General features: G+C 31.2%; 3 protein-coding genes and 1 long non-coding RNA gene across 4 annotated transcripts; 1 reads left to right on the top strand and 3 right to left on the bottom strand.

Annotated features, from left to right (window-relative positions):
- Window positions 1-18363: 18363 nt before the first annotated feature.
- On the bottom strand, window positions 18364-23214 carry LOC133821862 (2-oxoglutarate and iron-dependent oxygenase domain-containing protein CP2-like). Its single transcript, XM_062254024.1, has 9 exons — window positions 22868-23214; window positions 22554-22601; window positions 22094-22270; window positions 21854-22004; window positions 21691-21777; window positions 21006-21130; window positions 19702-19820; window positions 18800-18914; window positions 18364-18721 (listed from the first exon to the last, which is right to left on the bottom strand). The coding sequence occupies exons 1-9, from the start codon at window positions 23159-23161 to the stop codon at window positions 18686-18688; spliced, it is 1152 nt and encodes a 383-aa protein (XP_062110008.1). The 5' UTR covers window positions 23162-23214; the 3' UTR covers window positions 18364-18685.
- A 2119-nt stretch (window positions 23215-25333) lies between these two features.
- Window positions 25334-34526, bottom strand: LOC133821861 (protein PHYTOCHROME-DEPENDENT LATE-FLOWERING-like). Its single transcript, XM_062254023.1, has 12 exons — window positions 34125-34526; window positions 31088-31175; window positions 30948-31012; window positions 30773-30835; window positions 30609-30689; window positions 30047-30202; window positions 29808-29906; window positions 28373-29559; window positions 28064-28290; window positions 27817-27971; window positions 27143-27181; window positions 25334-27064 (listed from the first exon to the last, which is right to left on the bottom strand). The coding sequence occupies exons 1-12, from the start codon at window positions 34239-34241 to the stop codon at window positions 25766-25768; spliced, it is 3576 nt and encodes a 1191-aa protein (XP_062110007.1). The 5' UTR covers window positions 34242-34526; the 3' UTR covers window positions 25334-25765.
- Window positions 34527-36325: 1799 nt separating this feature from the next.
- Window positions 36326-49506, bottom strand: LOC133821860 (uncharacterized). Its single transcript, XR_009887770.1, has 3 exons — window positions 48282-49506; window positions 42469-43560; window positions 36326-37745 (listed from the first exon to the last, which is right to left on the bottom strand). It is a non-coding gene; the product is annotated as an uncharacterized LOC133821860 (long non-coding RNA).
- A 7397-nt stretch (window positions 49507-56903) lies between these two features.
- On the top strand, window positions 56904-59045 carry LOC133821735 (uncharacterized). Its single transcript, XM_062253882.1, has one exon. It carries the CDS (start codon window positions 56904-56906, stop codon window positions 59043-59045), a length of 2142 nt encoding a protein of 713 aa, XP_062109866.1.
- Window positions 59046-60104: the final 1059 nt, after the last annotated feature.

The raw sequence follows: 60104 nt of genomic DNA, 5'->3' as shown, positions 1-60104 counted from the left end.
GCAGGATGTTCTAAATAGCTACAATATACACGGTCATAAAAAAAAATCGTGTCGAAAACTATTCACAGGTCGAGGAACACTGAGAGTCCTACCAGTAGGGCTTAAAGTGAAGTCCCTACAAAAGAATTGTCCTATTATTATTATTTTCTTTTTGTGTATGCATGAAATTCTCATAATAATAATAAACAATAGAATAATGATCTGTACATCCAAAATATACACTCAAACATTACACACAATGATGTAGCAGTTTAGCCTACCCAATTACATTTATTAAAATTGGTCCTACTATTTTAAAAATTAGTGACATGTCACTGTATATAATATTTAAATGAATATTTTAGATACACACATTATTACTCATAATAATAATAATAATAATAATAATAATTTGGTTTTATGGTAGGAAAATTGGTAAATACTAGGGAGTGTTTAGGGTGAGAGGAGGGGGGTCCAATACAGTGGGAGGGATGAGGAATGAACAAACCCATGTGTTGTGGGTCCCAATATAAATTGTTGTTTTTTTAATACTCTCTTTCACCAAATGAGGATTTGGGGCTTGGAATCTTGTATAGTATACTATGCAATTTTTATTTTTCTTTCTCACTTTTGAATTTTTGCTCAAATTTTAAACATAAAAATTTAGATTACCCATTCTCACAATTTAGTTGCACTTAGATGTCTCTAATTCATGTTTAGAAAATATTATGATCAATTGATTGAGTCAATGTTTGGAAAGGATTATATGGTCGGATTGCATTAGATAGATTTTATCTCCTATTTATTAATAATTATAATAATAAAAGAATATAAAAATTGAATTTTGAGTGAAACATAAAGAAATTACTTAGGATCAGATTGGTTCGGCATCGGAAAACTGTATTTTTAAAATATGCGTTTCTAAAATGAAAATCTAGCTTTATAGTCTTGAGATATGTGTTTTGAAAATGTGATTGGTTCGGAATCTGTAAACTGTTTTTCAATTTTAAAAAAATTAATATGTGATTAGTAGAGAATCTGAAAATATAAAAAAGTGATAGATTTGTAGGATTTTAAGATATAATGATTTGGATTTGGAGAAAACGTGAAAATAGTATTTTCTATTCTGTAGCTTAAAGTTAGAATAGTATTTGAATTGAGAATTTGAAAATAAATAACCAACTAAATATTCATGTGAGTCTTACCACTTTTTAATTTTAAAAATTATAAAATTGAATTTCGATTCACTACCAATAGTCTTAAATTTGCCATTTATAATAAATATGAGAGGTAATTTTCCAAGCTCAATAGTTAAGCCCCAAATCGAGAATTTGAAAACAAATAACCAACTAAATATTCATGTGAGTCCTACTATTTTTTAATTTTAAAAATTATAAAATTAAATTTGGATTCACTACCAATCATATTCTTAAATTTATCATTTATAATAAATACGAGAGGTAGTTTTCACTAATAATAAATTATTTTTTTTGTTATTTATTTTTATCTATTTTATTTTAAAAGTAATCAAGTAGCTTTTTCACATAAAATGTTAATGATTAAGCTACAAATGTATGATTGCTTTGAAACATAAAGATTTGATATCAATTTGCAAATAAATATATATATATATATATATATTCTTCTTTCCATAATAATAATAAACTAAAAAAATACCCACTTGTCTTGTGATTATATTAACTAAATTGGCGTCTCCGTAAATAAGAAGCTATTAAAATTCACTATATATACAAGGACAAAAATTACCTTAGTTTAAAAGCAACCAAATATTAGTTCTTTAATAATTATGAAAATCCAATATAATGCTTCTTCCTAATCCGAAAAAGTCCAAATTGAGCAAACATTCAAATAAGGGAAAGAAAGAAAAAAAAAAAAAAAAGCCAATTAAGTTGCCAAGTGGATGATTTAGAAGTAAATTTTAAAAACCACCTAGTGGTGATGTACTGCTATGAATGCCTATATGATTTTTGGGAAATTTTTCTGTAGGGGCTTCACTTTAAGCCCTATCGGTAGGGCTCTCAGTGTTTTTGACCTTTGAATAGTTTTTGGCATAATTTTTTTTTTATAATCGTGTTTATTGTAGCTATTTAGAGCATCAGTGCGATTTCCAGAAAATTTGCAGGATGCTCTAAATAGTTACAATATACACGGTCATAAAAAAAAATTACACCGAAAATTGTTCACGGGTCGAGAAACACTGAAAGCCCTACCGGTAGGGCTTAAAGTAAAACTCCTATAAAGAATTGTCCTATGTTTATTTGGGGAATTCTCCTATAGGGGTCTCACTTTAAGCCCTATCGGTAGAGCTCTCAGTGTTCACAACCCGTGAACAGTTTTCGGGGCGATTTTTTTTTTTATGACCGTGTATATTGTAGCTTTTCCGAATAGTTTACAGTACCGAAAATTAGGTTCAAACATGTTGTTGCACGCGTGACTAATTTTTTTATGCGCGTGGAAAATAACATGATTGAACTTAGTTTTTGGTACTGTAAACTATTCGAAATTTCCTGAAAATTTGGAGGATGCTCTAAATAGCTACAATATACACGGTCATAAAAAAAAATCGCGCCGAAAACTGTTCACGGGTCGAGAAACACTGAGAGCCCTACCGATCTTGCTTAAGGTGAAGCCCCTATAGAATAATTATCTATGTTTATTTTACCATTACCTTGCATAATTTAAGGCTTTATATTCCTTATTTTGAGATATTGATACAATAAAACATTTATATAATAAACTAATTATATTCTAGCTGAGATGTTATAACTAAATAGAGTTATTGGTTTCAAAGAATTTCCAAGCACTGAAAAGTATTAACTTTAACAACAATAACAATAAAAATTCTTAATAATTATTACATAATTAAAAGTAATTTAAGTAATTCAAATGCAGAATAAATCTTTGATTTTCTCCTTTGAGTGCAAATAGATGACATAATATATATTTATTTGATTCTACACATAATTATTACTATATAGAGTTATATTTTGTTAATACGAGTCTTAAAAAATGTATGACTAATTATATTTTAGGGGTTAATATTCTTATTCATAACTATTACAAATTGAGACTAAATTTTTTTATAATAAAATATAGGTTATTCTCGTATAAATGTTTTACTTTATATTAAATTTTGATTGAGTGTAACTTTTTTTTAGATTGATATATGAAATTTCTGAATTGACATATGATATAAACATCTAACGATATTTCAATTACTCTAATGATACTCAAATTTGATTTTCAATTTAAGAAAGATAGAAATAAGATTAATTAGTATCACATAATTTTTATTTTATTTTTAACAAGTTTGTTTTTTACTTTATTTTTAACAAGTTGCTAATCAAAGAAGACTTCAATCATTGCTATCCAAAATTACTTCTCAATCAAAGTAGACAGGATGAGATGATTTTTTTTTTTTCAATACACTCGTTCTTACTCAAATGTAACTCTTTTTGTTACACCAATATATCACTTTCAATAATATCTAAAATTATTGTCTTTTTTGTTTTTTTTTGAAAGGGTCTAAATTTTTTGTTCAATTAAAGAAGATAGAATTGCTAACGGTACCAGTGAAACCCAACACCATAAACAGGTGTTATATCGGGTCCCACATATTTAAATTTAATAAGTATTATGATGTATCGCTAACTAATCATAGGATGCTACTTTATGTGGTGTTGGACAACTTAAAATGTTAAATAACAACAAGACGAGATAACATTGTTTTTTTTAGTGTTGTTATTTGGCACCTTAAGGTGCCCAACATCACATGAGGTGGCACTTTATTGTTGGTTAGCGAGACTTCATAATACTTATTAAATTCAAATGTGTGGGACCCAATATTGAATCGTACCAATAGCAGTATACCACATCCTTATGGTGTTCAGCATCAGTAGAGCCCTTTAACATTTCTTTTAACAAATAAATAATAAAGAAGTAATGATATGTGCACATAAACATTACACACAATGACGTGGTAGTTTAGTTTAGCCAATTAAATTTTTTAAAACTGGGACCCGCTGTTTTAAAAAGCAGTACTATTTTACTGTATGTAATATTTTTATGTGAATGTTTTGGATGCACATATCATTACTCGTAACTAGGGGTGTTCGTGGTGCGGTTGGTGTGGTTTTTCTCTAATTTTTTGGACCACACTGCATATGCGGTTTGAAGAATTTTCCAAACCGCAACCCGCATCGCATAGACCTCAAACCACACTGCAAAAATGCGGTGTGGTGCGGTGCGGTGCGGTGCGGTTTTGGCAATTTATACCTATCACCAAATAATTTAACAATTAAATATTATAATTAAGAAAGATTCATAATAAATCTCATAACCATAAAATGTTTAACAAAATAATTAAATGTACAACAAGCTAATAAACTTTAAGCAAAACAATACAAATATAACAAACTAATAACAAATAAAAAATTTAATATAAAAGTAAATATTATTTTAATTAAGGAGGAATATATTTAGATTGAAGTAGAATATGTGTTAGCATCCTATGAAACATTATATTTCTTTCTAGATATTGTTTATATTATATTATACTATATAAATATTTATACATTAACTTTAAATGTAGTAAAATTGAAAAAATATATATATATAAAAATTTAATATATAATGATGCGGTGCGGGGTGGTTTGATCCGCATTTATAAAATTTAAAACCGCAAACTGTACCGCACCGCACGGTTTGGCAAAAATACAAACCACAACCGTACCACGAAGGATTCTAAACCGCAAATTATGGTACGATGGGTGGTTTTATGAACACCCCTACTCGTAACGAAGTAGACAAAATGTAGGGTAGTGTAGTGAATGAAGGGGCACAAATGGGTGAGATAAGCTATGGACACCCAAACCTTAACTCACCAACACCTACATTTTACAACAATGAAGTGTCCAAACAGAACACTGACACGTGGCACCTTGAACAAAAATGTGTACATACACACACGTGATTAGGACTGATAATATTCCAAATCTTTTTATTTTTTTTGGTTTAACAACCCAACTTGGTTTTATTATAAAGAATACGATAATGTTTTTCTTGTGATCCAAACTGCTCTAAAGCTATTAAGCTGCGTGGATCGTTTTGGACCTCTTTCTTCTCCCCATGCATGACGCAATTCCCCCAATTTCGCAAACTTAATTGTGTCAAGCAAAATCACTTTAAAAAAATAAAGGGAATTTACTTGTTTGGTAACTTATGTTTTTGCAAAGTATTATTTTGATATTCTCTATTTTCAATAATGCTCATATGTTACTCTGTATTTTAAAATTATACATATTTGATACTCTAGACTCAGATTTGATAGATAAAATTTTGTCAATATGATCAAACTGTCATCAGTTATATGTAATTAAGTAATTAAATTTAAATTTTGAACTTACATAATTGACAGTACCAAATATATACGATTTTAAAATACAGGGTACCATATGAGCATTATTGAAAACAGAGGGTACCAAAATGATACTTTGCAAAAACACAAGGTACCAAATGGTTACCTACCCAAAATAAAATTGAGAAATTTGCGGCAATAATATCTATGTGGTTAGATTTGATGCATTTAAATGTTTATGTAAAAAATTTAGCAGTAATAATACTTACCGGCTACCATTATTCATTTAGTGGAATCGTTGGTTCTTGAGCCGTTAAGTATAATCAGGGCTCTACGTGACTATACCTGATTGGTCTAATTTTATTTAGATGTTAACAAATTATTTAAAATTAAAAATCCAAAAATATTTAAAGATAAATTTAAACTAACTTAATTTTTTTAATGACATAAACTTAATTAAAAAAATATCAAAAGTTCAATTACTCATGAACAAAAACAATTACGCCGACTCTTTCATGCTAAACCAATCCCTCCAAGAATGAAATTTTCTTTTTATCTTTTTCACCCTGTCTAATATAAATCAATCCCCAAATACGCAAAAGGTTACAATTGATTAAAAATATCTAAGTCCCTCGTCAAATCAAACAAAGCTATATTAATTTGTTCAAATTGTCCAAATCACACGGTCAATAACATATAAAAATCTAGTGTATTCTTTCTTTGTCAAATCCAAAAATTAGAAAGAAAAATCAATCAATTTCTTTTGTCGGTGGGCTGGGAACAAATCAGAGTCTGTGGGTTGAGATCGAAGTCGTCATTGAGGACGGAGTCAAACGCAACTAAGAAGATGAAGAAGATCGGGACCGCCTGGATAAGAGAGCAATGGACATCCGACATTGAGACCACCTCGAGACGAGACTAGGTGCTCCGTCCATGGCGTCGATTGGATCTGGGTTTTGAGAATATCAGTGAAATGTGAGGTTTGGGTCTGGGCTGAATAGCAAAGAAGAAGAGGAATATGATGATGATGATGATGATGATGATGATGGTCTAGTATTTGAGATTAGGGGAAGAAGATGAACGAATGGAGAGACAAAGAAGAAAATATTTTTTTTTTTTAATGTCTAAATGCGTTTATTTTAATATTTAGTTTTATGTTTAATTTCATATGAGTTTTTAAATTGATTTTTAATTAAGTTTTATGATAAAAAATAATTAAAATTAGTTTAAATTTATTATTTAAATACATAAAATAAATTTTTTGTTTTATATTTTTTAGTTTTTTAATTTTTAAATTATATTTATTTATTTTTAAATGATTTTTTAATAATTAAAAAAAATTGGACCAATCAGGTATAGTCACGTAGGTCCTTGGTCACACTTAACGACCCAGGGACCAACGTCTACACCAAATGAGTAATGGTAGGCATTACTACCACTAAAATTTTTACACAGGTATTTATGTACAACAAATATAACTACATAGGTATTATTGCTGCAAATTTCTCTAAAAAATACTTTGCATTTTCACCTAATTTTAGTAATACTTTGTAAAATAGTCTCTGACACTCTAACACTTCTGTAAGAAATTCATAACAGACACTCTGATTTTTTAAACATCCGATCAAGAATTATATACCGATATCATTTTGTAAATAATTATCATAAAAAAACCAAAGTGCAAAATAGAGTAAAAAAGTTTATTTCCACAAATTACTTGTATATGAAACTTTTATTACTATTATATTTTTTAATCCTCTCTAATCAAGAAAAGATTCTTTTTAAGGAACAAAATATTTTGTTGTTACTCTTCTCTTCTTTGTTAGATTATTGACATTGTCAGTAGTATAAAACAATTAAAAAAATTATAATTTTTAAAATATGGTTTTGTGCAATAATTTTGAAAGGTATATATATAAATATATATATATATATATATTAAATGTCATTTTGTGGGAATGTGTATTTATATGGGGTGACTTTTTCTTTTACATCACGTTTTCATAATTTTATGAGCAATTTGTTATTTAACAGTTAGAGTTGTATCTTTTACTCTAAAAAAATTAATATTTTTGTACTATCTCCCTTATTTTCTTTCCTTACAACCAAACATAGGGTTAAAGATTTCTATTAATACTTTTTGTACTTTATGAGTAAACTTTGGTATAAATAAATTAATAGAATAATAATAGTAGTATAAATCACAACAAGTGTGAATTTAAAAAAAAATGGTAAATCTAATTAATACATGCATACATGATAATTAGTTGTTTCAACATATCATGCATAAATAATATTCTAGAATGAGTGTTTATTGCTATATGATATCTTAAAGTATCCAATATCATATGGTATGATATACACGGTAACTGATATAATTTAATATCGAGTTTTACATATTCAAATTTAAAATAAAGAATATATATAAGGGGGTGTTTGGTACGATATACAATATATGTGTGATATGTTAAGATATCCAATATCATATGGTATGATATACACAGTAATTGATATAATTATTGATATAATTTAGGGATATTTGTGGCATAAGTACCCAATGTTTGGGTTTTGTACGCGGCATAGACCCAATGTTTATTTTTAGTGGCAATAGTACCCAAAGTCAGTAAAAGTGTAATTCCGTCAGCCTCCTCCGTTAGGTCTCCGTTTTGTGATGACTGGACTAACACGTGTCACTCCGTGATTGGTCCAGCTCAATAATATTTTAAAAATAATTATGATTTGGACCAATAAAAACGTGACACATGTCTGCCTAATAAGCTCATTAACAGACCTAATGGAGGAGACAGACGAAATTACACTTTTACTGACTTTGGGTACTATTGCCACTAAAAATAAATATTGAGTCTATGCCGTGTACAAAACTCAAACATTGGGTACTTACGCCGCAATTATCCCTATAATTTAATATCGAATTCTACATACTCAAATTTAAAATAAAGAATATATATATAAGGGAGTGTTTGGTATGAGGTTTAAGTTTGTGGGAGTAGAGAGTTAGATGGGTTTTAGATTAAAGGAATGTGAAACTCAAGTGTTCAAAGTAATTAAGATTACCTTCAAATCAAGCTAAAAAATTGGACCCACTTGGAAACAAACCCTCTAGTCATAAAAAATAAAAAAATAAATTTAACAAAAATGAGATAAATTTGATATTCACATTCCCACCAACCCAAACCCTCGTACCAAACACCCCCTAAAAGATTCGATATTAAATTGTACTAAAAATACAATAAGTGGGATTATGTAATGTTGGACAATATATAATGTCCCAAAACACTATTTGGAAGGAAATAGGGTGTTCATCATATTGAGTTCTCTTCCTTTTACTACTAAACAAATTCAACCACACAATATTAATATATAAATATATCTTGCACCCATCATTTGCTTAAAACCCCCTAAAAAATAAAAGTTTAATTATTTGTCCAATTTCGTAGTCCACACAAATTTATATCTATTGTTTAGTATTTTAGGGTTTCATTCAAGCCCAAGTAATAATGAAAGGACCAAAACTAAAGGCAAAGGAAAATACAAACATATATAAATATTTATATATATATATATTTATATAGATACAACAATAAAACGAAAGAACCAAATTCAAAGACTAAGTTGATCAAATAAATAAAAATTAATATTATGGGAATCGTAATCACTTGGGTAGTGATGGAAGCTTGGAAAAGCTTTTCATTGTATATAATTAATGATTATCTTATATATATAAATATAAATATATATTTTAAATAAAAAAAAAAGTAATTAAATATTTTTAATGTTTCACATCGATCGTTATCTTCGTCTTAGTCAAATTTGTCTGAAACTATTTAAAGGCTTCAACCTATAAAAACCAGTCTGTCTTAATCTGGACATTAATTAATTATGACCAATATTAAGTTTGCACTTTAAGCATAATTTCAGGTAAAAATATTGGACTTTAGAGTTACCATTATTGATTTATCGATCCACTAGATAAAGTAAATAATTAAATAAATAATGGGTTTTTTTTTCACTTTCTCTAATTAGTGGAAAATTTAATTAATATTATAATATGATTTAGAGATTAAAATATAAATATATTGTATGTGATGCTGCATTATGGGTGGTAGTGAATAAAGTATTAATTATTGATTAAACAGAGCTAAATTTTGCATTATTTTTTTTAATTATTGGTCTGTTTAAGAGCTTATTAATTAGTTATAATTTTGTTTTTATTTTCAATTAACAAAAAAACTGTTTTTTTTTTTGGAGATAATTAGAAAAGAGAAATTATGTATATAAACAAATGTACTTTTGTTTTTTTTTTTTGCTAAAAATAATTTTATATATATATAAAATATACTTTGAGTAATATACGTGTAGATTGAGGTAGCTATTATGTTTTATTTTAACAAAAGTTATTATATGTTTTCAGATAATTAGGAATTAATATATTCAATATAGATTTTCTAAAAAACAAAAAAAAAAATCATATATTGGTTGGTAATTTTTTTTTTTCAACTTTATAAGAAAAATGCTTGAACTTATCTTATCTATACCCAATCTAAGGACACGATATAATAATAATAATAGAAAAAAAAAACATAAAAAATATGCAAGAAAATGAATTTATAAATATATTTTAAATGGTTTTAACCGTTTTATTCTATGATCTTGATAAACTATTAAGTAAAAAAAAAAATATTAATCTAATAATACTCATTTCACTTTAACCTTTTTTTAGTTGAAAAAAAAAAAAGAAAATCATCTTCTTAATAAAGTACCTCAAAAATTAAGATTTGAGTCCTAATGACAAAATAAGTTATTAAAAAAAACAGAAATAGGACAATGTCACCAAGATTTCCAACCAAAAAAATATTAAAAATAAAAAATTGATGTGAGAGAAAGAGAAAGTGACATAATTAATTACACATTAATTAATTAATTAAATTAAAAACGCGTTGGGACTTGGGCGGTGGATGAGGATTAGACAATTATCAAAACAAATTTAATTTAATTAATTTATTTATTAAAATAAATAAATTAATGAAAAAGGTTGTTTTAATTTATAATTTAAGTTATTTTTAAGATAAAATAGAGAGATTTTCCGTGATCTTCGCTGCTGATCATAATTATATAAAGATTAGAGGATAAAAATATAAATATTTAAAAGATTACAAGATTAAATCTGGACCGTCCATCAAGATATGCGTATCCATTCCACCGCCCATAACAAAATAAACTTATTACAACTTGTGATTTATTAATTAAACCAATTAAATAAATTAATTAATAATTTTGGTTTTTGGGTTTGAATGTCAAATTTCCTATCATTATTATAATTATAATTATTATTATTATTATTATTATTTTAATGCCCTTTTTGGTGGGCTCCTTTATTCTTCCTACTTTTTTGCATTTGCATGTCTTTTTATTTATTTATTATTTATTTTATGTGTACCATTCTATTCTCCTAACAAAATTCATATTTATATTTATACATGAATGTTTTGTATTAAATAATTCATATTTATTTCGTTTTGGTCATCATATGTTTTTAGTATAATTTATATTTTATGCATCTATGCTATCAATTATTTGATTTTGCTTGGTTTTTTAGGGTCAATAACTAAATGTGTCTATATTTTTATTATAATTAATTTGTGATTAAATTTTTTAATATATATAAAATTTAATTGAATATGACTAAATATATTTTTTATTTCCAAATTTTCTATGTATAGTTTGAGAATGAGCACTATTCTTTTTTTAATTGGGACTAAATAAAGTTTTTTTTCATAAAAAAATATATATTTATAGGACAATTCTTCTATAGGGATTTCACTTGAAGTCCTAGTGGTAGGGCTCTCAGTGTTTTTTGACCTATGAACAGTTTTCGACGCGACTTTTTTTTATGACCGTGTATATTGTAGCTATTTAGAACATCCTGCAAATTTTTAGAAAATTTTGAATAGTTTACAGTACCGAAAAATTAGGTTCAAACATGTTATTTTCCACGCGCATAAAAAAAATCGCGCCGAAAATTATTCACAGGTTGTAAACACTGAGAACTCTACCAGTAAAGCTTAAAGTGAAACCCCTAAAGAAGAATTCCTTATATTTATATATATATATATAAAGTAAGTCATTTATTAATAATATAAATGTGTGGTGTGAGTGTGAACAAAGAACACATAATTTTTATCCATAAATATATAACTTGAAATTATGTGGTTAGGTTTGTGGGTCTTGTGTTCACATTATTGAAATAGAAACAAACAAAGCCTTCTTTATCTATTCACCTTCTATAACTTTTTTATTTAATTTTCTTAAGTAATAAAAATAAGGAGCTTACTACTTCTTCTTCTTCTATCTTCTTTTAAATAAAAAAATTTATATTCAAAATCGACGTACACGTTATGATATATATATGAAACAAAAATTGATCTTTTAATTAAAAAATATTTTTATAAAATATGTCAATTTTAAAATTTACAATATATATTATTTATATTTATCATATATAAATAAAGCAAATGATATAAAATAGCAACAGTTATTGTTAGATATTAATTGTGATTTTGTTTAAGAGAATCACACCCAACATTCAAATCACTCTTCTTCTCTCCAAATTTAGTTTATATATATTTATATTATATCTCTTATATATATATAAAAATGTATAAATAACAAAAATTATTAGTTTTAATAGTTTATTTTGTTAACTTTAATGAAATATTCTAAATATTTAACGAAATATATTTTTAAAATTAACTAAAAATATATATTTATTAATTATATTAATATAAATTCAAATATTATAAAATATTATAGAGAATGCTACGTCATGTCATAGAGGAAGAATTACCAGTCCGGGCATTCAAGAAAGAACCTCCTGGAAAATAACGGTGGTGGAGGATCCAACTCAACAACGATGGAGGAAACTCAAGTAAGTGCTATAACTTTGTTTGATAATTTTTTGTAAAATAATTTTTTAGACATTTCTCGATACTTTGTAAAAAAAAATCGATATTCTATATAGATTTCAAATAAAAGTTATTTGGCAAAAAATTATCAAAATAATATTATTTTCACCAATTATTTACAGACTCTAAAATTATCAAAATAATATTCTTTTTATAATCAATTTGCATAATAATCTAGTGTTGATAAGATTTTACAAAATGACCACCTTCCAAACACTTACACCTCTTGACACCATAACTTAAATTCTCCACTTTGTAAAAATTCCAAAAACCCTATAAAAAATTCTTGATACTCTATTTGAAAAGACCATCTTACATATAAAACTATACAATTTTCAAAATATATAAATATTTTTGCTAAGAACAAAAGAATATGTGCTATACTTGTCAAAAATAACCCTTAATTTTTTTTCAAAAAGTTTTCGATAATTATGTATGGAGAAAAAGAAAAGAATCTGCATGAACCAATAATCCATGATGAATTTGTAGTTATTAGTACCACCTTTTTTCCTCTTAAAAAAAAATAAAGTTATGTAGAGTCCCAAAATTTTACTTAGCTAGTTAGATAATAATAGTAGTAGTAGCAATATCTAGTATTAGTTTGTAGTATGTTAGATTTCGTGGATTTTGGTTCAAACCGGAACTTAGTTGAAAACTCCTAACAATAATTATGAATTTTATAAGTTTAACCTATAGTTTAAGAATATTAATTATAACATAAGGTTTTATTAATATTGCTGGTTATTAATATGCTAATTATTATAACCTAAGGTTTAGATAGAGCCAATAAGAGCATGACATTTGTCATAAGCATGGTTATTCCTATAATTTAGATAGAGCCAATAAGAATATGACACTTGTCATATGCATGATTATTAAGGAATTATTATTTTAATGATAATATAAGGGAAATATAAGACTTAGTCTTCACCAGAATCTGTTAGGAGTATGACATTGGCCACAATTTTATTTATTTGTAGATTAGGTTGTTATTTAGATAATTAAGTAGATTTTTCGTAACTTTAGGGTACTATAACTTCCGACTTATTTTTGACCCAATTATGTTATGAATTTCGAAAAATAATATTTCTAGAAAGTTATAGATAATTGAATTATCTTTCTAACGGTATAAAGATGATCTAAATCGGACTTTAAGTTGTAGAAAAAAAAAATAAAGTTAATGGTGAGAGCATCTTATAGCAAAACCCAAATGAATTGGGTTAGATGTCACTTCTGAGTAAATTATTAAAAGTTATTACTTACTGTATTTGAAAGAGAAATATATACATATTTTTTTTAAAAAAAAGTTTGATATTTATGCTAAGTTGAGAGATATTTTGTGTTTTTTTTTTGTTGGAAAGTGAGATACTTTTGTTTGAATATGTAACCATAACACATGATCTAAAAAGAATAAATATAACTAACACAAAGAAGTGCTAATACTTTAAAACACACTTACATATATTTTAATATATTATATAAAGTAATTACAATTGAATATGTAAGCAGAAAAAAAAAGTATGATTGAGTTTTGACTGATTCCAGTGTAATGTTGATGAATTTTCTTGTTTAGTGAAACTCATGAATGTTGAACTTCAGTACATATCTATATACATATATAAATTTTGTATAATTAATTGTATAATTATTGTATTAAATATATTAAATGACATTTCAATATCAATGTATATAAATTACTTAGCAAAAGCCACACATAATGCATATTTGCTTAGTTTTAAAGTTGTAAACATTTTATATAATTTTAATAAAAGTCGGTTTATTATTTTTTTTAAATATATATAATAGAATGAATTATAGTTCTATAGTATATATAAATATTTATACCAATAATCTTTACATATATAATATCTAAACACAAAGTTGATATAAATATATATTTACATGGCTACATGACATATATATATAAAATACAATAATATTTAAAAAGAAATTAATAATAGAAATATAATAAAAATAGAAAATATCATAGTGCAGAGAGTAGTATATATGCATCAACTATTTTTAATTTATAATATATCTCGCAATGTCTTTTGGTGAATTTAATGAAGAAAAAAAGTTTCAATCACTTGATAAAAAAATCTATCATACAAATTTATAAGATAAAAAAAATGGTATGTATGCCTTTATTATTTTTAAATAAATATAATTTTAATTATTTAAATTAACATAAAATATCTTTAAAATATCATATTTTAATTAATTAATTAATTAATTTTTGTTAAGTTTATGTTTGTTCTAGTTTTTTAATTTGACAGTGACAATAAAATATTATATATTATATGTTTAATATAATATTAAGTTTAAGTTTAATTAAATTTTATTTAAGTTTAAAAGTGTACGGTTTTATTATTTTTAAATAATTATCATTGTAAAATATCTCAAAAATATCATATTTTAATTTGTTTAATTATTTATTTAAGTTTAAGTTATGTTTATAATCTACTATTAAATATAAGAATATTCCGTTAATGTTAACTGAAAAAAAAAACCATTAAAATTAATAATTTCTGTTATCTTCACACTTTTTATATAGAAGAGATATTTCATATAAACATACATAATCATCTAGATTTCCTTTCCACGGTTAAGATGATTGATCATAAAAATTAACTTTGTAATTCTAAAAAAAATTAGTTTTTCAAAGTTTCTTACCTAACTTGTGATTTTTTAAAATATAAATTTGGATTTGATGATAACATTATGTAGCTCGATAAGTAATTAAATTTATTAATCAATAGATTAATAGTATAAACTCGTTGTCCTTCACCAAAAAAAAATTGTCTTTATAGTTTATTTTAAAAATGGTTTATACATTTTTGGACCATGTATTTTGACAGATTTATTTTTGTACCTTGTATTTTATAAAATGGTTCAAATAGACCCCTAAACCCAATTTTAATGAAGAAAAAATTGAATATAACAACACAGTTATTAGGCAAAATGATTTTATTTTTGTTTTAAATTGTTAATTTGGTGAATTATTTGTAATTTTAACTCAAAAAACTTTGACCAAAATCGAGTTTAGAGTTCCATTTGAACCATTTTACAAAACATAGAGTCCAGAAAGTCATTTATCAAAACACATGGTTTAAACAGATAATTGAATAAAACACAAGGTCCAAAAAAGTATAAACTCTTTTAAAAAAACACTTGGATTATCTTCTCTCTTACCAACTAATTAATAAAGAACGGAGATCTTCCAAAAGATATTTAAGCTTTCTAATTACACTAATCAAGTAATTAGGATTAGGGACAACGTTTGCCTAATTCTTAGGTACAACAACCACTCTTTAAACAAATTAACAATAATTTTTCTTCTTAGTCACTTTGAAATCTCTAGAACTTGACTAATAATATATTAAGCTTATATACATATTTAATTGATACCCCATATTATAAAATTGCTTAAATGTCCTAAAATAGTATGATGTGCCTCCTTATAGAAATATTAGAATGTCCTAGAGAAAGTATGATGTAGCAAAATGGTCCCCACTTTTTATGTATTTATTTATTTACGGTTGATTTATTATTATGATAATTATTTATTTACAGTATTGGCTGCTATGGAACCAATAATACACATTAAAAATGAGTGAAGGTTCTTAGAAGAAGGGTCCAAATTGGAATTTGATTGATATATGATAATGATAATCACATTGAAAATGACTGAATATGACTAGATATTATGATCATGGTGTGTAAGTATTATGTATCATTTTTATTGGACCAAATAAACACAGCTTATTGAATCATTGACTTTGGTAGGTTTCAATAAGAAAAAGAAAGTTTTTAGTTTCACAAAATATCCCAATGAAGTGAAAGCATGGTGAAAATTGATTAGAAATTAGGTAATAAAGAAAAACTTGAAAACATTGCATCATAACATTAATAATAAAGTTGAATCACTATATAGCTGCTTTTTCTTTCTTTTGGTGAGTAGAATTTGTGTTAGAATTCAAATCACGATTATGATTCCTAAAGCAACTTAAAAACAATGATAACTTGTTATTTTTGCGCTTGATCGATTATGGAAAAGAAAAAAAGTAGTTGACAGGTTCATGCATGCACTTTTTACCTCTCAACTTTTTAATTTTTTCTTTCTCAAAAGAAAAAATACTATTTTGGCTCCTATATTTTTCCAGAATATGCGATCGGCCCATGTCTTTTGTTAAATGACAATTCAGACTCTGTGTTTTACAAAATGGATCAAAATTATACCCTAGACCCGATTTCGGTCAAAATATTTTCAATTATAAGATCAATTATCGGGTCATTAGTGATGCGATGGTTTCAGAGAAGCAAAAAAAGTGGTCGATGAGCTGAAAATGAAATATTATATTTGAATTTTTTTTTACCAAAATTGGGTATAAGGTACTATTTTGATGAATTCTGTAAAACACAAAATCAGAATTGTCATTTAACAAAATACAAAGGCCGATTGCATATTCGAAAAAAAAAACACAAAGGCTAAACTGGGATTTTCTCTTCTCAAAATGGGGACTTCATACAACACAAGAGAGATAATAATTTTTTGCTAACTTTAGATTTAGTGGACCTACCATGCACTAATCACCCTCTCACATTGAATAAAAGGTCTTCACAAGTGTGAAAAGTGTGATACATTCCAAAGAGAAATAATCCAAATAACATCACTAGGGCATTAATTGACAACCACACGCCCATGTCTCCCTTTACTTGCATGTGAAACTTTTGCAATTTTAAGAAACATTGACTAAATAATAAGAGTTCCACCTGTGTATTCATCCCCTACTACTACTACCACCACCACCACTACTTCTTACTAATATGTTTGACTAAATTGGAAAGTTTCAACCTCCTTCTATGATTGTAGTGGTTGTTGTGCCTATTTGGAGTCCCTAAATATCCCTTTGTCTAGAATTTGAAGTCTCGTAATGATCAATCTCTAATTACAATCTTAAAACTTATTTGAACTTGGGCTCGATTGAAGCTTACCTCTATAGGTTGATGTCTATTGTGCCTCAACTACACTTGGTGGTGGTGGTGGTACGAAGGATTGCCTTAGGCCACATGATCTCCTTTTTCTTTTGCCCAAAACGAATATAACTAAAATATTTTTCCTTTTTTAAAAAAAAAAAAAAAAAACCCTATTGCACTAAAGTCTCGACTCTCCAAAGAGCTTTTAAAACTTAATACACATAAAAGTGATTTTAAAAGTTATGACAACCACACCCTAAATATTGAAACTTGTAAATTTGAATAGGATGTTATCGAGGAGTTATCTATGCAAATACAACCAGATTTTTTCTTCTTTTTTGCTAAAAGTTATGCCAACCACATCATAAGTAGAAGTGGCTCGTGTTTGGACTGCAAAGGTCATGCAAACTTGTAAATTTGAATAGGATATTATCGGATTTAACAGACTGAATTTCTTGATTAAGTTTCTCGACTTATCTATGCAATTACAACCAGATTTTTCTTTGACCACGAATTTCACTACCAAAAGTCACATTTACATTAAATCTAAGCCAACCTTCCATCAAGAGAAATAGTCACTTCTTGGGAAAAACAGTTAAATCTTGACACAAATTACTTTATCCCTAATAAGCACTTTAGTTCCTCTTAGAGTCAAACCAAAGAGATTAAAGAGTTAGTAAATGAAAGCACTTAACCTACCCAAAGAGTAAGTGGAGTAGTTGGACCCAAAAAAAGGGGGTACAATGGGCAAAGCTCCACATAAAAGCTGGTCTTCCTAGTAAAGGTGAGCATCACAGAACACAGTGGGGGACCATTGTGTTTAAGAGCCGCATTTCCGAGCCCCAAATTCACATTGGTGAACATAACAATCTATGCAATCAAACAAGATCAAATCTGTGTTGGGTTGTGTTGGGTTTCCTAATATTACAATGCAATGAATGATGCTGAATTATTTATTTAATTATTAAAGAAAGATGTTGCAGACAATGTAGAAGATCACAGATAGATTCTCACTTGGGAAAAGCTGCATATTATATAAATATATAATTATAACAAGACTAAAAAGAATCATTATAGAAATGGAATCAAATATGAAAGATGTGTTGGTATTGGTTGTAGTTGGCTGATCATAAGCAAGACAGAAATACATTTACTTGAAAATGCTTATTTTACAGGGACATGGACCGGTGGTAGAGACATACAAAACCTGCCAACCTTCATGTACACTCCATAATTGAAAATTAGACCAATGTACTTCTAAACCCCAAAGCAGCAAAAAGAAGGGATAAAAAAGTTTTGCCAGGGAAAGAGGGAGAGAGATCTAGTAAATGTACAATTTCGCAAGCAAAACTTGCATGCAGAATCGAGATCAAGCAGTCGATTTTCCACTCCTCTTTAGTATTTCCTGTAGGAAATCAGACACCAAAAAATGTATATCAAACAGTGTAATGAAAACTCTCTAATTTCTCTTTATGTGCCATACCAGTTTGGTTTCTGTGATCGTCCGACGCTGCCTTTCTTTCTTCTGACGTGAGCACTCTCCACACCAGTTAGAACAAGAATCTTTTTGGTATTTCTTCAGCTCTCTGTAGCCCGAACTATAAAAATATTGCAGACAAAAATTAGTGAAACTTAAATAGTAAAGACATATTTAGTTTTACTCACTGCACACTACTTAGTCACTTTTTGTGGTATTCGGCTATTTCATTGTAAAATTTGTTTCAGAAAGCTTTATTCTGCTGTGGACTCTTTTCTTGCGTCATCTTGATAGGGCTCGCTCATAATGCATCTATTTCTTTTAAATTTTATATTCCTATCACAGTACACCATTTCAAGGAACTTTCAGTGTTCAGAAGACCTAAACTGTAGAAAGGATATAAAAATTTACTTCTTGGGATATTTAATCTAGGTAAGAAGGTTCAGAGTAAGTTTGGGGTTTCCATGTCAGAATTCACTTCTCTGACACATAGCTAATAAGAGAGGTAGGGACAGATGAGAGGCTTCCTGATAGAACTGATATTTTAGATTCTTCCGGATCTTATTAATGACTTTTGCACCTTTATTCGAACACTCCCTGTATATCTGTAAAGATTTATTTCATTTTGTATTATGTGCAATAACTTCAGCTCATTCCTGGCGTTATGCACCTTGCACGGTTGCCAGACATGGAAATTATAACAGTACTTATGCAATAACTCCAGTCAGTCACCTCAAGCGGTAACCATTTTCAACTGATAGCCAGAGAGCACGGGTAACCAAGTAACTTGTACTGCCAGCCTTCTTGTCAAAATAGATGAAGTATAAAATGAAGCTTTAGAAGGTCAGAGATCATAGCTTATAGACTATTTTGGGGAAAGGGTTCTAAAATGGGAGAAAGAAAGGCACCTTCTACACCATAAAATCAAGTTAATCCGATTCCCTGATGTTGTTGCTCTAGCACCATGTCGATGGCGACCCCGATGAAGAACTGCACGGCCAGGAACATGAGAATAATCGAAGCTTTCCTGTAAGAGAAAGGGAAAGAAAGGAACAGTGTCATGTCAAATGAATTTTTAAGAACTAATTAATAGCAATAAGCCGAAGACAGTATTAAGACAGTGCTGGTAAGATGAAGTTCTGGGCAGCAAATTGGAAAGGAGCTGATTAACTGGTATTGATTAGGGAAGATCAAAATCACAAAAACTCAGGATACCCACTATCCAGGAATTCGAAAGCCTGGATCTCCCTCAGCTGAGGCTCTTAGTGTTACCAAAATTCATAATATCTACTCTCTCTCTCCTCTTTACACTTTTATTCAGCATCCAAAAACAACCAAGACTCTAAACAGATCCCTATTCTGCTTAGTCACCTAGACTCCTCAGCACATAACACGTATAACACTCCAGCTAGCTAACTAATTAACTCCTCACAACACAATATACCTACTACTCACCCTGCTGAAGCAAAGCAAAGCAAAGCCAGATTGCACTGCTGCTTATTAATAATTGCAATCAGCTGAAACCAATGGCAGGAGGTGTCAGGACAATGTCCCCCATAATTTTTAATCTTTAGTATTAAAAGCATAGTATAGTAAATCATAAAAGATGACATTTCACATCATGATTCATCAACATAACAGGGAAAAATATCATCTTTTAATCAATTTATTTATTGCACTTCAACAAACAAACACATTAGTAATCTTCTGCTATCATTTTACTTTCCCATAAATTGGAGTAAAATCAAGCAAATTAGTTTCTAAGATTCAACTCTAATAAAATCAAAGGCCTTAAACTGCCCGGTATCATACCCACACAGATGCACATACACAAAGGACTGATCTCAGAGATTTGGTCTCTCTGATTTACTGTGGTTACTCACATCAAAAAACCAGATGAAACAATTTTTAGAAGCATAATTATTTAAAAAAACAATAACCCATATAGTTCTTGCAACTTTTATTCAGATATCAGCCAGTGAATTATACTTTCTAAATTTAGGATTTCTTTTTCTCGCCAACCCCAAAGAAAAGTCCGCTAACTCCAAGGTACCCTCAAAAACTTACAAACCACATCCCAATAGAGTGGCATATTTACAGTAAAATGCAAAGTAATTGAAGACTATGATCATTGCATACGGTAAACTAACATGGACGTGCAGCCTTGATTTAAAATTCATAAAAAGCATATTTTTCTAAAAAATAAATTTACCTCTGGTTGGGTCTCTGAGTTGACATGTTTATCACATCGGACACCTCGAAAAAACAATTCCCCTCCAGAAAATTGCTTACCCAAACAAACATTCAAGGTAACTTCAGAATCATCTACATGGAAGCCTGCAAATGTAAAGCTGTTAGATTTTCAAAAGGGAAAAGGCCATAACCTCAAAAGATATGTGTTGAAGCACAGACAGAATAGGAAAATAAAAAACAAAAATGAAGACGATTTGGAAATGAATTCAACATTGCAATAACATACAAAATTCACTAATTAAAGAACAGAAGAAAAAATCATATATTCTTGATCATCATATGTTATTTTAAGAACATGGACCAAGAAATCAAACAAAGGTTGATTGACACACCCCTCATTGAACAAAATAATAATAATAACAGCAACAAAAATAAGTATATAAAATTCCCTTCCACTACAAACTTTCTTAAACCATCAAAGAGGACATGTAGAGTTGAACTAAAAGTACTGACTTCAAATAGTAATTTGCATGTAAGACAATACATGACCATAAACACTCCTTAGCTAAAAATAATTATCTAATTATTTCTTTCAATTTCATCGCAAAATGGTTAAGTAAAATTTGAAATCACAACTACTCAAGAGACTGTCAGAAGTTTTTTTTTTTCCTAAAGGTAGCAAGTAGTAAGGAGGAAGGACCTACCAAGCTCAACATCCCTGTCCATTCCATATTCGACAACAAAACCATGATGCGAGTCCAATGATGATCCACCAACATCAGAGAAGAAAACTACCAAAAGAAGAAATAAGAAATAAAACATCCATTAAAAAGTACTACAGCCCAGTAATCAATGAAGATATAGTACCTCTAGACATAGGTCGTATGAACTCATCCATTAGCTTATCAAGCATGGACTCCATTCCGAAGTCATCAAGGACAGCACCATATTTGTTCATTGTGTTTGGCCGCATGATTCTGAACTTAGTGTCATGAACCCATCTTTCAAAATTTTCCACCTAAGCAATTAGAACCTGATAAGAAAATATAAACTAATATATAAGGGGAAAATAAAATACAAGGAAGAAGAAATTAATAAAGATGATACCTCAGAAAACAATAGTTCACAAAAACGCGGTTGAAGCATCTCAAATATATACACTCCCTGAGACGGTTCAGTCATCATTCTTCTTAAACTCTCCTCTGTATTTTCACTAATTGCTCTAAGAAAAGAAGGTACAAAGAAGTTTTCAGCATGCATTGTATATAGCTCCCGGTGTAGAGGCTACAAAAAGAAGGAAACATTATAACGTAAGATACATATGGAAAGATAATATGGAAGCAATTAATGTTTACATGCTATGTATAAAGGAAAGGAAAGACCGAAAAATATTATCTTCCTAAAGTCTAATATAATTATCCAAAGAAAAATGGAATTCAACTTCTTCTTAGTGGTAACATGAAATTCATGAATGCAAATCATAACACTGCCAATATTCCAAGCTATAATTACGAACCCAAATCCAATTCAAGAATTCACCACAAAGTCTATAGCCATAACAACATACCTGATAATTTGATATTATCCTCTGCCTGTATTCTCTATGCCTTTGAACCTGTTAATTGAACAGAGAGTTTAATCATTCAAAAAGACTGATCCGAAAACACAATCGGTCACTCAGGAGAAAAATCTTGAACCAACAAACAAAAGCTGAGTCGAATTTCTCAAGTCCGGTCACTATTCGGCTATAAAACAATGCACATTATACATTAAACAAGATTCCACCTCATGATCATACACTCATTTCATTTTCTCAGTATCCAAACAGAAAAAAAGAAAAAAAAATACAGGAGCAGGAATGAACGAGGGAATTCTACATACACGAATACGTTCGCCCTCAGGCGAGTACCGAAGCAAGATACTCTTCATGTACTGGAGCTTGGAGTCACGGGAGGCACGGAGCATGGACTGAGGCAGATACTGCTCGAGCGAGCTGAAGAGGAAGGGGCTAAACTCCAGCTGCTGCAGGTCCTCGTAACTGTCCGGCTTGTGATCTCTGCTGGGGTTCACCCTCAGCCTGTCGGTTGTGTGGCCGGAAACGACGCCGTTCCCATTGGCGGTGAACGGAGCTTGAACGCTTTGCCTTCTCTCGCCCAGAGAACCATCTCCGGACATGGCTCTAGAATCAACCTTTTGATTTCTGTTAGAATTAGGGTTTGATTGAAGAGAGTGGTTTTGGTTTAGGTTGGGTTAGTAGTGGCAGTGGAGATGTCGAGCTGGATCTTTATTGGGGTCCAGTGCTGACGTGGAAGATTTTGATTGGTTTGAGTTCGACCCTAACCTTTCTTACGTGGCAGGTTGAGATGGTCGGTTATTCTGAACTTGAGCACTTTTAGGATATATTTTATCACTATATTTATTTATTTCTTTGTTTAAGATAGATTTGCTCCTACATTATATAAATAAATATTTACTATATTTAAATATTATTATAAATTTTGTATGAGTAAGGTCAATATTTTTTTTTACTACAAATAATGAATCTTAGTTTGAGACCATTGATATTAATTAACTAAAAAAAAAATTATCATTATTTATGAACATGTGTACTGAAAAAGGACATCAATATTTAACAAAATTAAAAAATGATTTGGTTAATTAATATTAAAAACTATTCAATAGTGTTTTTAAGTTAATTTTGCTATTTATTTCATCTTTTCAAAATAAATATTGAATTTTTCTTTTAAGTTTAAATCAATGCTAGGAAAGAACTCGTAATAGTTTTCGTACAATCTCGCTAGTTTATATATATAAAGTATTTAATAAATTTGCGACGAAATTTAGTAACTACTTTAAAAGGATGTACTTAAATCAATAAATAATTTTTTTGCGGAGAAAGTTCGCAAGTTGTCGTTTTTTTTCTTTTGCGGCAAAACTCACATTTTACGCCAATTTGTTGTAAGAAAAATCAGTAATAGGTAAATTATGACTTTTACCGCTTAAAAAACCACTTAATGATTTAAATACAACATTTCAACGTACTTGCATATTTTTATTGCCAAAAATTATACTTGGTGACTTACTCTACTAAGTAGGGTGCATTGAAGACGGATTAAGGTAACGTTTGGTTTGGTGGAATGGAATGGAATGATAATGGCAATAGGAATTTGAATAGTAATTAAAATTGATTACTATGTTTGGTTTGTTGTTTGAATGAATATTGAAATCATAATTATTTTATTTTATTTGGCGTGAAAATGGAATGAAATAAGTGATAAATTGATAAAAATATCCTCACTTCAATTATCTTATTTATATTTTTTAAAATATTCAAAATTTGAGTAATTTAGAAAGAAATTTATGATTTAAATTCAAAATAAATATTTTAGATAATTTTTTTAAAAAAATTATTACTTAATTTATAATAGACTAAAATAATAATAATAATAATACTTTTGAATATATCAACAACATGATAGTCTTAAATTAATTAAAGTGATTTTAAATAATAATAATAATATTAGTAGTAGTAGCAATAGTAATAGTAGCTTGTCTAAGAAATATCAAGTAATTTTTGTAATTTATTAATTTGAGAAGAAAAAAGAAATGGCAAAATTGTCATTACGGTAGTTATTTGTATTATTATTATTTAAAAATAAACTTCCATTTTCCATTGGTTCACCAAATATAGGTATCTCCATTCCTATGAAATTAATTTCAAAGTGTAAAAGTCCAAACCAAACATAGGAGTGACAATCCCCTATTCAATTCCAACTTCCATATTCTAAAAAGGGGAAACAAATGATGGAAATTGCTATGGATTGACAATTCCTTGGCCTACAAAAATAATCTTTCCATATATGAATATATAGATTGGTGACAAAAATTGAAAATTATTTTTCAAATGATTAAAATAACTAATAAAATTAATATTTTTATTTATTTAAAGCATTTTTAAACCCTGTGTTTTTGCTCATTACTTGTTTGGACCCTGTGTTTTGATAAATTATTTTTGGGACTCTGTATTTTCTAAAATAGTTCAAATAGACCCCTAAACCTAATTTTGATCAAAGTTTTTTGAATTAAAATCACAAATAATTCATCAAACTATCAACTCAAAACAAAATATAGTCATTCTGCCTAAGAACTGTGTTGTTATATTCAAATTTTTGTTCATCAAAATCAGGTTTAAGGATCTATTTGAACCATTTTACAAAACATAGGGTCCAAAAAATAATTTATCAAAACACAAGGTCCAAACAAGTAATGAGGCAAAACACAGGGTCTAAAAATGTATAAACCCTTATCTTAAACAATACAAATTACTACTTCTTTCTTTCCTTTTTATTATACCAAACAATCAAACAAATCTAAGGCAAGATTGAATTTATCCTCCTCCTCCATTTTTCCATTTGTCCTTGCATTGCATTAACTCAGACCTTTTTGCTCATTTGTATGAAACTCAGTAACTAAAACTATTACAAAATAGGAAATTTGAGTTTTTCATGACTACTTACATTACAATTTCTATAGTTTCATATTCCCCAACTACTGTCCTGGGTGCAGAAAACCCTTGCTTTAAAAACAGAAAAAACATTTACAGACCAAACTAGCTTTTTAAGCTACCAAGCACTGCATGTAAAACACTGCTACATGAAACAGACACAAAAACAGAGCAGCTTTTTCTTTCAAATGTGTTTACAAAATGCTATTGCTTCTAACAAAATCTAATTATTGGTTGGTATCATCACCTCTTTGTCCACCAAAAAAAGTTCTACTTTATATGTTACTTCCTCCCATAGCCCCATGCATCTTCCGACCCCTCTCCACTCTTCCACGAGGCAATTTAGTATTCTTCTTTCTCATCACTTCCGGAACTGGTTCAGGTTTCTGTTGTCGTTGTTGGGTGGTTTGTGGCGGTCGAGCGAACTGTTGTGAGTTAAGTGCACTTGAAGATGAACCTCCTTGCTGACCAAAGTTGATGGATTCTAGACTACCTTGGTTGGTTTGTAGCAATTGAGCAAACTGTTGTACTTGCTGACCAAAGTTGACAGATTCTAGACTGCGTTGGTTGGTTTGTAGAAATTGAGACAACTGTTGTGAGTTTAGTCCACTTGAATATGAACCTACTAGCTGACCAAAGTTAGTATCTGGACTAAGTTGACTCGGAGATGAACCTATTTGTTGCTGGGCCAAGCAGATTGATTCTAGATTCTCAATCAGCAATCTCCTTTCTTGTTGCTGCAGCATGGACAGTCGCTGCAACTGCTTTGCTTGCTGATGCATATGGCTTAAGATCGGTTGTGTTTCTTCAACTTTTGGACTTGGACTGCTTCTGGGCACCAAAATATCATTTCTATAGCTTGGAACTCCACCTTCCAAACCACTCCATTGACCATCCGCTGCTCTTCGATTCGAGGAAAGTGCAGAGAAATAATCCGGAGTTGAAGCGAGACGATGCTTACTGTCATTTAAACCCAACGAGCTGCTGCAAGGCAAACCACCTCCATATATCTTACTACTGGAAGCCATGGGATTTGTAACATTACCAAAGGAGCAAAAGCTAAAATTTCTATCCCTCTGGATTCCATTTGTAGGAGCTAGCTGAAGTGTACCTAAGCAACCTGCAGTCGTAGCAGGCACTCCCAACACTGCCTTCCTCTGCATAAGTAGCTCTTGATGTCTCTGTCTTTCTTGTATCTGATGTTGTAACTGGGCACGTTTGATAATCATCTCTTGTATCTGTAAAGTCATGGAAGTGAATTGTGCAGTGAACTCAAGGTCCAGTTTGGGTAATGTAATCTGTGGAGATGACCGTACATTTTTGGTGGGACGCAACTGACCCTCTGGAAAATTTTGCTTTGACAGTAATTGGCTGGAATTATGCTGTGACATGCTTGCAGTCATGGCATTGGGATTGGATTTGGGATTGGGATTGGGATTGGACTTGGGCTTGCAAGGTGGCTCGAATGTTCCAGATGGTTGTTTGACAGCACTATTGCATTGTTGTCTGCCTTCGGTCTCGGGATAATTGGGTACTACTCGGTCATAAGCAAGACTGTAACCTTCATGGGACATCTATAGAAAGATAAAAATCAGAAAATGGACCAAAACCAAAAACTATTTAACAAGAAATCCCCAGTGCAGTGGACTTACCAGACAACTGAACTGAGAAATAAAGCGCTCTGCAGAATGCTGTAAAAAATGAAAATTCTAAAATGTCAAAACCTATGCCAAATTAATTAATTGATTATACAACAGCTGTACTAAATAGAATATAGAATCAACCAGAAGAACTTGATTGCAAAAGTGCTCTACTCAAAACAAGAACAGGTAAAGTCCTGTGCAATAGGCTTCCAGTATTATAAGAAATAAAATGGACAATTTTTTTCTCTCTAATTTTCAATAATCGTTTAGGGAACAGCAACAAAAATAATATAAAGTGTAATAATTGGAAAATCATTGCCAACTATTGGATCTCTATCAATAAGCATAACGAACCTTTAACATCAAATGTAATGAACAATATCGAATAATCTTTCTTCCAAAGGATTAGAGTAATGGAAAAAGTAGCAAACTTAGACAGGCTAAGAGTAAGAGAAATATCATAGTCAAGCAACCAAACGAAAAAAAATAGGAAAGAATTGACTCTAAGATCAGTAAGGCCCATAGAGACACTATTCCCCAAAACACCAAAAAGGAAAGAAGAGCCAATATGCTAGTAAAGCAAAACTATAAATAAATTATAAAGGAATAAATTAAGTAAAATACATAAAGGGGCTGAAACATAAAGAAAAAACAAAAGCTTGTGACCACTAAGTACAACTTACAGCACTAGGAAAGGATGGTAAGGGAGACAGAACAATGGGAGCAGTCTCATATTTACTTCCATATAGAACATTTGCTTCCACTGTGATTTTGTTAAACTCCTGTGCAAGCTCTAATCTGACATGAACCTCTCCACCGTAAAAACGGATCCCATTTCCTTATGGTGCAAAGCTACAGTTAGGTAAAGAACTAAAGATGGTAGCAATCAAGGAGGCATATTAAAAAAGGAAAAGATAATTAAATCAGCACCTTGAAAGACAGCAGATTGTTCACGTACAAACATCAATATTCTAGCATAAGACACATTACTAGTACCCATGGAGAGTTGAGACAAAGAAACTTGATCCCCTCTCGTAGCTTCTGAATTTCTACTATCATCACACTTTGAGAGGTGGAAAGCAACCATTTCAGTTGCATGAAAATTTTCTTTATTTACTAGCTGTTGATCCAACTTGGGCTTCTTAATTAATTTGCACCTGCATACATTGGAAAGCCAAGTCATGTATCACGACTGGAAAGGTAACAAAATTATACCAGTGACTTGAATTGTGATAGTACCTCTGAGTCACTTCTTTAATTTTTGACAACCTCTCAAGGATAATATTATCCTCGATTTCTAAAGTATGAGATAAAGGGTTAATCCCCACTGAGATACGATTTGCATTGGCTATGTTAACATTATTTCTGTTAGCATTTGGGTCGAACAAGTTTATACTGAAGTTATTATCAGGTGTTCCTTTCCTTTTTAAAGGAGTAAATGCCTCTGTTGCCCAAGACTCAACATTTTGAGAATTTCTTGGTGTGCTTCCATCATATATCAACTGAAGGTTCTCCAATACTTTCCTTCTACTTGAATTTTTTTCTTTTTTACCATGCTTATCAATCACCTGCACAATGGGCTTCTTCAATGAATTCTCAATCCGGTAATTTTTCTTTAATGAATTCAATGATTGTTGATCTTGAAATTGGAGACCATCAGATAAGTTGACTCTCCTATCCTTCATATTCGCAAAATCTAATCTGGGAAGGCAGGTGTCCACAGGTTCTTGCTTCACAGTAGAAGTAGCTGATCCAACCTCTGGATTCAAGATGCCTCCACTACTTAAAGCCAAACAATTTTTAATTAACTGTGAGGGGCACACTTTATCTTGAAATCTCGCAGGAAGAATGTTTTCAGCATCAATTTTCTGATGCATTACAGCATTCTGCCACGGTAGCTGAGGTGTAGCACTGGTTATAATGGATTTGCCCAGAAACTGCTGGTAAGAGAAATCCACAGGCTCTTCCTTTGGTTTCTTGAGAAGAGGTTCTTGAATTGCTTGATTCTGAGATACTTCATTAACATTGAGATTCGATGAGGTCAGTTTTGTTTTATCAATAGTTCGCTTCATTGAACTTCTTTTAGACAGAGAAGAATTAGATGTACTAAGATTGACCAAAGTAGATGGAACTCTTGTCTTCCCCAATTGAAAGTTTTGATGCGATGTCAAAGGATACAATTGTGACTTCGTTTTTCCTAAGATGTTGTGTTGAGTATAACGAATTGGAGTTGGAATATCTTTCTTTGCCAACACAACTCCTCTGTCTTGATGCACAAGACCACATAGATAGTTGGAATTCTGGCAGGCAGAATTGTCTGGCGTACGAGTAACATGACACAAGTCATCAGTGGAAATCTGGTTGGTAGTAGCTGCTGCATTACACTGCTTACTCTTTTTCCAGCTCCATGAGATGTCCAAGTTGATCTAACAAATGACAAAGCAGGCTGTAAATGAGAAGACTGTTCGATCTCCGAATTTGGAAATTTCAATTAAACTTTGTCCAGGTTTCTATGTTGACGAAAAAAAATTCTCAATACATTTACAAGTGCTGCAATGCCATCAAAATTAATCCTCTGTAATTTCTTCTCATAACCAGCAATTGCAAAATGAACTAGACATAATTACTCTGAGAGTGACTATCCAGAGATCCCATAAAGGTATATGGGACATACCTTCTTTGTCAGGGTTTCTCCATGTTGAATTCCCATCAATGGTTGTGGATTCAGACAAAGATTAGGTTGCAAAGCTTTGACAATGCGGGATTCAACTTCCTGAGCAAGGGATGAGCATAAATAAAGATTAGGACTACTGTAGTTGTGAAAACTAAAGACATTGCTCATTGTTTTTCCATTTTACTTATATTTATTTATTTTTGGCTCAAAGAGATAGCTCATTGTTAATGCTTACTGACCAAAAGGTCATTGTAGGTCCAGGAGTCATCTGATATTGACATGATATCCTTGACAACATTCTCCATGCACATTTGTAATATCACTCTGTAAACAATAGGGGACTTTTGAATAGAACTACCTCCTTTGTGAAGCAAACAATTGCGATAATCATGAATCTGCAATGACATCATCTTTTTTTGTTAATGTAATTTTATAAACCAATGCAAATATTTCACAAAGTTAAATGTTTTATGCTTGGTTTTTGTTCTTTCTGTTTTTATTTGAGCTTGTTTGTATGCTTTTGTGAGTTTGAGATTACTCATCCTTATCCCTCATCTACCATCTACTTCTTGTATTTTGTCCACTAATAAAAAGTTTGTTTCTTATCAAAAATAAAAAAATAAATAAAATGTTACAGTAATTTAAACTACATTAAAGAAAACCATTTCTGAATAGTTTTATACTCGGATAGGCCATAAGCCATGTACATAAAGAAAGCAAATTTTGTAATTATAACATTCAATTTTAAAAACAGTCAGCCAGTAATACGAAATCATCATACAGAATGGTAATAAGCCTCACCTCACATAGAACACATCCATTGAAATACTTGCAGGGCAAGTCACCAAATATATCTCCAGGCAACCAACCATATTCAATTGCCTAAAAAAGACGAATAGAAATGAAAATAACTTCAAATATCTCCAACCAACTTTTTTTAGTAGTGCCTTAAATCACAGACTTACAGAGAAAAGTGTTTTCGTCGATCTGTTGTAAGGATACAACTGCTCCGGTGCAATTTTGAATGACTGCAACAGCATGGAGGAACAAAACAAAGAATCATTGAAAGGAGTTATAAATGACAAATTTTGAAATAATTAAATGGAATTTTGAAAAAAATTCTACTGTGCCACCACTAACCTCATTAACTTTTCCAAGAGAAAACCCATTTGGAAATAGATTCAATAAAAAGGATACCTCGATATCTGCAAAAACCACATTGTCAAATGAACCACTTCTAAGCACATCAAGTGTTCTACAAAGAAAGTGTGATTGATTACCATCTGAAGCTGAGTGTGGTAAAGTATTTTTAGCTACACCACTTGAAAGATCAGAAAACTTATTGCGAACTTCAGAAAAGTTCCCCTGCTGCAAAGTGCATGAGCATTGAGAAGCACGTAACTCATTTATGAATAAATTTTTTGTTACAACCATTTTTGAGTATGTTTCCAACAGAAAATACAAAAAGAAATTTGTCAAATACAATTAAAAAAATTGACTCTGTTCAGCTATACGCTAGAGAGCAAAAGCTCAATAAAATGCTTTAATGTAAATCATCACAAGTGCATTTTGAAAGTATTTGAAATCAATGACGGATCAACATTACAATTTTATCAACTACTACATTCTTTTTTTTTTTTTTTGAGATAAAATAAATTTATATAGAGATAAGAAACAAAATGCCCAAAATTACACAAAAAGTGCACAAAGCACACAGAAGCATAACAATAATTGTCAATACGGTTGAAAAAAACCAAAAGATAACATGCAATTAGAATCTAAATTTCTTCAAAACATATCCAATTTGACTGTAGATGCCTAGAACGCTCTGGATACCCATCATAAAAGAAAAAAATCACTATGATAGAAAAAAATTCTACACAGAAATCACTATAGATACACTAAGTAAAATTTTCGGGAAGACAAAAAATCTTAGCAAAATTAGCTCTCCACAAAAGAGCATTATTACAATAAAAAATACATAAAACAAAAACTACCATCATTCCAATAAAATAACTAAAACCCCCACAGTTGAGATCCACGGTAAACAATACACAAACCACCACGAAAAGATACACCACTGTTGATCAACAACACTAAATCCATAGATACATTTATTTAAAAACTATTACAAGAAAAAGCACAAGAAATGAAATGAAAAGGAGACTCCTCCTCCCCCACTAAATCAGTTTCACATCATTAACTTGAATCTAGATTTAGACTCATTGATGATGTTATCCCCATAAATCTAGAACTAGATCATCTACTGCATGCACTTATTGAATTACAATAATTTTTTAAAAAATGCTCATTTCACATAATATGACATATTATAAAAATGACAAAAAGTGATACTCCGCTTTTAAAGAGAAGAAATGATTGTTACATTTAAAAAAAAAATCAGTATTACATTTCTTTCTTCCTCTTTTAATCATTCATCTTAGCTTAAGATTTCAACAAAACTATAACCCTTACCATAATTTGTTTCCCAGACTGAATTGCTAGCTAGTTTTCAATTAAACTACAAGTATAAACAAATTATGCATTAAGTCAATAAAAATGGATCGGCTATGTTCAATATTAATTAAGCTTAAGACTATTTCTGCCCGAGTTGATATAAAGGTTTGTTTTTTGGTACTATATATTAAATGTAAAGATCAATTCTAAAGTTTATCATTTAGACCATTTCAAAAAAAAAAAAAGTTGATCATTTATGAGCAAAAAAAATTGCTAAAGATATTCTACTGCCACTTGTCTAAAAAAAAGTGCTATTTAAAAGAGTGATCTGTGCATCTTCTACAGGAAACAAAATACATCAGCAAAAAAGCATGATTCTTCCAGAGAACATTCTTTTTATTTGCATAATTATCAAATATGCATAGTCAATTAAGAGATAAAAATTTATCAATCTTTTTTCAAAATAATAATAATAGTTAATAAAAAAATCCTCTTATCTCTGTTATCTTAAACTACTTTAATTAATCAATTACTAACATCTAAAGTTTATTTGATTATTCAATCCTAACTATTGATCCATAATAATGAGCCAAAGAGTTAGATATTCTAGACTTTCTTCCATAACCTATTTCTCAGTACTAATACTTCAATATCATACAATATCTAGAGTAAATTTATTTGGGAAAGACTCAATTTACTTATTATTTATACTGAAATATTAAATTTATCATCACATCTTAGAATCTTAATTACTGAATATTCAAGTTTATTTATGTTATTTTATTATTAATTAATTTATATTTATGTTATTCTTAATACATAAAAGCTCCTCCTCATCAAACATTATAAATCTGCAATGCACTAAACTTCTAACTTAAAGACTAAAGCTAACTTTAAATTAATTCATATTAAAGTAAGTACTGTTACTTACAATATGATCATTTAATTTCTAATATAATTTATGTGTCACGTCTTTGATCCATAAAATTCAATCTTCGATGTAGACAAACCAAGCCTTGATAACTCCCATTTGGATATTGGAAATGTAATTGTCGAGCAACTTTTTAAACCATTTGCTCCATCTATCTCCTAATTGGTACACTCATATGAACTATTGAGTAATTCAATAAAAAAAAAACTCAACTTCACGGCTTAAACTAAAAAAAAATAATACTAAACACATTCAAAATTGGGGACTTTGAAAGTAATTTTTTAGTGTTTGAATACATTGTTTCTTCCAATCTTTAACACAATACATAATAAAGGTTGAATTTTGCTCCTGAAACTGAAACTGAAACTCCCACCTAGCCAAATCTGTAAGAAAATATTCTTGGGACCATTGAAACTGACATATTTTAAGAACCAAACAGACACGGTAAGACACAACCCACTAACTAAAAGACAGCGGTTTTTAAAGCATACCCAGATTCAGTTTAATAAATGGTTATCCCACGTCCTCAATATACAGTAAAACAAAAACATAAAACCCTAAACAATAAAGTTCACATTTTCAAACAATTTTCAAGCCAAGTCAACAATCACAAAAATCTGATTAAGACTCTCAAAGAAAAGCCGATGATAATTTTCATTCTTCTGTCAAATTCAGAGTCAGGACAGCAAATTCTTGGACCCAAATAAACCATTAGATGATAAAATCCAAAACAAACAAAAATGGTGAAAAACCCTCCCCAAAGTACCATCATCCACCTCTACACTCGCTTCTATACTCAAACAAACAGAAGAGAAAACCCCAATTCCATCAACAAAACAAACCCATCACCCAAGTAAAAGAAAAATCACGATCATCAATCAAACAGTAGAAGACAAAAATCAAAACCAAACGCAGAAGCATAAACATACCTGATTAACACTCGACTGAGAGTGAGGCGAACCATTTCCGTCGTCCTCATCCTCAATCTGAACCAACTTCGGCTTATACCTGGTACCCATTTTCGCCACCTTAAAAGAAATCCCCATTTCTCTACTTTTTTTCTCAGATTACAAAAAATAATTCGATCAAAGATTACTTTTCAACTATTCTTCTCTCCGAGTGAGAAGGAACAAGGGTTGTTTAGCCCTAGACCCTACTCTGGGAGCGAAAGAAGACTAGTTTGAATGAAATAGTAGCGTGTTTCTGGGTCTGTAGAAGGAATATATGTGTGAGTGTATATATATATAAGTTTGTCAACTTAGCCATGAAGCATTACCACGTACAGCAAATCCAAATTTTCCCTCTGTTCCCATTTTGCCCCTGGTTTCTGTGCCTATTCACGATTTTGGTACTGCTTTAATGTCTTTTACCCTTTATGGAAATTTTGGATTTTTTTTTTTTTGGGTGGAAAAGGAAGGAATTGGGACTGTTTTTGGCCCTTTGTTTATTATTGCATGAGTGAAATTTGTTGGGCTCTTATTGTATATGGAAGATTTAGTGTCTTATTTAACTCAATATTATATAATTTGGTAGTTGACATTTTAAATAAATGATCAAATTAAATTGTTTTTTTTAAATAAAAAAAAAATTGGGTTCAATGTATGAAGAATGTAACGATTGCTTGAGAGTTAATGTTTTCTCAAAAAAAAATTATAAAAATAATAGGTTTGGATTTACCGTAAATAAATAGTGTTTTGATTTATTCTATAATGTGTTTGGAAATGTAACCATGTAATTATTATGTTATGTAACTATTGGGTAGTAATTACACTATAATTTCAAATACAAGGTATGTTTTGATATCAATTGGTAATTAATTATGAATTTATTGTCATGTTTCACAACTCAGTAAAAATAATATTATGTGATAAATACTATTTAAAATTGATAGTATTTAGGAGTGTTTTGAAAGTCACTATGTTGGAATTGAGTATAATTTTGAGTAATTATTCGAATTGGTGTGTTTGTCTGACCATGTCATTACACTTTAATTATGTAATTTGAAGTAATTGATGGGTCATAATTATACTATCTAATTATCATAGTCCCCCATGAGAATTTGGCGTAATTACACTGTGTAATTACTTAAATACTATTAATTTTAAATAGGATTTGTTACATAATATCATTTTTATACACAATTACTAACTATTTTGTCAAACATGACATTAGAAATTAATAAGTAATTACCACTTGACATCCAAACACACTTTGAATTTTAAATAATAGTGTAATTACTATGATATGTTATTAATACCCTAGTAATTACACAGTTACTTCCAAACATGCCCAGTAATTACACCCAATACTTATGGGGCTATGAAAATTTGAGAGAATAATTGAGACCCCTCAATTACATGGTCAGACAAACACGCCAAATCGAGTAATTACTCTGAATTACATTCAATTCCAATTACAACATGACTTTCCAAATGCACCGTAACATCATAATCGTAGTTGGTAATGTAAATTTTTGCTTTAATTTTTTCTATATTTATTTAAGAGGAAGCTACAAGTAATGACGTATTTGAAAACAATTGTGTAATTATTAAGGTAGTAATTACACTATACTTTAAAATATAAGGAATGTTTGGACGTCATGTGGTAGTTACTTATGAATTTTTATTGTTGTTTTTGGAAAAATAGGTAGTAATTACATAAAAAAATATTATGTAATAAATACTATTTAAAATTGATATTAATTAGTAATTACACTTAATTCTCATGGAAACTATAAGAATTTGAGAGTGTAATTGTGACCCCTCAATTAGCTCAAAGTACATAGTTACTATGTAATTACATGGTCAGACAAATACGTCAAATCAAGTAATTACTTTGAATTACACCTAATTATAATTACATGGTGGCTTTCCAAACGCACCCTTAGGTTTTGGTTGGCTAAATTTTTACATTTGATTTTAGTTTTTTAAAAGATAATTTTTCAAAAATATGGCATTTATACCATCAATGTGCAAAAATATGAGAATTATACTTTTTTTAATTTGTATGGAAAAATTTATTAAAGAAAAAATGAAAGTATGGAAAACACAATTAGTAGCTAACTAAAATATGGAAATGTCACATTTTTTATCATAGTTATGTTTTATTTGATTTTGAAAGTAATTTTTGTAACGTCCCTAAGGTAGGGTACGTCTGCCACATACTCGTAATTCTAGGGTTTACGAGTATGTAAGGCACTTGACCAAAAGAATTAAATAAAATGATACGAAGAAATACAGAAAAATTTAAAACTTTTATATAAACTTATTAGAAGAAATTATTACACGTATGAATACTTTAAATTTAAGGCAGCCATATGAAAACTCTAAACCATTATTGCATTGCTACTGAGTCCGTGCTCCACAAGTTGCTCAACAGCTAAAGCCACACCTGGAAAAATGTTGGAAAATAACATAATGAGCTAACGCTCAGTAAGCAAATCTCATGCATACACATACACATGAATGTCGTGAGTTTGTAGTGCACATATACTAATATGCTGACTTATATACTTATGCATTTCATTTATTGCTCATGCACTTTCAAACTTTACTTTTATGCTCTTTCTTTTAGTTCCACATTTTTATGGGCCCAATATCTCTTGTGCACACTGTTTGATTCAGCCAATGCCTGCAGGGCTTGTTACACATATCATATAGAATCCCATGGGTTCTCCTCCGGCTAGCCATCATCTCAGCTAGGCTCATCATAACACTCATTTCATCGTTGCCATAGCTGCCATACTTATTACACATATGGAGGAGAAAGACGGAAACATGGCAAACATATCTGAATGGTCAACTCTGACCTAGCCCACACTAGTGGGCAGCCACTATAAGTCTTATAGACTTCCGTCTTCTTTACTGAACTTACTTGATTGCTTCATCAAAACAGTGGCACCCTTTTTAAACATCTTATTATCATTTTGCTTAAGCCTTGTGTCATTAAAATGTTTAACTTTACATAAGACTTTTCAAGGCATTTCATAACTTTTCTCATATTCATATGCATGGTCTTATATCACATAATAATGTATCACATAACTGTACATGCCATGCATACATGCTGATGCTGAAATGCCAATGTTCATGTTCATGATTCGTGTTGATGGTATTCAATCAAGGCATTGTATCACATCTCATATAACTCAAAACATCTTTAGTCATAATACATGAAGCTTTGGGTTGGTGGCGTTGTTATACCTTAACGTAGAGCTATGGCTCAGGTCTAAGGTTTCCAGCCTAAAAACTTAAACGCTTCATATATCATAACATATAACAAATCATGAACATAGAGTAATCCACATATCCATCAACATAAGAACACATACTTGCACATAATTCATATCATTCTTAACCAAGTAAGACATCTTTCACATATCACATAATTCATCAATTACATATCACACAACACCCTTATGGTGTTCATATAACCATTTTTCACATACTTATCATATGCATCATCATCATACCATACTTAACTCGTCAGATGTACACAATCAATGTAGTCATGCATCTTACACTTAAGCACAAAAGGGGAGATTTACTTGCCTTAGGTCCTTAGCTTATTTTAAAATTCCTCACCAAGAGTCAATCAATCAAATCCATACAAATCCTATTCAAGGCACATCATTTATTAAATTCTATCAAAATCATAAATATACACTATTGATAGTGTATATTAATAATACCAGAAACTATATAAATGATAATAATAAATTATTATCAACGTAATGCAAATAACTCTTCATATAAAGCCATGCTTTAAACCTTGCTCATAAGATAATGTACCCTTATGATAATAATAATAATAATCCCAACAAAAATAATAATTATCGTCTATAATTAAACTTATTTCGATATTAATAACAAAATACTCCAATAGCAATACGTATATGGATGTATATATTCAAATAGTCATTTTATAAAAGAAATCATATTTTTAACATAAAGTTGTAATAATCAATATAATGATAATAATATAAATATAAATATTTATATTATTATTAATTAGTCATAATATCAATTCCAGTGATATAATAAATATACTTTCTCCAAACTTCACTGGTCTTACAAATATCAATAACTGTAGGAAACTAATATTTGATATTGTTTTAATATTCAAATATTAATATACAATAATAATGGTTAGATAATAGCTTTACTATAAATCATACTTTTCATATATATATATATATATATATATGAATCTGTATTCTTGATTTACTTAACAAAATAATAACAATAATAATTAAAATTACTTAATCATAATAATTTCCATATTAATATAAAATCAATTAAATATGTATTTTTATACTTGATTTAATATCTAATATTTTCTAGAAAATTAGACAGCACAACGGCTATAAAGTGGACAATTCCAAAATCAAAACCTGTATCAAAAATATATATAATCCCAGACAGCCAGTAAATTACAGAAAATATTCCATATATCAATAATATATAATTATATACTATAAATACACATAATAACAATTACTCTAATCAATCACAATTAAATCACAATATATAGGTTAAAGAAATTATACCAAAATGATCGGGTTCCACAATAAGTCAAACGATGATTTTCTGAGACTCAAAACGTACTTCGGAACCTCGAACACTAAGTTTCGACCGTCGGTCTACGGTGGATCGCGGTGGCTCGTGGTGGGCCCACCACCCAACTATGGTAGATGTAGGAACAAGTTATTGGGTTTTGAAGCCCACAACACGAGGAGCACGATGGTGGTGACGGATCGGCAAACGGATGCCCGAGGTGGCCGAATCGCAACTTTGAAGTCGCGGGGTGGCCGAACTTAAATCGAGTGGTTGAGGCGTTTAATCGGCGAGTGAGCTCTAGATTCCCGCGTGGGTCGATAGTTCGGAGGCCTCTGAATCCAACGGTCCGGCGCGTGGCTAAAAATGGTGGCCGGAAAGTACTCCTGCGTCGTCGGCAACAGTAATACGCAGAGGAGAGAGAGAGAGAGAGAGAGAGAGAGAGAGGGAGAGAGAGAGAGGTTTTCTGAGGAGAGAGAGAGAGAGGGGGGCTCGGGTAAAATGAAAGGCTGAAGCCTTTTATTTTATTTTATTTTATTTATTTATTTATTTATTTTTAAAAATTACACTTGGACCCAAAATACTAAATTTTTTTTTCAAATAAGCCCTTTAGCCAAACTTTCTTAATTTTTATAAAAATCCCCAATTAAAATTATATGACATTTGGGTCCAATACTTGACTACTCAAGTTTCTCTTTCTTTAATCTCATTAAAAACATAAAATCATATTTTAAACACTATTTTTCCATTACTATTTCTTAAATTTGTAAAGTTGTACATTTTATGTATTAAAACTCTGATTTATTATAAATAAATGTATTATGAAAATGTTGGATATTACAATCCTTCCCCCGTTAAAATAATTTCGTCCTCGAAATTTCAAACTAAAATTTGATAATCGGAGACAAGAACTACCATTACAAATAAACAGAACAACATTTCACAGCATAAGATTTTATACACAACACTTACTTTCACCCCGAAAACAAAACTTATTCCTGACTTCTTGTAATCCTTATCATATATAAAAAGGCGAGGATGTGTAAACACCTCACATGAGGACTACAATATAGATAGAAAGGAAATAAGCTATAACAATAGTATAAATTACGATGAATGTATACGAAAATACAAACGAATCCTCATCATCCATACTTTTGAACACAAACCACATAACGTAAGAAGAGAAAATGACCATCATCATGAAAACATCCTTGATCTTCATGTCTTACAGTCAATTTTTTTTTTTTTTTTTTTTTAAGCAGATGCAATTGACTGGTTATACCTTGATAATAGATGCTAAATTGAGCAACAAGTTTGTTCAATAGAAAGTTTTTCGGCATAAAAAAAAAATTGGATAACTAGAAAACAATTATATAGCCGATGAAGATTATTCTTTAAAACCAAGTCTCTGTGAAACCCTTTCGTTGTCAAAACCGACTTCTTGCCCTGAATGAGAAATAGTGAGATAGGCCATTCATTAGGTACCAGTTCAGAAAAGCCTGACTCTCATTCTTTCTCTAAGAAAACATTTAAAAATCAAAATTGTTTCCAAATGTATAAAATAATAAAGGGCATATTGATACTATGCTAGAATGCAAATAACCGTGGCCACTCGGAAATTCACACACTTAGCTTAGTATCCCTTCATTGAATAAAACATGGGATAAGTCTTGACTGACCAATCCACCACTTCATCTACTAAAACGAATAATTCTCACATGTCTAATAAGTTAGACATGTCTCATTTCAACACCTATACCAATAATACTCAGTCATCACTTCACACAAGTAATACATTATCTTACTTTCGGGATAAAACAGCTAATATACTATAATTTAATCGCCGAAAGTAATTCACACTACAGAGTAATTCAGTAAATAACATTTATCACCTCGATTCATTCAACAATTTACAAATTGTTTCCATGTTCAAATCAGGATCGCAAACTCAATAGAAGTGATTTCCATGTCGACAACATCTAATAAGTTTGACTTTCATCATCAGAGAGGATAGCGTAACACATTGAACAAAATAAAATCTGTGATATCTATCTTGAAAACAAACAAATTCAAGGATCCAATGACCCAACAGTTCAACACATTTTTCTATAAATAAAATTCATCACATACACACTAAAACACAATCAATCTCAAGCTTTTGAAAACCAAATCATTATTACTTCCGTCCATTACTCAAGCTAAGCAACCCATGGCATCATCATCATCTCAGCTGAACTTAGACCTAACTTTAGCTTTACCTGAGCCAAATCTTCCCACTATCGAATCTTCACCACAAATTTCTGCACCTCTACCACAGCTAATGGTGTATCCTACGGTACACATCCCAGAACGAAATACTCAATTTCCCAGAGTTTGGCTTCCCAAATTTTATTCTGATACTGGCCTTGTCACGGTGGAGGATTCAGCTATGCTCGATAAAAAGGTGGCCATTAGTATAGGTCAAAGCATACTCACCCCTAAAGACCAAATAATTTTATCCCATAGGTCAGACCTACAAGCTGTAAAAGATTCCTTAGTTCTTACCACTCAGGCGGCAGCATTGGTCTCAAACCTAGGCCAACGGGTTCTTGCAAGAGAACAAGAGGTTGACCACTTGAAAAGGTATATAGAAACACAAAAACAAGAGATGATAACCATTAGAAATGCCAACAAGGCATTGACTCGAGAGAAGGAGAAGTTGGTTAAGGAGAATGGGACTTTAACTACACTTCTTGCTAACTACTCAGTCGATATGAAGGAAAAATTTCAGACACTGCAAACTACTGGGGAGACCCTTAGAGTTGAACAACAAAAGTTGATTGACGAGGTAGAACGTGTCCAAAACCCCAATCCTTAATAGATTATGTATTTTTTTTTATTTTTTATTTTTTATCTATATATTACTACTGTTTCACTAAAGTCTCTTATTGTGTGTGCTCTCAGCAACAACCTAAAACTTTGCTCTCCAAAACACTAACCTGACATATTAACCCTTAACACACTAACTGAACTGATAGATCACTTTCAAAGCTTGAGAATATCAATTAACAATCCAAACATTGACATCGATAAATCATCAATTATTTATCACATCAATAATAAAGGCATGCATTCAGATAAATAACAAACTTCAATTTCTCTACCGTGCATGAGAATATTCATTTAATCCAAGCTCATACTTATATCATGGAAACTCAAACACACAATGAGTTTCTAATACAATTATACAACATCATTAACATACATTAACTAAAATATGGATAAATTATACTAACCATTAACGTGTGGCTTGTCTTGTGGCGGAACTCAGTAGCATTTCAGATCCCAAAATCTAATAACATAACGAGTATACGACATCTACAAACTCAAAGCTCTGATACCATTTGTAACGTCCCTAAGGTAGGGTACGTCTGCCACATACTCGTAATTCTAGGGTTTACGAGTATGTAAGGCACTTGACCAAAAGAATTAAATAAAATGATACGAAGAAATACAGAAAAATTTAAAACTTTTATATAAACTTATTAGAAGAAATTATTACACGTATGAATACTTTAAATTTAAGGCAGCCATATGAAAACTCTAAACCATTATTGCATTGCTACTGAGTCCGTGCTCCACAAGTTGCTCAACAGCTAAAGCCACACCTGGAAAAATGTTGGAAAATAACATAATGAGCTAACGCTCAGTAAGCAAATCTCATGCATACACATACACATGAATGTCGTGAGTTTGTAGTGCACATATACTAATATGCTGACTTATATACTTATGCATTTCATTTATTGCTCATGCACTTTCAAACTTTACTTTTATGCTCTTTCTTTTAGTTCCACATTTTTATGGGCCCAATATCTCTTGTGCACACTGTTTGATTCAGCCAATGCCTGCAGGGCTTGTTACACATATCATATAGAATCCCATGGGTTCTCCTCCGGCTAGCCATCATCTCAGCTAGGCTCATCATAACACTCATTTCATCGTTGCCATAGCTGCCATACTTATTACACATATGGAGGAGAAAGACGGAAACATGGCAAACATATCTGAATGGTCAACTCTGACCTAGCCCACACTAGTGGGCAGCCACTATAAGTCTTATAGACTTCCGTCTTCTTTACTGAACTTACTTGATTGCTTCATCAAAACAGTGGCACCCTTTTTAAACATCTTATTATCATTTTGCTTAAGCCTTGTGTCATTAAAATGTTTAACTTTACATAAGACTTTTCAAGGCATTTCATAACTTTTCTCATATTCATATGCATGGTCTTATATCACATAATAATGTATCACATAACTGTACATGCCATGCATACATGCTGATGCTGAAATGCCAATGTTCATGTTCATGATTCGTGTTGATGGTATTCAATCAAGGCATTGTATCACATCTCATATAACTCAAAACATCTTTAGTCATAATACATGAAGCTTTGGGTTGGTGGCGTTGTTATACCTTAACGTAGAGCTATGGCTCAGGTCTAAGGTTTCCAGCCTAAAAACTTAAACGCTTCATATATCATAACATATAACAAATCATGAACATAGAGTAATCCACATATCCATCAACATAAGAACACATACTTGCACATAATTCATATCATTCTTAACCAAGTAAGACATCTTTCACATATCACATAATTCATCAATTACATATCACACAACACCCTTATGGTGTTCATATAACCATTTTTCACATACTTATCATATGCATCATCATCATACCATACTTAACTCGTCAGATGTACACAATCAATGTAGTCATGCATCTTACACTTAAGCACAAAAGGGGAGATTTACTTGCCTTAGGTCCTTAGCTTATTTTAAAATTCCTCACCAAGAGTCAATCAATCAAATCCATACAAATCCTATTCAAGGCACATCATTTATTAAATTCTATCAAAATCATAAATATACACTATTGATAGTGTATATTAATAATACCAGAAACTATATAAATGATAATAATAAATTATTATCAACGTAATGCAAATAACTCTTCATATAAAACCATGCTTTAAACCTTGCTCATAAGATAATGTACCCTTATGATAATAATAATAATAATCCCAACAAAAATAATAATTATCGTCTATAATTAAACTTATTTCGATATTAATAACAAAATACTTCAATAGCAATACGTATATGGATGTATATATTCAAATAGTCATTTTATAAAAGAAATCATATTTTTAACATAAAGTTGTAATAATCAATATAATGATAATAATATAAATATAAATATTTATATTATTATTAATTAGTCATAATATCAATTCCAGTGATATAATAAATATACTTTCTCCAAACTTCACTGGTCTTACAAATATCAATAACTGTAGGAAACTAATATTTGATATTGTTTTAATATTCAAATATTAATATACAATAATAATGGTTAGATAATAGCTTTACTATAAATCATACTTTTCATATATATATATATATATATATATGAATCTGTATTCTTGATTTACTTAACAAAATAATAACAATAATAATTAAAATTACTTAATCATAATAATTTCCATATTAATATAAAATCAATTAAATATGTATTTTTATACTTGATTTAATATCTAATATTTTCTAGAAAATTAGACAGCACAACGGCTATAAAGTGGACAATTCCAAAATCAAAACCTGTATCAAAAATATATATAATCCCAGACAGCCAGTAAATTACAGAAAATATTCCATATATCAATAATATATAATTATATACTATAAATACACATAATAACAATTACTCTAATCAATCACAATTAAATCACAATATATAGGTTAAAGAAATTATACCAAAATGATCGGGTTCCACAATAAGTCAAACGATGATTTTCTGAGACTCAAAACGTACTTCGGAACCTCGAACACTAAGTTTCGACCGTCGGTCTACGGTGGATCGCGGTGGCTCGTGGTGGGCCCACCACCCAACTATGGTAGATGTAGGAACAAGTTATTGGGTTTTGAAGCCCACAACACGAGGAGCACGATGGTGGTGACGGATCGGCAAACGGATGCCCGAGGTGGCCGAATCGCAACTTTGAAGTCGCGGGGTGGCCGAACTTAAATCGAGTGGTTGAGGCGTTTAATCGGCGAGTGAGCTCTAGATTCCCGCGTGGGTCGATAGTTCGGAGGCCTCTGAATCCAACGGTCCGGCGCGTGGCTAAAAATGGTGGCCGGAAAGTACTCCTGCGTCGTCGGCAACAGTAATACGCAGAGGAGAGAGAGAGAGAGAGAGAGAGAGAGAGGGAGAGAGAGAGAGGTTTTCTGAGGAGAGAGAGAGAGAGGGGGGCTCGGGTAAAATGAAAGGCTGAAGCCTTTTATTTTATTTTATTTTATTTATTTATTTATTTATTTTTAAAAATTACACTTGGACCCAAAATACTAAATTTTTTTTTCAAATAAGCCCTTTAGCCAAACTTTCTTAATTTTTATAAAAATCCCCAATTAAAATTATATGACATTTGGGTCCAATACTTGACTACTCAAGTTTCTCTTTCTTTAATCTCATTAAAAACATAAAATCATATTTTAAACACTATTTTTCCATTACTATTTCTTAAATTTGTAAAGTTGTACATTTTATGTATTAAAACTCTGATTTATTATAAATAAATGTATTATGAAAATGTTGGATATTACAATCCTTCCCCCGTTAAAATAATTTCGTCCTCGAAATTTCAAACTAAAATTTGATAATCGGAGACAAGAACTACCATTACAAATAAACAGAACAACATTTCACAGCATAAGATTTTATACACAACACTTACTTTCACCCCGAAAACAAAACTTATTCCTGACTTCTTGTAATCCTTATCATATATAAAAAGGCGAGGATGTGTAAACACCTCACATGAGGACTACAATATAGATAGAAAGGAAATAAGCTATAACAATAGTATAAATTACGATGAATGTATACGAAAATACAAACGAATCCTCATCATCCATACTTTTGAACACAAACCACATAACGTAAGAAGAGAAAATGACCATCATCATGAAAACATCCTTGATCTTCATGTCTTACAGTCAATTTTTTTTTTTTTTTTTTTTTAAGCAGATGCAATTGACTGGTTATACCTTGATAATAGATGCTAAATTGAGCAACAAGTTTGTTCAATAGAAAGTTTTTCGGCATAAAAAAAAAATTGGATAACTAGAAAACAATTATATAGCCGATGAAGATTATTCTTTAAAACCAAGTCTCTGTGAAACCCTTTCGTTGTCAAAACCGACTTCTTGCCCTGAATGAGAAATAGTGAGATAGGCCATTCATTAGGTACCAGTTCAGAAAAGCCTGACTCTCATTCTTTCTCTAAGAAAACATTTAAAAATCAAAATTGTTTCCAAATGTATAAAATAATAAAGGGCATATTGATACTATGCTAGAATGCAAATAACCGTGGCCACTCGGAAATTCACACACTTAGCTTAGTATCCCTTCATTGAATAAAACATGGGATAAGTCTTGACTGACCAATCCACCACTTCATCTACTAAAACGAATAATTCTCACATGTCTAATAAGTTAGACATGTCTCATTTCAACACCTATACCAATAATACTCAGTCATCACTTCACACAAGTAATACATTATCTTACTTTCGGGATAAAACAGCTAATATACTATAATTTAATCGCCGAAAGTAATTCACACTACAGAGTAATTCAGTAAATAACATTTATCACCTCGATTCATTCAACAATTTACAAATTGTTTCCATGTTCAAATCAGGATCGCAAACTCAATAGAAGTGATTTCCATGTCGACAACATCTAATAAGTTTGACTTTCATCATCAGAGAGGATAGCGTAACACATTGAACAAAATAAAATCTGTGATATCTATCTTGAAAACAAACAAATTCAAGGATCCAATGACCCAACAGTTCAACACATTTTTCTATAAATAAAATTCATCACATACACACTAAAACACAATCAATCTCAAGCTTTTGAAAACCAAATCATTATTACTTCCGTCCATTACTCAAGCTAAGCAACCCATGGCATCATCATCATCTCAGCTGAACTTAGACCTAACTTTAGCTTTACCTGAGCCAAATCTTCCCACTATCGAATCTTCACCACAAATTTCTGCACCCCTACCACAGCTAATGGTGTATCCTACGGTACACATCCCAGAACGAAATACTCAATTTCCCAGAGTTTGGCTTCCCAAATTTTATTCTGATACTGGCCTTGTCACGGTGGAGGATTCAGCTATGCTCGATAAAAAGGTGGCCATTAGTATAGGTCAAAGCATACTCACCCCTAAAGACCAAATAATTTTATCCCATAGGTCAGACCTACAAGCTGTAAAAGATTCCTTAGTTCTTACCACTCAGGCGGCAGCATTGGTCTCAAACCTAGGCCAACGGGTTCTTGCAAGAGAACAAGAGGTTGACCACTTGAAAAGGTATATAGAAACACAAAAACAAGAGATGATAACCATTAGAAATGCCAACAAGGCATTGACTCGAGAGAAGGAGAAGTTGGTTAAGGAGAATGGGACTTTAACTACACTTCTTGCTAACTACTCAGTCGATATGAAGGAAAAATTTCAGACACTGCAAACTACTGGGGAGACCCTTAGAGTTGAACAACAAAAGTTGATTGACGAGGTAGAACGTGTCCAAAACCCCAATCCTTAATAGATTATGTATTTTTTTTTATTTTTTATTTTTTATCTATATATTACTACTGTTTCACTAAAGTCTCTTATTGTGTGTGCTCTCAGCAACAACCTAAAACTTTGCTCTCCAAAACACTAACCTGACATATTAACCCTTAACACACTAACTGAACTGATAGATCACTTTCAAAGCTTGAGAATATCAATTAACAATCCAAACATTGACATCGATAAATCATCAATTATTTATCACATCAATAATAAAGGCATGCATTCAGATAAATAACAAACTTCAATTTCTCTACCGTGCATGAGAATATTCATTTAATCCAAGCTCATACTTATATCATGGAAACTCAAACACACAATGAGTTTCTAATACAATTATACAACATCATTAACATACATTAACTAAAATATGGATAAATTATACTAACCATTAACGTGTGGCTTGTCTTGTGGCGGAACTCAGTAGCATTTCAGATCCCAAAATCTAATAACATAACGAGTATACGACATCTACAAACTCAAAGCTCTGATACCATTTGTAACGTCCCTAAGGTAGGGTACGTCTGCCACATACTCGTAATTCTAGGGTTTACGAGTATGTAAGGCACTTGACCAAAAGAATTAAATAAAATGATACGAAGAAATACAGAAAAATTTAAAACTTTTATATAAACTTATTAGAAGAAATTATTACACGTATGAATACTTTAAATTTAAGGCAGCCATATGAAAACTCTAAACCATTATTGCATTGCTACTGAGTCCGTGCTCCACAAGTTGCTCAACAGCTAAAGCCACACCTGGAAAAATGTTGGAAAATAACATAATGAGCTAACGCTCAGTAAGCAAATCTCATGCATACACATACACATGAATGTCGTGAGTTTGTAGTGCACATATACTAATATGCTGACTTATATACTTATGCATTTCATTTATTGCTCATGCACTTTCAAACTTTACTTTTATGCTCTTTCTTTTAGTTCCACATTTTTATGGGCCCAATATCTCTTGTGCACACTGTTTGATTCAGCCAATGCCTGCAGGGCTTGTTACACATATCATATAGAATCCCATGGGTTCTCCTCCGGCTAGCCATCATCTCAGCTAGGCTCATCATAACACTCATTTCATCGTTGCCATAGCTGCCATACTTATTACACATATGGAGGAGAAAGACGGAAACATGGCAAACATATCTGAATGGTCAACTCTGACCTAGCCCACACTAGTGGGCAGCCACTATAAGTCTTATAGACTTCCGTCTTCTTTACTGAACTTACTTGATTGCTTCATCAAAACAGTGGCACCCTTTTTAAACATCTTATTATCATTTTGCTTAAGCCTTGTGTCATTAAAATGTTTAACTTTACATAAGACTTTTCAAGGCATTTCATAACTTTTCTCATATTCATATGCATGGTCTTATATCACATAATAATGTATCACATAACTGTACATGCCATGCATACATGCTGATGCTGAAATGCCAATGTTCATGTTCATGATTCGTGTTGATGGTATTCAATCAAGGCATTGTATCACATCTCATATAACTCAAAACATCTTTAGTCATAATACATGAAGCTTTGGGTTGGTGGCGTTGTTATACCTTAACGTAGAGCTATGGCTCAGGTCTAAGGTTTCCAGCCTAAAAACTTAAACGCTTCATATATCATAACATATAACAAATCATGAACATAGAGTAATCCACATATCCATCAACATAAGAACACATACTTGCACATAATTCATATCATTCTTAACCAAGTAAGACATCTTTCACATATCACATAATTCATCAATTACATATCACACAACACCCTTATGGTGTTCATATAACCATTTTTCACATACTTATCATATGCATCATCATCATACCATACTTAACTCGTCAGATGTACACAATCAATGTAGTCATGCATCTTACACTTAAGCACAAAAGGGGAGATTTACTTGCCTTAGGTCCTTAGCTTATTTTAAAATTCCTCACCAAGAGTCAATCAATCAAATCCATACAAATCCTATTCAAGGCACATCATTTATTAAATTCTATCAAAATCATAAATATACACTATTGATAGTGTATATTAATAATACCAGAAACTATATAAATGATAATAATAAATTATTATCAACGTAATGCAAATAACTCTTCATATAAAACCATGCTTTAAACCTTGCTCATAAGATAATGTACCCTTATGATAATAATAATAATAATCCCAACAAAAATAATAATTATCGTCTATAATTAAACTTATTTCGATATTAATAACAAAATACTTCAATAGCAATACGTATATGGATGTATATATTCAAATAGTCATTTTATAAAAGAAATCATATTTTTAACATAAAGTTGTAATAATCAATATAATGATAATAATATAAATATAAATATTTATATTATTATTAATTAGTCATAATATCAATTCCAGTGATATAATAAATATACTTTCTCCAAACTTCACTGGTCTTACAAATATCAATAACTGTAGGAAACTAATATTTGATATTGTTTTAATATTCAAATATTAATATACAATAATAATGGTTAGATAATAGCTTTACTATAAATCATACTTTTCATATATATATATATATATATATGAATCTGTATTCTTGATTTACTTAACAAAATAATAACAATAATAATTAAAATTACTTAATCATAATAATTTCCATATTAATATAAAATCAATTAAATATGTATTTTTATACTTGATTTAATATCTAATATTTTCTAGAAAATTAGACAGCACAACGGCTATAAAGTGGACAATTCCAAAATCAAAACCTGTATCAAAAATATATATAATCCCAGACAGCCAGTAAATTACAGAAAATATTCCATATATCAATAATATATAATTATATACTATAAATACACATAATAACAATTACTCTAATCAATCACAATTAAATCACAATATATAGGTTAAAGAAATTATACCAAAATGATCGGGTTCCACAATAAGTCAAACGATGATTTTCTGAGACTCAAAACGTACTTCGGAACCTCGAACACTAAGTTTCGACCGTCGGTCTACGGTGGATCGCGGTGGCTCGTGGTGGGCCCACCACCCAACTATGGTAGATGTAGGAACAAGTTATTGGGTTTTGAAGCCCACAACACGAGGAGCACGATGGTGGTGACGGATCGGCAAACGGATGCCCGAGGTGGCCGAATCGCAACTTTGAAGTCGCGGGGTGGCCGAACTTAAATCGAGTGGTTGAGGCGTTTAATCGGCGAGTGAGCTCTAGATTCCCGCGTGGGTCGATAGTTCGGAGGCCTCTGAATCCAACGGTCCGGCGCGTGGCTAAAAATGGTGGCCGGAAAGTACTCCTGCGTCGTCGGCAACAGTAATACGCAGAGGAGAGAGAGAGAGAGAGAGAGAGAGAGAGGGAGAGAGAGAGAGGTTTTCTGAGGAGAGAGAGAGAGAGGGGGGCTCGGGTAAAATGAAAGGCTGAAGCCTTTTATTTTATTTTATTTTATTTATTTATTTATTTATTTTTAAAAATTACACTTGGACCCAAAATACTAAATTTTTTTTTCAAATAAGCCCTTTAGCCAAACTTTCTTAATTTTTATAAAAATCCCCAATTAAAATTATATGACATTTGGGTCCAATACTTGACTACTCAAGTTTCTCTTTCTTTAATCTCATTAAAAACATAAAATCATATTTTAAACACTATTTTTCCATTACTATTTCTTAAATTTGTAAAGTTGTACATTTTATGTATTAAAACTCTGATTTATTATAAATAAATGTATTATGAAAATGTTGGATATTACAATTTTATTTTATTTTTTTCAATTTTTTATTTTTTCATTAATTTTTTAATTATTTTTTCAGTTATTTTTTATTTTATTTTTTCCTTACTTAATTTTTCTTCCATTTTTTTCTTTTCTTTTTTCTGCCAATTTTTTATTTCAATTTGTCCATTCTTCTTCTTCTTCTTCTTTTCATTTTTAGTCATTTATCTATTTTATATTTTATTTATATTGTTTTTTTTTTCATATTTTTCAGTTTTCTTTCCTCTTTTTTTCATTTTTTTCCTTCTATTTTTTCTTCATTTTTGTATTTACTATCTTCTCCTTCTTTTTTTTTTTCTTTTTTTGTCTTTTTCCACACAAATGAGATTTTTTCTTTCTTTTTTTTCTTCTTCCATTTTTTTTTCATTTTTCTACAAATTTTTTCATTCATATTTTTTTTTCAATTTTTCTATTATTTTTCATCTTCTTCTTTTAATTTTTATTCATTTATCGGTTTTTTTTTTTCTTCATCATTTCTTTTGTTTTGTTTTTTTCATATTTTTTTAGTTTTTTTCCTAAGTTTCGTTCCTTCACTTTTCTTCATTTTTTGTACTTATTATTTTCTCATTCCATTTTTTTTCATTTTTTCTCACATTATCTTTTATTATTGTAATTTTTTATAGTTTTTTCTACTATATGTAAAAAAATTCAAATCAATTTTTTCATCATTTTTTTTTTACTGTAACCCTTATAGGAACACCAAAATTTGGAAAAATAAAAATAAAAATTATGAAAACGTGAATGGGTAACAGTTACCCTGGTGAGAACATTCAAATCTTGAAAAAAAAAATTATATAAAGAAGATGGGAGAGAAGAGAAACGAGGTGGATTTGATTTTTTTTTTTATCTTCAGATCTGTGGTAACGAGTTACGTTCTCGTTCTTTGTGTGTATATTTCAGAGGGTGACTGGTTACATTCACGTTCTTTGTGTGTATATTTCTGGGTGTAATTAATTACCTTCACGTTCTGATGTGTGTGTATATTTATGTGTTCTTTATGGTAACTGGTTACCTATATTACTAAAATCATAGTTACTTATTCTTCATTTTTTAATGAAGTGTTATTCCTCTTTTTCCTCCAAATTTGATGTTCTTTTTATATTTAATATGAGTAACCCATCACCCCTCTTATGGTAACTGGTTACCCCTCTCAGGATAACTGGTTACCCCTCCTGGTACATGTTATTTAACCTAGCTCTAGGATTTTTTTTTTACATAGCTACCAATCAAGTAACTGGTTACCTCTATTACTAAAATCATAGTTACTTCTTCTTCATTTTTAAATGAAGTGCTATTCATATTTTTCCTCCAAATTTGATGTTATTTTTATATTTAATATGAGTAATCTGTCACCCCTCTTATGGTAACTGGTTACCCCTCTCAGGATAACTGGTCACCCCTCCTGGTACATGTTATTTAACCTAGCTCTAGGATTTTTTTTTTACATAGTTATTAATCAATAACTGGTTACCTTACCCAATATTTAAAAAAAACGTAAAATCTAAAAAAAATGTTTATAATATATAAAAAATAATTTTAAACACAATTCATATTAAAAAAAATTGCAAAACAACCAAAGAAAATTTTAATATAAAAAAACAAATAAGCTAAAAAAATAACAATCAAATTACAAACATACCCTTCCAAAATAATAAAATTTGATTAAGAGTAAAATTATAGCATAAACCAACTTTTATACAAAAATATAGGAAAATAAACTCACAAAAGTGAAAATTCTTAAAAAATTCAATATTTCTGCACACTCAATTGAAAATCTCATATAAAATATAATTTCCTCTTTTTAAAAAACTATTTTTGAAGAAACTTTGGCCTTGGTTGACTAGGCTTTTAAAAACACTTCAACACTATCTTTGATAGGGAGAAGAGATTGGTTAAAGGAGACGTTAAATCCTTTGTTAGGCAAAAGGGAAAGATGAAAGTGAGAGGAGAGATGGAGGGTCTTCTCCCTCCATGGCTTAAAAAATCAATCCCTCCATTTTTTGAGGGATAAAAAAAAAAAAAAAGACAAAGAAATGATATGTAAAGGTCATATATTGTTAGAAGATTCACTACAACAAATTTGATATACAATGACTCCCTACAATGTCTTACACCATTGGTGTAAGACATTAAAACTTATCATGGGTTTTAAATGTCTAATGGTGTAAGACATTGAAAGTTTTTATTAATGGCTACAATTGTAAGACATTAAAAATGGTGGAAGACGTTGGAAATAGGCTGAAAATTGGGTAAGAGTACATTACGTGGCACGTCTCCCAATAGGAGACGTTGGAAGTACTCTCGTGTACATCTAACGTCTCCCATTGGGAGACGTGCCACGTGTCCCACGTCTCCCAATGGAAGACGTTGGATGTCTCCTAGGGACTTCCCACGTCTCCCAATGGAAGACGTGGGATATATACCTACAATGACCCTAGCAACAACGTCTCCCCAATTGGGAGACATTGTAGACTTCCAATGTCTCCCAAATAAAGTCATAACACTCTTCTTTTCTTGTAGTGATTAGGCATGTGATATTGCTTAAAAGAAACTCAATAACATGTGATATTGATATAAAATAACTAACACAAACATATATTCTGAGAAATGGAGATGAAGAAGGTACATGTATATTAAAATAAAATAAAACATATGTATTAGAAATACTGATTTTGTGTCAAACTGAGTCTAGTGTACCACACTATTTTTTTAAAACAATTATGCATCATCACCGAGTGTTAAAGGATTGCTAACGGTATTTGTCTCATAAGATAAAACGATTTATGAACAACAGCTAAAATAGTAGCTAGGCACTTTGCTTCTACTCCCAATGAATTGACCAATGTCTAAAAACACCACCAAGATCTAACTAAGGACTAAGAGAGCTTCGACACCAGATGGTAAGAACTCAGATGAGCTTCAACCAGAAATCAAGAGAATTTCGACTAACAAAGAGAATTTTTCAATTGGGGTGTGAAACAATGAGGTGAAGCCCTTTATTTATAGCTTTCAAAGGGAACCAAATGCTTGATAATCAAGCAAACATAATTGGATAACTACCCAAAAAGTCAATTTTGGATAACTGCCCAAAATTTAAGTAATTTTTATGTTAGGCAAAAATTCGATTTACCATAAATAGTGTTTGAGTTTATTCTCCAATTTAGGACTCCTCATATTCTATAACTTCATAGTCATAGTTGGTTCACTAAACTTTTGCTTTTAACTTTAGTCTTTTTAAAAAAAAATCTTTAGGAGAAGTTACAAATATCCAGGTTTTATTTGGCTAAACTTTTATTTTGACTTTAGGTTTTTTAAAAAACTATTTACAATGAAGCTATGACCTTGGTTGGCTGGGCCTTTAAAGCTTAAAAGCATTTTAGATTTAATTTAATTTGTTTTTCTTTGTATGAAAATTTTGGTATTTTTCAAAAGAAATGCAATTAAATGGCAAAAGCAAAAGAACCCAAGCTGGCCCATGCAACAACCTCTCTTATCTTCAATTTAAGTGTGTGCCTAGTACTTAATTCTTCAGCAATTAAATATCAAATTGCTTAGATAACATGACTAAATATTGTTTCCAATTAATTTATTCCAACTAAAAGCAAATTAAATCTAATTAATGTTGGAATTATGATTATCTTTTGGTCCTGTTCTTGGTAGGTTTAAAGAAAAACTTATGTGTGTGGTGATTTTTTTTTGGATAAGACCAATCAAATATTTTCTCTTTTGAAAATATTAGTAGTAATTGCTTATAATTTTTTAAATATATATATTTAAAAATTAAGAAATTAAAGTTTTTTATTTGGGTTTGTATAGTAATTATCAATCCTAAACACTTATATACATATTAAATTTAAAATTTAACTTATATAAACTCGAAAAAAATAAAAATTAGGATTATATATTTAATATTATTAAAATACTTAAATTTGTATTAATATCTTGTCTACTGTCTTTTCTAATTAGTTTTAAAGATATATTTGTAAAATTTCATTAAAGTGGACCGAAATAATAAAATAAAAAACTATTAAACAACAAAAACATTCGGTATACATTTATAATATATAAAAATCACATAAATACTATATAACGTGTTTATCATAGAAGTTTTTTTGCTTCAAAACTAATATTCTATTGAGAATATGAACGGATAAATTAGTATTTTATGTGAATAAGAAATCAAGAAAGTGTGTGGAATTAAGAAACTTAAAAGAAAAGAAAAATATGAAGTGAGACTTTGAAAAATAAGCAAAGACAAAATTGATAAGAACAAATTAAATTAGTAAGATAATGATATTTTAAGAATTTTATTATTAAAAACGAGTATTAGTAAGAAAAATTAAGAAAATTATTGAATAAGGCAACAAAAGAAGCATTTTTAGCCACCTCCACTATAAAAGTTATGTTGTTAGTTGTGTAAAATGTAATTAGCAATAGAAAAAATGTAATCAATTTTTCACTTTTTTTTTCCAATGAATTGAATCCACCTAAACTAACCCTAAATAATGACTACATATCGCCTTTAGTCACAATAAAAAAAAAATCACTAATGTATTATTGATCACAATCTATTAAGTAAAATGATAAAATTTGTTGTCATTAAAAAAAAATACATTTAGTCATGAAAAATTAGGATTTTTATGATTAATACTTTTAGGCATAAACTTTTTAGTAACGATATTGGTATGATGATATCTATTGAGTCACAAATTTTATTATAACTATAAGAAAGTTTTTTTGTAGTGTAGTTTAAAAAATCCTATTTTATTAATCGATTAACTGATGTGTTAAGGTTTATCTAGTGTGAATCCATTGAGTTTTATTATTTTATCTCTACTAAATTTTAACATTCAGGACTCGAAAACCAATCAACTCTTTAAGCTAAGATCGAAATGAGTATTTATTCATAATCATATTCTCATCTAATAATAGCAAAAGTAAAATAAAAATAAGAAGAAAAACAAATCTAGTAAACTAATATAGACATAAAAGTAATCAAAAGACTAAATAATTTTACTAATTGTTAAATAGTGAAACTAGACTTTTTGAATAAAAAGTCTAATACTTCACGGGCTTGTAAACATTGTAGGACACAATAGCATCAGTGCCGCCCTCACCTCAAGGCAGGTGAGGCAATTGCCTAAAGCCTCCAAACATAAGAGGCATCATCTTCTATATATCATTCTATATATATTATATAAGATTAATGTTACACAGGCCCAAGTCACAAGCCCAATAGAGCTGGATACTGGCTTGGCCCACGAAGGTGTGAGAGGATGGTTAGACCTTGCAACCCAAGAAGCCCAGGAAGCAGAAGATCATATCACGCTTGAAGACATTCAACCAGAACAAGAGAAAGAAGAGATAATCGGCAATGCAGAAGAGAAGGGTGAAGCGCGTAAGCCACGTAAGCGCGTGAGACCTCGATGGCTGGAGGATTTCGTTGGACACTTCGGACGTTGAGCTGAGAGGAGTTTTGCAACCATATTCGGTTATGCTTCCAATTTGTAATTTATGACTTTTGGTTGTAAGTATATATTTGGAACAATGTATTTTTCTGGGTATCCTTTTCTTGAATGAAATACTGAGTATTGTGGGAGTTTGGCACTGACTCAAAGAGTGCAGAATTGCTATTATTTGGTGCTTTCATTGTTTTCTTTTTTCACCATGAAAAATGAAGAGATTGCTGCCATGTTACAGGCCCTGGAAGCTACTTTCAAACAGCATTCGGAGTCACAATTGGAGAAGTTTACCACCTTGTTGGACCAACATATGGCGAAGACTGAGGAACGACTTTCCCAAGGATCACCACCACCGTCGCCAGGCTTGACGGGCGAAAATAGTGCGATGAGGGAATCGGGTCGCACCCCAAGTCGACGTTCACACTCTGAACCAGAAGCTTCTGACGTCAATTCCATTTTGAAAACACTGAGGGTCAAGGTACCCAAGTTCGATGGGACTAATGTGGAGGATTGGGTATATAAGATCAATAAGTTCTTTGATCTGCATCGAGTGGAAAATCACATTCGTCTGACCATTGTACCATTCCATCTGGAAGGAGTCTCTTGCACCTGGTTCCAATGGATGGAGAAGAGTGGGTCGTTCACTGACTGGGAATCGTTTTTGCGTGCTCTGCAGCAACGTTTTGGGACGTCCATATACGATGACCCCTTAGGCCGCATCTCCAAACTCACGCAGAAAGGAAGAGTGTCCGATTACAGAGCTGAATTTGAGGCTCTCATGCCTCGTATCACTGGAGTGCCGGAATCGATGTTCCTGAATTTCTTCATTTGGGGTCTGAAGGTGGAGATTCGCCGTGAGCTTCTCATGCTTCCCCCTAAGGATTTGGCTGATGCAATGGCGAAGGCGCAGTTATTTGAAGATCGTCATGATGATTGGGTTTCTCGACCTCGAGGGGAGGTTACTAAAGCTCCGTGGTCCAACCGTACAACTACCCCACACCAGGGAATGAACTCGGTACAGTTGCCCAAACCGGGACCGTTCGCTTCAGGTACTTCTATATCGGCCCCCACAGGTTCTCCCTTGCCGATTAAAAAGCTATCACCAACTGAGTTGAAGGAGAGACGTGATAAGGGTCTCTGTTTTACTTGCGATGAGAAATTTCATTTTGGTCATAAGTGCAAAAATCGAATGCTTATTCTGTGTGGTTATGATGATGAGGAGATGGGTACCATGGTGGACAGTGAGTCGCATGAAGAGGCTGAAGAGACTGAAGAAGAAGTTAGCTTGAATTCGTTATCCAATTCAATGAACCCTCGTATTTTTCGGATTATGGCTACACATGGGTCCGAAGCGGTTGAAGTGCTCATTGATACGGGCAGTCACAATAACTTCATTCAAGAGGCGTTGGTCACACAGTTGCACTTGGAGTGTGAGGATACCAAACGATTCAAAGTCTATATGGGCAATGGGAACTTTCTGCTGTGTTCCAAGATATGTAAAGGGGTCGAACTCATTTTGCAGGGCCATAGTTTCCTTGTTGATCTGTATGTATTACCCATATGTGGTTTGGACATTGTTTTGGGGATGCAGTGGCTGCAAACGTTGGGTCCGTGTATTCATGATCATAAAGCGCTCACAATGGAATTTACTTGGCAAGGTACGGTTATCAAGCTGGCGGGATCGAAGGAATTGGCAGCTCACCAATTATCTTTTACTCAGTTTCATGCGATGCTTCAAGAAGGAGAGGTTAAGGATATCTATCGCCTCTCAGCGGTTTTGGACAGGACCGAGAGTAAACAGCCGCCTTTTGACGCATTGGCAGCTCAATTTCCTTCTAATGCACAGGAAGTTCTGACTGAATTTGAGGATATTTTTCAGGAGCCTGATCAACTACCGCCGCATAGAGGGACTGACCATCGCATATTTCTACAGCCGGGTTCCACACCGGTTAATGTTCGCCCATATCGGTACCCGTATTTTCAGAAGGATTTGATTGAGCAATTGGTCAAGGAGATGCTGGCTGTGGGTTTTATTCGTCCAAGCACTAGCCCTTATTCTTCACCCGTTTTGTTGGTTAAAAAGAAAGACGGTACATGGCGCTTTTGTGTGGACTATCGGGCTCTTAATGGGATCACCGTTAAAGACCGCTTTCCTATTCCTACGATTGATGAATTGGGCAGCGCTAGAGTATTCTCTAAACTTGACTTGCGGGCGGGGTATCATCAAATCCGCATGGATCATAGAGACATTCACAAAACAGCCTTCCGGACCCACGAAGGCCACTATGAATTTGTGGTTATGCCGTTCGGCCCACCAATGCTCCCTCCACTTTTCAAGCGACAATGAATCAGCTCTTTCGCCCCTTTTTGCGGCATTTTGTGACTGTTTTTTTTTATGATATCTTAGTATACAGCAGGAGTGAAGAGGAGCATTGTCACCACTTGAAGCTAGTGCTACAGTTACTGCGGCAACATAAATTTTACGCTAAGGGCAGCAAGTGTTTGTTCTTCCAGAAATCGATAGAATATTTGGGTCACTTGGTATCTTCTCAAGGTGTACGGGCCGACCCTTCCAAAATACAAGCCATGGTCGACTGGCCGACCCCACAAACAGCCAAACAACTTCGGGGTTTTCTGGGTTTGACGAGGTATTATCGCCGGTTTGTAGCCCATTATGCAGCGATCACAGTCCCCTTGACTGACCTCTTACACAAGGATGCTAAGTTTACTTGGAATGCAGCAGCAGCAGCGGCTTTTGCCACTCTCAAACAAGCAATGACAGCCACTCTGGTACTTCGTCTACCAGATTTTTCTAAGGATTTTATAGTAAAGACAGATGCATCCAACGTGGGTATTGGTGGGGTCTTGATGCAAGATGGGCACCCATTAGCTTTCTTCAGTAAGAAATTGGGACCAAAATTTCTGGGCACTTCGGCATATACAAGGGAAATGAGGGCGATTGTGGAGGCAGTCCATAAATGGCGTCAATACTTGTTGGGTCGCCATTTTATTATTCGAACGGATCACAAGAGCCTAAGGGAGTTACTGACACAAGTGATCCAAACACCCGAGCAACAACAATTTCTTCGGAAACTTTTGGGGTTCCAATTCTCTATTGAGTACAAAGCAGGTTGTCAAAATTCTGCAGCAGATGCCTTATCCAGAAGGGATGAAATACCGGCCTCAACACTTCAGTTAGCTTTGAGTCGCGGTTGTTTTGATTTTCTGGATGAATTACGCCAGGAAAATACCACTTGCCCCGATTTGAGAGCCCTCCATACGGCCTGGCAGCAAGGTAATCTCGACAGTACTTTGTACTCTATCAAGGATGGCCTGCTCTTGTTCAAACATCGGCTTCTTATCAGCAAACATTCCAGTTTGAAACAACAGTTGCTCAAGGAATTTC

The sequence above is a fragment of the Humulus lupulus genome, chromosome 3 (assembly GCF_963169125.1).
Source record: "Humulus lupulus chromosome 3, drHumLupu1.1, whole genome shotgun sequence".
NCBI classification, from domain to species: domain Eukaryota; kingdom Viridiplantae; phylum Streptophyta; class Magnoliopsida; order Rosales; family Cannabaceae; genus Humulus; species Humulus lupulus.
Note: the sequence above shows the minus strand (reverse complement) of the source record. Positions and strands in the feature narration are given on the sequence as shown.

Bases quoted from the DNA above. Each gene is read 5' to 3' on its own strand.
- LOC133821735 (XM_062253882.1), top strand. From the start codon at position 56,904: ATGAAAAATGAAGAGATTGCTGCCATGTTACAGGCCCTGGAAGCTACT.
- LOC133821861 (XM_062254023.1), bottom strand. From the start codon at position 34,241: ATGGGGATTTCTTTTAAGGTGGCGAAAATGGGTACCAGGTATAAGCCG. The intron at 27,972-28,063 runs GTGCTGATTTAA...TTGCACCATAAG, and splicing joins ACAATCTGCTGTCTTTCAAG to GAAATGGGATCCGTTTTTAC. The intron at 27,065-27,142 runs GTAAGTCCACTG...ATCTTTCTATAG, and splicing joins TTTCTCAGTTCAGTTGTCTG to ATGTCCCATGAAGGTTACAG.
- LOC133821862 (XM_062254024.1), bottom strand. From the start codon at position 23,161: ATGTCCGGAGATGGTTCTCTGGGCGAGAGAAGGCAAAGCGTTCAAGCT. The intron at 21,778-21,853 runs GTACTATATCTT...TTCTTTTGGTAG, and splicing joins CATACGACCTATGTCTAGAG to TTTTCTTCTCTGATGTTGGT. The intron at 19,821-21,005 runs GTAAATTTATTT...TTTCTCTTACAG, and splicing joins ACTCAGAGACCCAACCAGAG to GAAAGCTTCGATTATTCTCA.